Raw genomic sequence first — 72,089 nt, forward strand, 5'->3', positions numbered from 1 at the left:
TCACCAACCAAACAACTTTTTTGTTTTAAATTTCTTTCATCAAAATGCATTTTTCAAAGCCGTGGAATGAATTTTAGAAACAGAACGCTCCCCAAACAGGGACTTAAAATTTAACTTGTAAAATTGACAAGATGTTGATTTCAAAATAATAATATTAATAATAATTTTTCTGCGTCACTAATGTATAAGAATAGACCTTGTGTTTATCTCAATAGCTGCCATATTTATAAAAATCGATTGACATTTATATAATATTTTTCCTTTCTGCATGGTGAGGGATGGAATCAAAGTTTTCATTTTATTTACACGAGAGTTTCTCCACGCAAGACTCTGTTTCAATCCATCATGTGTTCGGTAAAAATCAAATATACATACATAGATTTCCCACGCATATAAATTTGTATAACCCTTGATGTGGGTTATATTATATACACATATATCACACAATAATAAATACATAAGCACACGCGCGTTTATGAGCACACACATATATGTACATAAAACACACATATACGAATATGGTAGTTGTCTCTCTTGTTAAGGAATAGTGTCTTGCAGAAGTCGGAGAACGGCTGCTTTAGTGGGCAGAGCTGGAATAGCTCCTCTTTCTGTCACCGTGATAGCACCACAGGCATTCGCAAACACAAGTGTGTCGATCAAACTTTTTTCATCCTGCATTGTGATGTCACGTGTTATATAATTGTGTCTAAACTATTTTCATCCTGCAGTGAGACATCACATGCTATATAATCACATTCAAAGTTCATATTAGTTTAATTTTTCACATTACAATTCACATACCAAAAAAAAAATCTATACAGCGATCGAGCAATCTCTTGGTGGAGTTCAAGAGCCTATCCCCAACTTTAAGAGCCATTTTATGGGTGTTATGTAAAGCTGGGTGACAGGAAGATTAAAACACTAGACTGAGCAGGCATTTGGACTTTGTTACTCCTTTAAGTGCCTCTCATGAAACAAATTAACTTATTATTATTATTATTATTAGGGTAAATTGAAAAAAAGAAAAAAGATATATAAAAAATGTGCAAAAAAAACATCCCTGCTATTTGAAAATAGATGTAAATTGCCCCCTAATATATATTGACTATCAATTTTGACAAATTTTTTTTAATAAAAACCCCAAAATACCCTTAATAATCTCTCTCTCCTCACTCTCATCCTAAAATCAGTGTTTTTTTTTTTAATTTTATTTTGTCTTAAGGGTATTTTAGGTATTTCAGTCTTTAAATTGACAAAATGTCCTTATTTGCTCAATTTGAAAAATATAGGGGTCTTTTTTAACACCAGGAGAGTATCTAGGGGTGATAGTGGAAAAGCTGATAGAATAGTCACCCTTACCACCACTCTACAGAACCGAGATGCACATGAGATTTTCATTTCATACGGCTCCTTGTTCAATTCTTTCGATTTTGCACGTTCTTTATATAACAAAGGTTTTTTTTGCGCTTTACCCTTATTATTATTATTTTGGTAGCTAAGCAATAAGATTATAAACTCACACACATGACACGGTCCCGTGTGGAGCTTGAACCACTCACCTCCCATTGGGGAGGAGAGGTCATACCACCTGGACCAATGGCCTGGTGGGAAAGGAAAACAGGAAAAAGCAAGAAACACTCGATAAGCAATGGGTGGAAAAATTGAACCTTGAACAAACTAGGGTGTGAAGCCAAGCTGTTCAGCACTCCACCAACAAAAGCATCACCTGCACCCGTTGTGTCAACAGCCTCAACTTTAAGACCAGAAACCTTGCCCTTAAATTCCTGCAGAAAATATTTGGTTGCCATCAAATACAAATCAAGAGATTGCATGCATAATGCAAAAGAGAGAAGGAAACAAAAAAAAAACACACCTACTAATAAGAATGTCCTATATGAGCCAGATCTGCATTGATATATATATATATATATATATATATATATATATATATATATATTATGTGATTCATTGAAGAACATAAACCAAAGTTGAATTATTCCATTGAGTAACAAAATTGAAGAAGACCAATAACATATTAATTTTATTAGGAAGAATAAAATCCAATGTTATTAACCTTGGTGAAGTATCTGCAGCCCTGTGCCCCTTCAGTAACAATCAAAAGCTTAAGATTTGGGTGGTAAAGCTTATTAAACACCGTATCGTCATCATTAGGATCATCCCCTCCCATCAAGAATGCAGTTTCTTCCTCATTTATCTGCAAAAGCCACCAAAGAGCCCGCTATAAAAATTAAATAAAATTTATCTTAAAATTATAGGGAAAGAAACTAAAAAGATACTCTGGAGCACCATATCTCTCTATAGGGTTCAGAATGTACCTTGATAATGTCAGCTTCATTCCATATGCTCATGATGCCTTTTTGAGCAGCCTCTTTCGAGGGCCACAGGGGCAGTCTCAGATTCGGGTCATAAGAGAGAATGCAGCCCGATTTTTTGGCAATTTTCATTGCAGCAAGGTGAGTTGACCTGCATGGTTCCTCGATCAAACTGATCGAGCCATAATGAAATATTGTTGCCTGCATAAAAATTAATCGGCGAAACTCCGTGGAATGCAGATCAAACTCAAGATAATTCAATCTGAAAAAGTTCTCTAAAAGAAAAAGATGGCATAGAAAAGAGGCAACTTGAAATTTTTATAATAAAAATGTAAGCCATTTTCCGTTCTAGTCGCTTTCTAATACGTTTATGTTTTACCTTCTGAATTAGGTTTCTGTCAAGTTCTGCTCTGGAAAGACGCATATCAGCACTTGGATTGCGATAAAATGTGAATTCACGCTCGCCATCAGCTCTCAGTGAAACAAAGGCCAGTGCAGTCCTTGCCTCAGGATCAAAGCGGACGCCAGAATTGTCAACGTTATTTTGCCTCAGAATATCAGATAGCATGCGACCAAATTCATCGTCACCTACCTGATATGCAGACAAAATAAGACCAGAAGTTAAAAAATATATTCAGTTTTCTTCATCCTATCAATGGCCCCAGAGAACACATTTGAAACAATGTCCTAGCTTCTAAATGGTTTTATTGACTATAAATTTTTTATTAATGTCTGAAACTTTAACTATACAAGATTAAGTTCCGAACACGGAAATTTTGATTTAAGAAGGCAAGAACTGTTCTGCAGAAGCAGTTGTGCAGCTCTAGAGGCTGCATCAATACATAATTAAATGTGCAAGTCTAAGAAACAAAAAAAAAAAGAAAAAAAAAAGATAGGACTCTTCGATGCAATTGCATAAAACTTTACAATAAGAAGGATATTCTTTAGTAAGAGATGAGAACAAACTAGTAGTTAGGGAGATTTCAACTGAACCTTGCCAATGAAAGCCGAGGAACCTCCTAATCTTGCTATGCCGACAGCAACATTAGCAGGAGCTCCACCAGGAGCTTTCTTAAAAGCATCTGCCTGTGCAAGCGAAACTCCAGATACAGTTGGCACAAAATCAATCAACATTTCCCCAAAGCAAACCACCAGCGGCTTCTTCTTCACAGAAGGAGATGTCGGTGAACCTACACAGGATCAATGGTTCGGTATCAATGACAGATGCAGGCACAATACACTTTCACAAAACAATTGGGAAACTGACAATTTTCCTATGGTATTCTAAGGTCATATGTGATCCATAGGAACATAAAACCAGAAAAAAATCATACTAGGCTGCACTTCAATGAAACAAAGAAAAGAACATCTGTACAAGGCACCACATAATCATCAATGTATGTACTATTAGTGCAAGAATGAACTGCAATGCAACTTTAACAGAACATCCACCAATTCTCCAATTTAGTCCGTTTTAACAAATATGTAGAAACATATACGTGCAAGTGAATGTGTGTGTGTCTAGATATATCAAAATTACATGGATAAGAATTATCTATCAAACCAAATTGTTAATAGACACAAAAAGGTAAGAACCTTACCATAAGATTCATCAATGACTCGTTTCAGAACTTTGGCATACATATGAACCAAAACAGATTCACATTGTTCTAAATCGGTAATACTACTAAATAATAAAGCAGTACTACTCTTAACAAGTAGATAAACAACTAATTCAATGAACACTCGAACAATCTCAGCGAAACATAAAAACATTAAAGTACAGTACAAAACTTTGAATGACCAAAAATAAACTGTGATCCCATATTCTAATCTAGTGGTATTTCATCACCTTCCAAAATACAATCTCCAGAGTTCTCTGAAGGCAAAGCGTATTTCTTGTCAAATAAAAAAATAATAATAATAATACAATTGCAAGAATCAAATAATCAATTCTGACACCCAATTAAGTACATAAACTCACAATTAAACAATCTCAAATAAGCATTATTATAAATCCGAATGGCAATTAATATATATAAATTTTGGCCGTATAAATCACATAAGGACACATTTTGACTCAAAAATCAAAATGGGTATTGTCAGAAATTCAAAGAAAAAGTAAATAAAATCAATTAAAATGAAAAAGATTAATAGACAAAAAACAAAACCCATAATAAAACACATTAAAAAAAAAAAAAAAAAAAGGTGGGGTCTGACCAGGTGGTGATGAGCTATTGGGTAGCTTGAAGCATCGATCAAGATTAAGAGAGGAACAGCTAGTACTAGTTTTGGTCCCTGTCTTGTTTGATCGATCCATAGGTACAAACAGCAGGAAGAGAAGGTGGGAGGTTCACATACAATATCCATATCATATATACACACACACTAACACACACATATGAAGTACTGCACTTTTACTCCCTTGCGTGGATAGTAAGAGATTCTCAAACTTAAAATAAGCCCAATTTATCTATAAATTAGAGGATCTCTTGCTCTCGACGCCAGGGAGAGGGAACAAGACAGCGGGAGTCGTCCGCAAAGCATTTATGTTCTCTTCTGTTTTCTCCAGATCCTACCTAGTATAATCGAAAATATGGAGGTGCTTTTTTTTTTAAAGCTTTTTTATTGCTTTCTTTTCGAAGTTGTGTACTTTATTCTTCTTAGAGTATATATACGCTTGACGTATTAGATAGACGTCACAGATACAGTATATGTAATGGGCCAAATAACCTGCGGCCCAATGGATAACGGTTGTCTTAGGCCCAACTTAAAATTGAATGTCATTCTCACAATGCCCAAAATATACTTAAATTTAAGGGTAAATATCGTAAATTACAGTTACAGGTTTAAACAAATTACAAGCGGGTATTGATGTTTATTACTTTCACCTCTCTTAAATTTTGGTGTGTGCGCTCAACAAGTCCTTTAATATTAAATTGGGGTTAAAAATGTTAGAAAAAAATTCATAGAATGACCAAATTTCCCTTTCTCTGTTTGAAAAGACATTAATAACTTTATAAAATTTTGGCAGCAACAAACACGTTTAGTTTATCAAAAGTTGCTAAAGAATCCCATGACCTACGGATGTTGGAATTCTGGTATTAAAATGGTCACGTACAACATACATAAAACATGATCTGACAGATGTCTTGATAGTCCAGTTGGTTAGTGCCTCCAATGGACTTTTGGAATGCCAGACTTCGACTTTTTACATTTACTACTAATCTAACTTTTTAAAAAGTTCTTGCCTTGGAAGCAAAACATGATCCGATTGATTTGATGAAAATATTTTTACGCATTCAAGAAACACCATTAATTTCTCATTTATAAAATCAATTGTAAATAGTAAAATGGGCATGCATAAGGTTTATTTTTTATCTTACCGTTAAAGATATAAGATCCAAAACATGAGATTTGATATTTTCAAATGGTGAAGGCATGAGGTTAAATTTGGAAGATTTGCAGCAATGAATCAATTTGGAAATTTAATCTTTTGAAAAAAATTGAAGATTCAATCAAATGTAATTAATATTAATATCAATTTTGCAAAATCTAAAAGATTATATATGAATTAGAAATATTAAAAATTTATTAATATGAAAAATTAAATGTAACTTTTTTATACGAAAACTATATATATACTACTATATAAAATATAATGAAATAAAATGTAATACAAATAAATCACCTATTAAAAAGAGCATAAAATAATGTGTGAAAAAAGATAAAGGCGCTCTAGTAATTATTCTTGGGTATCATTATAATTTTATGAATCTTAGAAGGCTAGTAATGTCTTTTAAACTAGGGAAAGGGCAAATGCATCGTAATTTAAAAAAAAATAATATTACGGATTGGCTTTGAGCACATACATCAAACCTCATGTTATGTTTGATTGGAAGAAAAAAATGAAACACCATGAAAGAGAAGGCAGAGGGAAGAGAGGGAGGAAGGAAGTCGTCAACCCTTCAGTTAAACGAAGCACTATAAAATAAAGTAAGGGGAATTTAAAAGAATCATTGAATTAGTATCGAATTTGACGTAATTGGTCATTCTTATTGCATGTTAAACAATTATTTTTGAGAACTGTTTAAGTAGATGAAATGGACAAAAACACGTCAAATTCGATACTTATTCGGGTTAATTCATTGGTCTCTCTATCATTATTCTATATAAAATATTATGTAATTAACGATATTTAATTAGACTTAAGGATGTGCTAGTGTAATTTGTCCTTTTTGTTTGTTAAATTACAAGAATATCTCATGTCAATTTATCTGATTGTGATTAGGTTTTTGTTCTAATATATATCATATATATATATTTTTTTTGTAATAAAATATAATTAAAATTTAAAAGTTATAAAATATTGACATTAATATTTTTTTATGATGTTGACGAAGGGAGAATTTTTTTTTTTTTTTTTTTGTTATTTACATACAAGTCTCAGATAAATGTGATTTAACTAATAAAGAAAATGTAACCTCAAGTTGTTGGTGTAATTTATTTTTATTTTTATTTTTATTTTTGGTGGTTTTATTTTTATTTTTAATATTATTATTTTTTAATAGCACTTTTGGAGGTTTTATTGCTCTGCAAAGGTGCTATGTACATCATTGTGGACTAAGACACTGTGTAACACAGACTGCTGAGAAGAGAGCACAGATAGAATTGAAAGAAAGCAAGGGAAGGGAAGTCTGTGAGGAGAGAAATGGCAGCAGCAGGAGAAGCGCAAAGAAGACCGGCAAGACCTATTCCTCCTTCGGCCAGAGGCCCTCCTCCTCAACCGCAGAGGCCCGCTTCTCGCTTCCAACCCGTTGATCGCGAGAAGGTTATCGTCTATTTCTCTACCATCTCTCTCTATATATATCATATATCACATACGTGTATACGTGTGTTTCTATATATCTCTCTATATATGTGTATGTATGGGTTCTCTAGGGTTTCAAACCACGACCTTTATTTCCTTTTGCTATTCTAGGGTTTCTCTGTTCGCGCGGGGAAGTTTGTTTCAATTTTTAGCTAATAGGGTTTCTAATGAGTTGGATATTTCTTTTGTATGCGATTATTTATATTCCTTGGCCACACTGTTTTTGAGCCCTTTTCTATGGACTTGTACTGGGTATCCCACAACCCAGTTTGTTGTTGTTATTAGTTTTGATAGATGTTTCTTTGGAGAGAGTTAAGTATATGTATTTGTAATCGAAAACTCTGAAGAAGTTGGTAGAAAAGTAATGAAAAACAATCATCATTCAGTTGTTCTTGCAGGAATAAGTTTTATTTGAGATTAGGAAAATCATGCCTAATGAAAAACATGATTACCCCTTTTTAGCAAAAATGGGTAATCTTTGTGTTTGAAACTAGAGAAATAGAGATCTAAGTACGAATCGTACTTCAATTAAGAGAGAGGACCAAATTAAATTATCATCTAGGTCTGAACAAACCCAGAATCCCTTAACAAGGGAAAGGAGAAACCCACCAAACAAAGAGAATTAAGCTGGATTTTATTTTATTTATTTATAGTTAGGTAAAGTATTCAAACACACATTTCACAAATTCCCCACTCTGGGACTCGTACCCTTCACCTCCCATTTGAGTGAGGAGAGGTTATACAAAGGGAAAGGTCAACCCTACCAAACAAAGAAAATTAAGCTACCATTGTTAGCAATGGAAAATAAAAGCAGAACTGTTCCTTACAAGCTGAGGTAGAAAGGTAAGAGCAAGAAGTCTCACTCCGTTTAACACTCCCGTAAGTCACCCCCCTCACATCTATAAGAGTGATGTCTTCCTCTATTCCTTTAATAAATAGTGCAGCCAAGAGGCTATAGTTCCTTACTAGATAATAGTTCAAAGCGAGGATCAAGAAGTCTCACTCCATTCCTTACTCTCATAAGTCACTCTCCTTACATGAACCCCTCAACTCCCCTTTGAGGAGGAGAAGAGTACAAGGGAAAGGACAAACCCACCAAGAGAATTAAGCGAGATTATTGAAATGCATACTAAGATTTCATCTAGTATCTTAATTACCAGACAAGGTCATGTTTTTTGTGACTGCAATTCTTTAATTGTTGTGTATCTGATATTACAAATATGACAGCAAACGGTTCTCGTTTCCTTCTTAGTGATGTAATGCATTTCTATTTTTTGTTATCTGCTTTATTAGGATTAACAAAGAACATTCTCTCATTGAGTTATTGTGTCTATATATTAACAATCTTTATCTATAACATGCAGACTTGTCCTTTGCTACTACGAGTTTTCACAAAGGTATGTGTCACTTATGACAATCAGATGTTCTTGTCGTTTAAAACCTACTTGTAGTCTTGTACAGTTGTACTATTTCTCTTTCTTTGGTCTTGTGCTGAGAATTGTTGCAGAATTTGGGGGTAAGAGAGACAGGTGAGGGATTTGGTTTTTGGTGTCGGTAGTTGGTCAGAAATTGGGGTAGAAAATGGTTTCCGTAGGCCAAATATGGTCATAGGGTATGGTGGTCAATAAGAATGATATAATAGTATTATTATATGTCATGTGTTTTGCATATGACTACATTCTGTTATCTTCCGTATGGTAGGTTGATAGAAGGGGGTAATTGCAAAATTCTGAGTAAAGTTGGGAGTTATTTGTCAAAAAGAAAGTACTCGAAGGTGGTTAATTGCAAAGACGATTTTTTTTTTTTGGATGGTTCAGGGCTTTTTTTTTTTTTTTTTTTTTTTTTTTTTTTTTTGTTGTGCATTTTGCCCTTGAAGAAATAAATTATACAAAATGTGAGTATAAATTTAGAGTTATTCTACATGTAAATTAATTAATAAATTTGTATCACTTGAATTTTCTACAGATTGGAGGTCATCATTCCGATGAAGATTTTGCGGTTAGGGGCAAAGAACCTAAAGATGAGGTCCAAATTTATACATGGAAGGATGCCACTCTTCGTGAGTTAACTGATCTGGTATGTTGAATGATTTGCCATACTCTTATTTTGTCATTGCTCTTCTTTTATCACTACACCTTCATGTACATACTACCACTGAAATTTATTGAAATTGTTATACACAGTTGAAGTGTTGGAAAGTGAGGTGCAAGTAAATAAATTTAGGTACTATTCTTAAAGAAAGGACAAATAAATATGTTAAAGTATACTAATAAATAAAACTATATTTCATGTGTTCTTTAGGTTCTTGCATTTTTTCAGTAAATACCATTCCTAGAGAAGTAAATATATTTGTTATACTCTTATATCTGGCGGATAGAGAGCCTGTTGGTGACCCTTAGTTTGTATGTGTTTGTGTAGTTGTCACAGTTTTAGGTTTCTCTCTTCGTCCTGCATCGGAAGGATACAAATAGATCTAAGTTGGGCTGACTTATAAAACTCACATGGGAGGCCAAAACAGTTTGAGTGATGGGCTGGTTCTGGGCTTAAAAAAAGGCTGAACCTGCCCAATTTTTATATATTTGAATTGAATATAAATATACTTGTTTAATTTTAAACAATTGTTTTTAATTAACAGCCAATAAAATCTTAATTAACAATTGAACCGGCTGGTTCTCTAGAACCGACCAATCTTAATTAACATTGATCTGGCTGGTTCTCTAAGAGAACCGACCAATTTAAGGCTGTATCGACTGTTTCGGATAGAGTATCGGTATTGGGTGGCTCAAAATCCGTTGCAAACTGGCTGGTTCGCTGAACCATGATTACCACCCTCACTGTTATGTAACAATATATGATACAATATTGAAGAGGGAGAAAGAGCTAAATCTCTCATGCAGCTCATCAAACTGGCCTTTTATATCAGAAACACTTGTGGTAGCAGAATTGGGTGGCCTGATGTTGACCCTGAAATAAACCTTATACATTTTTGTTTTAGGTTGTATGTGATTTGGTGGTATGGGATGAATTTGTATAGTTTGGAATTATAACTTATATTTAGTAGAACCTGGTAAAGATAAATCCATTTTGTATTATAACATGCGCTTTTCGGTTTCTCGTTGATAATACTTCTTACTGCTTCTTTCGCAGGTTAAAGAGGTAGCTCCAGAAGCAAGGAGAAGAGACGCAACGCTGTCCTTTGCTTTCGTATATCCTGCTAGTCATGGACGTTTTATACTTAGAGAGGTCTCTCTCTCTCTCTCTTTCTCTCTCCCTCTATGTATGTATATATACACATATATGTATCTATCTATCTTTGCATGCATAGTTTGATCATGCAACCATGTGCCATGTGTGTTTGTCCATGTCAGTGCCACCGTCTTCATAACTGGTGGTTATGCATATTATATCTATGAAATTGGTTCTTCTACTTGTTCAAGTCACTAAAATTTGCTGTTTTACTCATTTGTGAATTTAATTTCCCTGAATCTGTTACGTCTAACTTTGTGCTCTCAGAGATGCAAAAGGAATTATTCTGATTCTAAATCTCTGACACTACAAATTATTTTGAACGTTAGGATGGTATTGGTCTACTTCTTACAAGAGGAGAAAAGTTGAGTGATGTGAAATGTTCTAGAACTTTAAGTTTAAAATCTTCTTGAAAAAGAAATTTCCCACATCTGAAAAACTACTGGATTGCATGCACCTTTTGCCTAGTATATGTAACCCTCTTAAATGCAAACCTAAGAGGCATTGTCGCATTGCTAGTGTATGTCTCGGCCACGGGTGGTTTTGGAAGGGGAAGACTGGAATAGCCTAACCTTTGACATTGTTTTTGGTACAGGAAACTATATCTATGCATATCTTCAGTTGAGTTACTTTGAGCTAATATGGATGATGAAAAATATTGAACACCTTGAAAAGTTTCAAGATGCGACTAGGTTCCTGCCAATGGCATGTAAAAAGGAAGAAGGAAAAGATAAGTAAATTGATTCAATGAATTGATGTATATGCCTAAGCTATAAAACTTTGCTAAATATAAAAAATGATAGATTTGATGTTTTTTCATAACAGTTCCCAATCCTAATATGAGTACTAAACCAGAAATTATAAGGGTGTAGTGCACTTAAAAAACACCCCTCTACTATCCTTCCAATGCATATCAACCCCTTGTTGTGCACTAATCCCCCTCAAATTGAAAAAGTATGCAAATAAGTACCACTTGACACATTCAAGTAAGACATTGACCAAATTACCCTTACATAAACATTTCTCACATTATTTAAAAAAAGATTGTTTTGTGAAATGACCAAAAAGGACACCCGTCTAATATGATGTCGTTTGTGTCTATCTTATACATTATCTATTTGTTTGTTTGGCCGTACACCACTTATTTCAATCTTCACTTTCCCTCAATGGTGGGTAAGGACAATGGTGTTGAACTACTTGTTGGCAACGGCAACGGCACTCTGGCTGATATGTGTTGGTGATGAAGCTCTCATGGAGTCAACCCAAGAGTTCTTTTCTGCTCCATTGATGTCGAGGTTCTGGAGGAGCTTTTTCTGAGGAATGGTGATGTAACCGCCTGACACCGCCTTCATGAACAGCGACGAGTTTGACATATTGCCATACTCGATTGTGTTATCACCACCACATTCTGCTTCGTCGTATTACCTCTTTTTCCAATCAAAATCAGCACTATAAAACCACCCTAAATCACATTATTAACTCACAAAACGCAAAATTAAAACAAACCCATTTGAGGAAACTAACATTAGTTTCTGAGAATTTTAGTGACTTTTCTTGGTAAGAAGAGGATATATATGGAAGTGACTTAGAAACAGAGAGCTCTGTTTTTGAAAATTGGTGAGAAAAAGAGAGGAGATTGAATTTGACGGGTTGATAGAACACAAAACAAGCAAACATTGAAAGCTCCAATAGGAAACTCTTGTTTTAATATATAAAGATAGAAACTTTGAAAAAAATGAGAGTTTTGAATTAAAAATGACTAATTCAAGGTTACTTTGAAGTCATGAGAGTGTTTTAATGTATTAAGATAGAAAATAAATGGGTTGCAAAGATTTTTGGGAGGAAAGGCTGCTGAGAGAGAGAGAGAAAGCCCATATTGTTGCTTTATAGTTGCAACCAGACACCAACGGACAAAACAATGCTAGTCTTGATGGGACATTCCTTAATTGCACAAGACAATCCTTATTGGCTTGTTGAATCCACAGTATATGAATAATCATTTGAGCTTTGAAAGTGCTGATGAAGGTTGATTGCTGGAGAGAGAGAGAGAGGTGCAAGATACTACTGTAGAGGGGAGACAGGAAACCAGCTAGGGGTATATTCGGAATGTCAAAAAGGAAAAAGGGAATAATACATCTACTTTATGTCACATGTCACAGAAAAGTGATTTGAGGAGTGTTTTCACACAATTTTTTATTTTATTTTTTTAAAAAATAAGGTGTGACAGCACATTTTAAAAAGTAGGGGGGTGAAAGCGCTATGCGGAGTATACTACAGGGGTTTTAAAGCACCTAACCCAAATTCTAATCTACAATTCACAATGATTTTGTCACCATCATGAATGTAACAAATAAATCTCAGTGTTTGCATTTGGTTGATCTATCCTGAAAACATTGAAACACCATTTCCGATTCTTCCCAATGATCCTATTTTTCCATTTTTTATTTTTTATTTTTGTGAGATGTTGTAATGAATGACACCTAGTTGGCTCATAATATTTTCCCAATCAATTTCTAAGATGAGGTATCCTCTTTGTCCAATAATTACTGAGCTTTTAAACATCTCTCTCTATAATTGAGGTCAAAGTTGGGTTGGTCCTGTCAGGCTGTGTATGTAATTAGGTTCTATAACTTGGATTGTGGAGTAGCATGTATAGAAGAAGATGAGACTAGGACGCTAAGCCAACTTCCAAACATGTTTCAAACTGTAATATATTATGCACACAGATTTGCATGGTGGAATATATGGATTCAAGCAATTGGATTGCAACTTTTGAATATGTTTCTAGTTGACATGAGGGTTATAAATGCTGATGGTATACCAACTTGAATAAAAAAATAACCAATTTGGTTTCTGTTGGTTGAAGTTTCAGGTTGAATTTCGATTCCATCATTATACATTTATTATATTTATGCATGGAATCATGTTCCCTTTGCAAATGCAATGAGAGATGCCTATATTACTGTTTTGATGGTTGATTTCTCTATTGTCATGAAGGTTGGAAAAACATTTTCTTATCCAAATGGGAGACGACCAGACAATGGCAGCAAGGCGTTGGGTGAACTTAACTTCCAGGTACACCATTCTCTTTCTTCTTTGCATCACACATCTTACGCCTTGAGTTTGTTACTAACTTGCATTCGACATAAATGCAGATTGGAGATTACTTGGATGTGGCAATTTTTTAGGAAGCTGTCCACCGTGTTGAGTATCCTGTCTCCATGGTGCATGGTTGGATCACGGACAGATACGTGAAGGTCTTCTATTGCATGTTTTCTGATTGTCGGTTGGACTGATGCCCCTTTTTATGGATAGACAAGTACGGATTTCTTTAGGTTCTTATCATGAAACGGAAAGTTGGCAAATTATGTTTAATCCGGTGTGACAAATCGGAAGACATTCTAACATTACCCTGCTTCTCTTGTGGTTTGTGTAATTATCTCAGTAGGAGGAAACTTTGAGCTTTTTGACTCTGTTCTCTTGTGTACCAAGAGGCCTCCATATTAGTACAAGAAGTCCTTTTTTTTCTTTTCCCTCTTCTGAAATATAGGGATCGTGCATATTATGGTTTCTAAGCTTGATGTAGGTCATTGAGCCAAATGGTGCAATTTGTCCAGAAATTTGTAGAAAATCATGTTTCTTACCACATATTTCGTTCCGTTCATTTTCAATTCGAAATAAAATGGACGCTACACAATTGAAAAAAATTTAAAAAATAAAAAAATTTAAATCCACTTTTCTAAACTAAAAAGATACTAATTGTTCCAATCCCATGTTTTCTAACACAGTTATTTCTATAGGAGAATGCACACACTATTGCTAAATGCAAGTACTCTGGTCTCCATAGTCTAATACCATACCCAATAAAGAAGCAATTGTCATTCGTTTTCAAAAGAAAACCCTAACTTGTACATAAAGGCTTAACACGAGTGATAATTCTTCGAGATCCCTACACGTGTAAGGTGGTGAATTAAATGGTGTTGTAAAATACTGTATTCAACACCAATATCACAATATTGGGACTTTATTATTTTACTATTCCACTTCAATATTAAATGAAATGACATCTTTAACTAATTTTATAAATAAATTATTATTATTTCTCAAATTTCATAAATATCCTTTTAGTCAAACTCTATTTATGGTATTAAATTTTAATCATTAACTTGATTTTTCTATATAAAAATAAAACTGGCCCTCCAAAGTTTTTGGAAACTATATTTATGGTACTACTGTATATAGAAAAATTAAAGATGCCTTCCCCCAAAATTTTAAAATTTCTATTTATACATTAACTTATGGTTATTATTTATTAAAGGTGATTTGCAAATAAATTTACTTGTAACCCCTTAAAAGTCCAATCAACTTTTTATTTTTAAAAATTCAATTTAGTAAAATATTGTTAATTATTATTGTAATTCTTGATATATACATATATACGCAACCATATAAGAAAAATAGATTATAAGTGTTACAATAATAATTACTAATAGATAGGTTATTGTATAAATGAATTATTATTCAATGATCTAGTTTATAAATTGCTTAAATTTCCGAACAGTGTTTACCACTATTCGATCCCCTCCCTCAATTTTTAGGAGCTACAAAAAAAATTGTAATTGACATCTTCAATGAACAACACAATTGAAAAGATATGAAATTGAAAGATTATTAGACTTTTATCAACTACATAAAATGAATCTAATATTTTTAATCCAATAATATTTTCTTTACCTCTCCAGGCCGAGAGAATTTTAGTCTCTTGCTTTATTTGCCCGCAAAATATATATATATATATATATATTTCCAATAATTAATACAGTAATAATAAAAAAAAAAAGAAAAGAAAAGTAAGACAGCCCAAACTCAAATAACCAATTGCTTGCTCTTCCGAATTATTCTCTCTCTCTAACATTGCTTACTCACCCTCTAATACTCTTTTTTTTTTTTTTTTCTCTCTCTCTCTCTCTCTCTCTCTCAACATTGTTGCCCACTATACCTGCATCTCCATTCTCTCTCTCCTCTCTCCTCTCAATCTCTCTCACATGTCAGTCTTTGTGATGCTCGCAAATGGAATTCAACTAGCAAGACTCACAAATCACGCTTTCTTGAGATCTTTCTTGAAATACCCTCTTGGTAAATTCTCATACTCTTTCTCATTCTACAATCATACATGTATTTCTGTGCTTAAATCTGCTCTTCAACTCTCTCTGTCTCTCTCCCGCGCGTTCTCATTTCTCTCTCAATATTATTCAGGTTTTTGATACGCAATGGCGAACAGGAGAGGATCATCAGGTGCGGCGGTTCAGAGGAACAGATGCTGTGGATGTCAATATCCGTGGCCGATTTTTGCCTGCGTTTGCTTGTTCATGGTGACGATGGTCGTCTTAGGAGGACTCAAATCTAAAACTTCAATTGGTTAGTGTGTGTGTGTTTATATATTCATGTTCATGGGTTTGAGAACATCGGTGTGGATCTTACTCTGTTCATTTATGTCATTAGAATTTGGTATTCGGTTAATTTAGCTGGTTTAGTTTAGAAGAAGACTATTATATGTTTTATTAATATTGGGTTGGTTATGCCTTTCACTGGTTTTAACTTGTATAATTTCTTTGAATGCTACCACTGAGGGAATGTTTAATTGTTTGCGGTTTTATTCATGTTGTTTGCATTTAGGGTTTCAATAGCATATATTCGAATTTCTTGGAATCAAGATTTGTCTCTGGGAATCAAGCATGGAGTATGGAGATGGGTGATAGAAACTTCTTGAGAGAGCTATTTGGTTAATTTAGCTGATTTAGTTTAGAAGAAACGTGTTAAATGTTTTACTGGTACTGAGTTGTTTATGCCTTTCACTGATTTAAACTTATAAATTGTTCTCTGAATGCTACCACCAAGGGAATGTTTAATTTTTTGTGTTTTTATTCATGTTGTTTGTATTTAGGGCTTTAATAGCATCGAGTCGAATTTCTTGAAATCAAGATTAGTCTCTGAGAATTAAGCATGGAGATGGTTAATAGAAAATTCTTGAGAGAGCTTAGTTATCGTTTAATACAGATTTACCAGGGATGAAAAAAAGAATGTGGCTATAGGCAGTGGGAGAAGTCTTGATAACCTATAATTTGTCAGAAAATATGGTCCTAGACAGGGTAAAAAGGATTAGTGTAGCCCCAAGTAATAGAGATCGAAAAATTATAGTGTTATTAAGTGTGTTGAAAACGAAGCTATTTATACCTGACTACCTGAGGATGGGAGATCGATTTGCAAATTTTGGTGAGAGTTTTTGCAGTCAACATGTTACAATTGCATTGGGATATCAAGGGGATTGGGAATAACATTTCTCTGAAATTAATTGTTTGAAATTTAAAAGAAGAGGCTATGTCATTTTTTATGCGGGTTTACATATGGTAAATGAAATATATGATGGAAACATTTCTGATGCGAATGGTGATGGAGAAAAGCTTTAAATAGCTGGTTTAGGAGATCTGTTTTTTGAACTATGTCTATGTCACTAAATGGAAAAATTATAAATCTAAAATTATGTTGGGGAAGTGCAGTGGTGCAAAGTGCTATAAGTGACAATCCATCTAGTTCTAAGTTTTTTAAAATGAGTGAAAAGGGATAAAGAAATAGTGAAATGTTAAAGAAAAGATAATAATTATTGAGTTGAAGCATTTTGTATGATTACTTGCATAATAATTGGGTACAAGCAAGAGTGAGAAGATACTTTTCCAATATTGGTTCGAGTAAAAGGGATCCCTTAAATACTCCATATTTTATGTGTAAGTAAGGATTTTTTTGGGACCTTATCATGGTGTCTTGGTGGAAGATTATGATGTTTAGAAGCTTGTTCTGCCTAATATTACACGTGGATGAAGTATTCCTTAAGATTTTTTGGGACCTCATTTTATTGTTGCTCTAACAATTAATTTTTAATTTTGCCGGTGAAAGCTATAATATTTTTTGGTGAACATGGTAACATAAGTTCCCATGAGAATCCTTTTCAAAATTAATCTCGAGTCTAGAAGGAAAACAGGGTGGAGGTGTTGGTCGTGGAGGAAATATGAAAATTTAGCTAGTTGATATCGACATAAGAAATGGGATGGAATCATTTATTTACAAGGTTTAAAATGAGTACTATGCATGAGGCTTATTCTTTGCAGGAGATGATGTATAAATCATTAGTTTCATCGGGCTGCATTTTTATTTGAATGTAATTCTATCAGCTGCAAGACTTCTCATCCTTATATTGTCGAGTTTCTGGAGATGTGAAGAATGAGATTCCACACGTACCCTCACTTTTAAAGGGAAGACCAAATTCTTTTCGATATAGTTATTCTATGATTAATTTGGTGAATTACAAATTATCCCTTTGGTCCTTGGGGCATTTCGGGGGCTTGTTTCATTTATTATAAGTTTTTCAGTGAGCTTGAGTGTTATCCCTTTGATGGTTTAAAAAATTCAGTGTTCATAAAAAATTTCGTGATTTACTTGTTTTTTCATGAGATATTTTCTACGAAACGAATGTATAACCTTGTGCCATAATCTTCTCTGATGTCAACTTTTGCTCATCAGTTAATTCTTTAGAAAGGAGAAACCACTTCAGTATCTAATTTTTTATTTCTTAATGATCTCCCTTTCACTTTGCTTGGTATGTCTCTTCGTTACTATATATCGGGTACTCTCTCGTTTGCAGTTCTAGTACCTAGATATTATGATATACGTTTCTATCAATTGTCTGTCTCTTAGTTTTCTTCAGTTCCTCTCTTTGTTATTATATATCAGGTAGCGTTAAATTATTATTTTTTCTTCTGCTGCAGATGGAAATGATATAACTGATTCTAGTAAACAGGTAGACTTCTTTGCTGCTTATATACATTGGATTATAATTCCAGGCTGCTGTTATTATTTACTGAGAAAGAACTTTGAGCTGTGCAGGATGTAGAATGGAGAGAAAGGCTGGCATTGCAACATGTTAAGTCCCTCTTCTCAAAAGAGGCAAGTTTGTCTTGATAAAGATCTAGTTGTTTGAGTTTATCTAGTTATTGTGCTCCACCGTCCTCATATTTTTTCTAATTTCTGATAGTTTCTTACTTTTTGCTTTCTATCTAATACCTATCACACTAATTAAGCATATACTTTAGGTGATTGATGTCATCACGGCCAACACAGTTGATATGGGACCTCTGAGTCTTGATTTTCTCAGAAAAAACAATTTGTCTGCTTCATGGAAAATTGTTGGACAAGAAACTACTGTTGAGAATGATGCCACTTCTTCTGAGGTTAGGATGGTTATCAGGCTCTAATTTTGAATTTTCTCTTAATTATTTTTAGTACCTTTTGTTGATGCAAAAATTATGTCAGCTCAAAGTCATTGATTCTTGTTTTTGCTTGTGTAACTGTGCTTATAGGTGAACGAAACAATTGTAAATATCAAACAAGAAACTCCAAAAGTCAAAGAGAAAGATTCTTCAGGCGGTAATATCTTTCTTATGACATCAAACAAATATAAAACCACACACACATACACACACAAATATGAAAATGTTTTTATGTGTGTGTGGTTTTTTTTTTTTTTTTTTTTTTAACTGCTTTGCTTGCATATTTATATAAATTAAGTAGATGAATCTTTTATCCCTTGCAGATGATCGTTCTCAGTTTGTTGATACAGCTGATAGACTAGCACGAAGGGTAAATTCATAACGGATACATTATGTGCTTTATTTGTACATAATTCCTTTGCATTACTTTCAAATTATTATGTTCTGGAGCAATAATGAATTGCCAAATGGGAGAAAAGGAGATAAACATCTTCAAACTTATGTTTATTATCTGCATTGCATCCCCTTCTCTTTCAATTTCATTACCTTCAAAGGTTCTATTTTGATCTGTTTAAGCTTTTCTGCAGCAATTGAGAGAGAGAAGACGTGAAAAGCGCGCAGCTGACTTGGTGAAACAAGATGATGAAGTAAATGTAAAGCTTGAAAATGCAGCTATTCAGCGTTCCAAATCAGTTGACTCAGCAGTTCTGGGCAAATACAGTATATGGAGGAAAGAAAATGAGAATGAGAACTCTGATTCAACAGTACGCTTGATGAGAGATCAAATGATTATGGCAAGAGTGTATATAAGCATTGCAAATATGAAGAACAAGCATGACTTGGCTCAAGAACTACAGAGTCGCCTCAAAGAAAGTCAACGTGCTTTAGGGGAGGCAACTGCGGATACTGACCTACATAACAGGTACTGGGGAGTATAATGTCCTTGTGCATGAGTTATCGTTTGCATTTCTTCCTGTTCTATGTATTGATAGTTCTGGAACTTTCTATTTTGTTTCATCTAAAATGTGTTTACAGTGCACATGAGAAAATGAAAGCTATGGGCCAAGTGCTTTCAAAAGCTAGAGAGCAACTGTATGACTGCAAACTGGTCACTGGAAAGCTGAGAGCAATGCTTCAATCTGCAGATGAGCAAGTTAGGAGCCTGAAAAAGCAGAGCGCATTCCTGAGCCAGCTAGCAGCCAAGACAATTCCAAATGGAATCCACTGCTTATCCATGCGCTTAACGATAGAATATAACCTTCTTCCACCAGAGAAAAGAAAGTTCCCTAGAAGTGAAAATCTGGAAAATCCACATCTTTACCATTATGCCCTCTTCTCAGACAATGTCTTGGCTGCATCAGTCGTTGTCAACTCAACCATCGTTAATGCCAAGGTAGAAGACTCTACGTATATCATTCTGATATCTAAATTGCTAGGACTCTGCACTATATCATTCCAATGTCTGAAGCACTTCATTTTCTACATTTTAAATCTCTGTATTGACTTCCCTTAAAACATTTGTTAGTATTAACTTTTTTTGTATGAGGAAATTTTCCTCTTAGAACCTGAACTTCTTGGGCTTGTGACCCTCATCATTTTATGGTTTTTATGGCCTGAAAACTAAAAACCATCAACCATAAAAAAATTCGCATCATATATCATCATTGTCAAATATTCCTTGTCTTTTTATGATTGGGATTGGCCATATGAATTCTTTTTTTCCCCACTCTTTTCTATAACAAGTTTTCTCGCCAATATTATTTTTCTGTATAAAATCATTTCTAATGATTCATCCCACAGTGGTCATTCTTTCTGTCTTCCTACCTTTCATGCAAATTAGTCTTTCTTTTCTTCTCGGTGCATCTATAGGTCTTCTTTTTATATGTTCATACTAAGTCTATTTTCTCTTATTCTTTTACTAATTGGCTTACTCCTAATTTTATTTCACATGTTGATTGGTGACCCTATCTCGTCTGGTCACCCCTATAACCCATCTTAACATCCTCATTTATGCTACGTGAATTCATTATTCCATTTTTTTTTTTTTTTTTTAAAGCTCAACATTCTGCACAATATGAAATGGTTGCTTAGTAACAGTTTTCTAAAGTTTTCCTTTTAATTTATTCGTTATTCTTTCTATCGCATTAATCACCACTAGCTTATCTCCATTTTGTCCAACATGCTCCAATTTTACTAATTATATCACCATCTACCTTACTGATCCTAAGTATAAATAATGGTCACTTTAGATAATTATTTGGTTTTGAATGGTGATCACTATATTATCAATATCTGACTCTTTACTAAATTTATATCAAATATATGCATCTGAAAAGATATAGATGACAGATATTTTCTCCATTGACTCGCACCAAAGAAAATGCAAGAGATTTTACAAGAAGGCAGTTTAGAACTGTTATTTATCTTGTTCTTGTTCATATCAATATTCTTGAAAGTGGGTTCCACTTGTGATGGAACTTTTACCATCAAACATGTTCCATGTTTGTAGCGTCTAGCCACTTTTTTTTATTATTATTTAAATGTCTCTATTGTCTAGCCACGGTGGTTGAGTAGTCATAGCTCCAACTTGATGTTTACAGTACAAATTTTGCTTCTCTCCTTTCCTAGACTAAATATTCAACTTGATTGAATTTCAGGAGCCCGAGAAGCATGTATTCCATCTGGTTACTGATAAATTGAACTTTGGAGCCATGAACATGTGGTTTCTGTTGAACCCTCCTGGAAAAGCAACCATCCATGTTGAGAATGTCGATGAATTTAAGTGGCTTAATTCATCCTATTGCCCGGTTCTGCGGCAGCTAGAATCTGCTGCCATGAAGGAGTATTATTTCAAGGCAGATCATCCCACCACACTCTCTGCTGGCTCTTCTAATCTGAAGTACAGGAATCCGAAATATCTTTCGATGCTTAACCACCTCAGGTTTTATCTCCCACAGGTTTATCCTAAGTTGGATAAGATCCTTTTTCTTGACGATGACATTGTTGTCCAGAAAGACTTGACTGGATTGTGGTCAGTGAATCTCCATGGAAAGGTGAATGGTGCAGTGGAAACCTGTGGTGAAAGCTTTCACCGTTTTGACAAGTATCTGAACTTTTCAAATCCTCATATTGCAAGAAACTTTGATCCCAATGCATGTGGATGGGCATATGGAATGAACATTTTTGATCTTGAAGTGTGGAAAAAGAAGGATATTACAGGCATTTATCACAAGTGGCAGAATATGGTTAGTTGTTCAAATCCTCGCATCTCCTTTTATGTTCTCTGTTTTCTTGTTCCAAGTAGAAGTTAATGTGCATTAACACCTCAATAATTTATCTCCAGTAGCAGGTTAGTACTGAGGCGTTTTTTTAAACTAAAAATCAGTCACACCAGGGGTTTTTGGTATTACTACAACAGCACCCGGATTGCTGTAATTTTTTCAGAGAGAATAGGTTTTTTTTTTTTTTTTTTTTTTTTTTTTTTTTTTTAATTAAATCTTTAAATTTTTATTGAAAACAATTATAGGACCTCTGTCAACAGCCTTTTGTCTTGTGTGGTTGGTATGTGCCAATGAACTTTTTGCCACTGTGACCTCTGCAATTTAAAATGATACGACTAACAACAGATTGTATTCAATTTCCAAACATTCTGATTTTTTCCTTCTCTTGTTTTTGTGGTGGGGGATCAGAATGAAGATAGGGTACTGTGGAAGCTAGGGACTTTGCCTCCGGGACTGATTACATTTTATAAGCTGACACATCCACTCGAGAAGTCTTGGCATGTGCTTGGTCTGGGTTATAATCCAAGCGTTGATCGGTCAGAAATGGAGAAGGCAGCTGTTATACACTATAATGGGAACATGAAACCATGGCTAGAGTTGGCAATGACTAAGTACCGTTCGTACTGGATCAAGTATATTAAGTTTGATCACCCTTACATTCGAAGATGCAAACTGAGTGAGTGATAGAACAAATGAACAATAAGGTACTATCAAATGCTCTCCCTCTCATCCAATTGAACGGTTTGCTCGCTTTGATTAGTTTAGGACAAGGGATGGAAGTTTGCATGTTCCGTGCTGTATTTTCTTTTCGTATTTCCTACATTTTTTATTCTTCTGTATAATTCAATTTAGTTGTTTTTATCATTCCTTCTTCATACGCTGTTGACCTGCTACAGCTCCCTTTTTTCCTCAATTGATGTCGAGTTATGTTTCTCATTATTAGAGGATCTGAATGTGAATTGTGACAAATTCTTTGGATGATATATACCTTACACTTTACACAGTGTTTCAATATTCTTTGGATTTCCCTTGTTTTAATTAATAGTGTCAGTTGTTGGTACCAGAACCCTAAAAAATGGATAACATGAGTGACTACTTGAGAAGGGTAGATTGTTTAGAGATTGTTCTTGTCTTTGTTTGGCACTGAATAGGGAAAATGAATGAGAATGAAATATAATGCATGGTTGAGTTCTCTTTCCTTCTCTCTTCCTACCTTATGATTTCAAATGATTGGAGTCGGTTTTTAAGTTCTGAAATTCTACAGAATACAAAGAATGACATGTTTTGGAAGAATGACTCGGGATCATATATGTTCAATGAAATAGCCAACTGAAAAAATACAACAACATGTGAGAGACAAGCCTCGATCCAAAGAGAAGAATCAATCCATTCATTCATCCAGTGCAACAGGAGAAAGTAAAGGTTTACCAGAGAAGAAAGCTTCGAAATTCCCGACGATAAGTTCATATAAATCCAGAAAAGATTCATCCGTAAAAACAGCTCGGTGGGGAGTTAACACAACATTATCCATTGCAAAGAGCTCTTTCGGAACATGAGGCTCATTCTCAAACACATCCAAGCCAGCACCAGCAATCTTCCCTTCCACCAAAAACCGGACTAGTTCTTTCTCATCGATAACAGCCCCTCGTCCGATGTTAACAATGACTCCCTCCTCCCCCAATGCCAGTAAGACATCCTTGTTGATCATGTGATGTGTTTGATCAGTTAAAGCACAGCAAATGACAAGGATATCACAATTAGCTGCGAGTTCACACACATCAGGATAATAAGTGTAGGAAACAGATGGTTTCTTCCTCCTCGAATTGTATGAAATTATGCACCCAAAGGCCTCAACCCTCTTTGCAACTTCTGACCCAATATTTCCTAGTCCAACAATCCCAACTCGCTTGCCTCCCAACTGAAATAATGAGTCAACATAAATCCAAATTGAAAAAAAAAAAAAAAAAAAAAAAAAAAAAAGGGTATATATATATATCAGTCCCTCGCTAACCACTATAATAACTTGGTAACAATTATCTACTAATAATAGTACTTAATTTACTGCCAAAAAGTTAAATGAAATTGTATTTGGGAGTCCAAAATAGTAATTTAAACACACACACAATATGGAGAGAGAGAGAACCTTGGAACCAAGAGGGTAGTCTCCTTGGATCGGCCAAAGGCCACCGCGAACATACCGATTAGCGGCCGTGATTTTTCTGAGAACATCAATCAACAGTCCGAGCGCGACGTCGGCCACATCGGCCGAGTAGATGGTTCCGGTGTTGGCGATGGAGATTCCCCTGCGGCGGCACTCCGGCAAGTCGATCTGGTTGAGGCCGGCGCTGGTGGTGACGATGACCTTGAGAGACGGGAGGAGGCGGAGGACGTCGGATTGGACCGGAGTGCCGACGGAGCAGAGCATAGCTTGCACTGAACTGGCATGGGTTGCGAGGAATTGTTCAGTAGGCATCGGAGATTCCCATGCTTTCAGCAAATGGAACTTTTCCGAGAATTGTTTTCCGTAGTCACTGAAACCAATTGTTGGGCGAAGAACCAACACAACCTTCGGAAGCTCTTGTTCTTGTTGTTGTGTGTACGCCATGGTCGATCGATTTGGGTGCCGAGTAGTCACACAATTGTTGGAATTGAAAAACTTCAACTTCACATTTTGTTGAATTGAATTACATTCTTCCCTCTCTCTCTTTCTGTTTGTCTATTTCATACCAATTACTTTCGGTCAGATTCCTACACTATCTTTTTCCCCAAGCCAGGGTGCTAAAAACAACATCCTTTTTTTTTAAATTTTTTTTTAAGCGAATGACATCTATTTATTTTTCAATTTGAAAATGTAATTGATAAAAAAAATATTTTGAAAAATATAAAGTAGGCGAAGAAGATATTGGTTTCCAAACAATTTAACACCTTTGGCAATGGTAATGCTGAACAGATTTCTATCACATTAAGCACGATTGATAATGCAATTTAAGTATACTAAAAAAAAAAAAAATAATAAATAAATAAATAAATGCTTTAAGGGATATAGATATCACTTATCTAAGTTAAAATTTTAAAAAGCTATCAATTTATTTTATTTTATTTTATTTTTTTTTAATTACTACATAAAAACTTCAAATACTTAAAATTGAGCTCTTATAACTCTTATTACTTAATTTTTAGTTTTATGAGGCCATTATTTTCACGGAATTAAGAGAGAAAAAATTTGGGTTTGTTTAGAAAACATGAAGAGAAATATAATGATTTGGAGGGCTATAAAAGAGTCAACAACCTGAATTTCTTATCCTTTCAAATGTGGATCAAGAGCGAAGGTTCAAATGCGGATCAAGAGCGAAGGGTAGGAGAACTAGCCTTTGCCTAATACAGCTTTCTAAAAATAGTTGTCAAAATTTCAAAAAATACTTTTTTTTTTATTGCTTCCCAAAAATAATAAGAAAAATAATAATATTTTCATTGAAACAATAATCAAAACTCAACATATATATATATATATATATATATATATATATTGACAAATTACTCCCACAACATTCATTCTTGGGGAGATTGGAATCCTCTAAGGTCTCTTAAAAAAAAGTGAGAATTATTTGCCAAAAAAAAAAAAAAAAAAATGTTTACATTTCTTATCACAACCTTGTTTTCTTAACAGAAGCATGTACTGGTTCCCCAAGCCAGAAAATGCTACTGCGTATTAGGGATGTTACGAGAACCTCTCAAGTCTCTTAAAATAGCATTATAAGAGTATTTAGTGACCCCATAATGTCAGTATTTGTATATAACTTAAACACAGTAAAGTTTTTTTAACCATTATTAATCTAAGAGCTGTCAAACAATATGCTGTTTTTGTTTACAAGTCTCAATGGTTTCTGAGGCAATAAAAAAGAGAGTTTATGTGACTTTGGCCGGGAAAATTCTAGAATACCCTGGGGTACCTTACCCCCTGGTGTGGGGCCCATCTAAATGGATGATCAAACGGCTGGATATTCCTAGGGTATTGTAGAACTTCTCTAATGTTCATTTACATGGTTCTCTTTATGCCAGAAGACATAACTGCCACCATGTAAAGAATGACATGTTTTGGACGAGTTGACTCAGGATCATATATGTTCAATGAAATAGCCAACTGAAAAAATACAACAACAGCAGCATGTGAGAGACAAATTAACCTCGATCCAAAGGTTTAGAATCAATCCATTCATTCATCCAGTACAACAGGAGAAAGTAAAGGTTTACCATAGAAGAAATTAAGCTTCGAAATTCCCTACGATAAGTTCAAATAAGTACACATATTTCCTACTACAGAACGTAAAGAATGACATGCTTTGGAAGAATTGACTCAGGATCATATATGTTCAATGAAATAGCCAACTGAAAAAATACAACAACAACAACACGTGAGAGACAAATTAACCCCGATCCAAAGAGAAGAATCAATCCATTCATTCATCCAGTACAATAGGAGAAGGTAAAGGTTTACCAGAGAAGAAAGCTTCAAAATTCCCGACGATAAGTTCATATAAATTCAGAAAAACTTCATCCGTAAAGACAGATCGATGGGGTGTTAACACAACATTATCCATTGCAAGGAGCTCTTTAGGAACATTGGGCTCATTCTCAAACACATCCAAGCCAGCACCACCAATCTTCCCTTCAACCAAACACCGAACGAGTTCTTTCTCATCGATGACAGCCCCTCGTCCGATGTTAACAATGACTCCCTCCTCCCCCAATGCCAGTAAGACTTCCTTGTTGATCATGTGACGTGTTTGGTCAGTTAACGCACAGCAAATGACAAGGATATCACAATTAGTTGCGAGTTCACACACATCAGGAAAAAAAGGGAAGGACACAGATGGTTTCTTCTTCCTTGAATTGTATGAGATTATGCAGCCAAAGGCCTCAAGCCTCTTTGCAACTTCTATGCCAATGTTTCCCAGTCCAACAATCCCAACTCGCTTGCCTCCCAACTGAAATCATGAATCACCATCACTCAAATCAAATTTGGGAAAAAAATAAATAAAATTACCAGTCCCTCATTAACCACTATGGTAACAATTATCTACAAATAATACTTGATTTACAGCCAAAATTTATAATGAAATAGTATTTAGAAGTATTACCAAAGGCTTTAGCATAGTGTTGCTTCCTCAACTTAAATTCTAAGGTAGAAAGTTGAAGTTTCAAAGTTCTCATAGGGACAAGTGAGTGTTTGAGTGTATTTTTTGTCAAGAAAAAAACAGAGTAAATTTCACTTTGTTCCCGAGATTGGTCGATATCTCACATACTCTCCTTGGTTTCACAATCCCACTTACCTCCCATAACGTTGTGATTTATGTAACAGATTCTCTCTTACCGTGAGGGCACCCAGTGGAGACAAACAAAATTTGTGGATTTTAGAAGCACAAATTTAGTTTTACCTCCTAATGACTGAAAACATTTCACGGGTAAAATGATAAAATAACACAATATGGTTATCAAGTCAAAATAGTAATTTGTCCATACACAAATAATATCAAAATTTAATGTGTTGCGTTTAATATCCAAAAATTTGATACTACCTAGTATTTATTCCCTATATTCCAAAACTCATCTCTCTTTCTATTTCTGGTTGTCCTAAAGTTTGTCTTGAAAAAATCAAGTAAAACAATTATTATATATATACTGCAAATAGATGACAACAGTTTTAGTAAGTAAATACCACTGGAACATCTCTCGAACAAATTTAAAACACACTAAATCTAGAGACAAAGAGCTAAATGTCCACAGTTTTAAAGAAGTCCTAATTAGAGATCAAAAACAACTTCTTTCAAGAATCATAATTCATCGATATATATGTGTGTGACTGTGTGTACTATATAGTACATATAGTGTATAGAGAGAGGGGACCTTAGAACCAAGAGGGTAGTCTCCTTGGATCGGCCAAAGCCCACCACGAACATACCGATCACTGGCCGTGATTTTTCTGAGAACATCAATCAACAGTCCGACCGCTACATCGGCCACATCGGCCGAGTAGATGGTTCCAGTGTTGACGATGGAGATTCCCCTGCGGCGGCACTCCGGCAAGTCGATGTGGTTGAGGCCGGCGCTGGTGGTGACGATGACCTTGAGAGACGGGAGGAGGCTGAGGACGTCGGCGGGGACGGGAGTGAGGCCGGAGGTGAGCATGGCTTGCACTGAACTGGCATGGGTTGCGAGGAATTGGTCAGTGGGCATCGGAGATTCCCATGCTTTCAACAATTGGAACTTTTCCGATAATTCTTTTCCATAGACATTGAAAACCCTTGGTTGTGGACTAAGAACCACCACCTTTTGAAGCTCTTTGGGCACTTGTTCTGTGTCCGCCATGGTCGATTTGGGTGCTGAGAAGTGAGTATCAGTAAGTAGTGGATTTGGGTGTATTTCATACCAATTATTTTCTGCAAGGAGGTCAGATTCTGACACTACTTATTCCCAAGAGTGGGTCCCTACAACTTCATCATCAAAAAAAAAAAAAAAAAAAAAAATCTTAATATGTAAGAACAAATTTTTTGAGTTAACAAAGATGAACCTTTTTCCTTTTTTCTCTTTTTTTTTTTTACTTAGCAATAAGAAAAACAGTCACATGACATCAACAAATACATTCATAAATGATCGTACAAAGGCAACAAAGTCCAACAAAAAAAAAAAAAGGCAAACAAATCATGAAGCGATAAAATAAAAATAAATAAAAAGCTTTAGATTTATTGAGAAACAAGCCACTGCTCAATAACAGAAACCACTAAAGAAGAAGAGCAATAACGGGAATAACTCACAAGTCAGATTATCATCAAGGCAATAGTTCCAAGGCTACATCCATAAGGCGCATCCGACAAGGAAAAAAACACTTAAATCCCACACAAAACAAAATCAAGGCGGGAACAACAAAAATCGACATAGATAAGAGAATCTAGCCGGAAAGAAAACAACATATTCATCCAGTCGAGCCGAAAACAGCCAAAACAGAAATAGATCTAGCAAAACAAAAACAAAAGCGACGTAAAAATCATCCACAGAGCGAACTTATTATTACACGTTGAATTTATTTAGCCTGTAAGAGGCAAGAAATGTCACCTCCTTACACCCATGGAAGGGAGTGGGGAAAAAAACAAATGGGGGAGATGGAAGGGGAAGGCGGGTAGAGCGAGACGGAAGAAAAAGTAGAGAGAGAGAGAGAACACACTGATGTAACAAAGATTAACCTTCGCTAAGGTCGTTTCCAGTTAAAAAAAGAGAGTCAGGACACATTTAATATCTACGTGTGATTTGCAAAATAGATTAATAAACATCACATCAGCAAGACGCTCTGTTTTCATGGAATTGAAAAAAAAAAAAAAAAGGGGTTTGTTTTGAAAAAATGGAGTTATTTGCCCTAAAATATATATATATATATATATATTTGGAATTCTGCAAGTCTCTTCGAGAAAAGTGGGAGTTATTTGCCAAAAAAATAAATTAATAAAAGCAAAAAAATGAACATTTCTTATTACCAACTTTCTTTTCCCAGCAGAAGTATTTTCTGGTTTTAACTTTTTAACACTAGGAAATGCTATTAGGGATATTTTAGAACCCTCTCAAGTCTCTTGAAAAAGCATTGTGAGAATCTCTAGTCTCTTAAAAAAGCATTGTGAGAATATTTAGGCTTGCGTTGTTTGTAATTATGAAAACAGTTTTGTTCTGTTTTTTGTTCTTAGAAAACTGAAAACAACATAAAAATTAGGGTAAAGTGCAAAAAACCCTCCTGAACTATTATGATTTTGCAAAAAATCCCCCTGAACTTTAAGAAACCCCCCCGAACTATTATTTTGTTGCATTTTTCCCCATTCCGGCAATTGGGTTGATCGGAAAAATCAAAAGACAGATATACCCTTACTAAAACGACGTAGTTTTTGAAATATTGAACTTAACTAATTTAAAGACGCATTTACCCTCACTAAAACGACATAGTTTTGGTAGTTTCTTAGCTAAATAATTGAGGTGGCAAATTGTAATCTCCGAAACCAATAGGAAATCGACACATGTATCACAGAGTCCCACAAGCCCTCGTCGTCATCATCATCAAGGCCATCAGATGTTTCAGCGACAACGTCCTTTCACCACGGCACCAACTGCATCTTCCGAGCCGGTTCCATCGCCGCGATCAACACCAATGACCCGGATCACCAAACTGGAACTCACCCACTCGCTCTGGACTCACCACAGCACCAACTGCCTCTTCCAAGCCGGTTCCGCCGCCGCTATCAACACCAATGATCCGAGTCTCCAAACTAGAACTTGACCACTCGCTCCGGCTCACCACGATGCGTTTCAGGAGGGGGACGATAAAGGTAATACCAGAATTTCACTCACGAAGGACCTGATCAGAGTGAGCACATCAAGATTCTGTCGCCACGAGTTTTGCCGTTGAGTCAACTCATTCACTTTATGTACTCGAAGATGGTTGTTGTGTTGAGTCGGGGCGAGTTGAAGCTGCTAGTGTCGGATTTTACGACGGCGTTTAAGCAATTTGCTGCACACGGGCAGAAAGGATGTGATTGAGCAGGAGGAGCGACAATTAGGTGACGAGTTGACTAAGCCGGCTCGGATTAGTGTGCACCGATTCAGGAACACGTCGTGCAGAGATGATTCGTGCACCGCTTCGATTTCTTGAGTTTCAAAACAAAGACAGAGAGAGGGAGAGGAGACCACAACAAACCGAGACTGATAGAGATGATTTGTGCCCACGAACGGATATTGAGCGTGATTGAGGTGTTTTTAGGTGTTTACATGGATTTTTTTTAAATCAGTGCGTTATGAAGAAGATGATGAACAGTTATATATATATATATATATATATATATATATGTCTCTATGTGTTTTGATATAATGGTGTGTTTGCAGTTTGGGTGTTTAAGAGGATTTTTTATTTATTTTTTAATTAGTGCTGTGAAGAAGATGGTGAACAGTGAAAAATATTTAATTGTGACTCTACCGGATTGCCAACTAGAGCAAGAGAGATAAATAGACGATGACGACTCCGTCGGATTACCAACGCGTCGGCGAGCTTGATTTTGTCATTGAACTTTGCTAAATCCCAATTTCTTGTTTTGGTAATATATTGGGTTTTTTAAAATTTAATTCCTAGGTGTCATATGATTAAAATTCTCATCTTGATTTTCTGTAGAATTTCTCAGAAACCAATTGGAGCATTACCCTACGCTCCACAGTTCTCCTTCCTAGGTTTGGCCATAGAGAATTTTGTGATGGATTTGCTTGGTGATTGTGAAAAAATATTCATGGGGTTTTGCGATTGGGTACGTTTTCGATTGGATTTTGCAAATCAATTCTTGTGATTGGGTTTGGTAAGGGGTTGAGAATTTTGCGATTTGGTTTGCTTGTGATTGGGGTTGAGAATTATGCCGCCTGTATCACCAATTCCCGAAATTGGAACTGCCACAGTGGAGCCACGGAGGCCGGTGGTGCTCGTGGATTCGCAGAAGAGAGGATTCCTACTTGTCCACAGCTTGATTGCCTGCGCCGAGGTAGTCCAAGAAGACAATCTCAAGCTCGCCGACGCGCTGGTGAAGCACACAGGGTTGTTAGCGATGTCGCAAGCCGCTGCGATGAGAAAGCTCGCGAGCTACTTAGCTCAAGCCTAGCTCAAAGAATTTACAAAATTTACCCTCATCGTAGCATCAGTGCCTTCGCCCGAATCGCATCATCATTCTGGATCCTTAGTTTCTCATCACCAAGCATAATGATACATGGTTTACGTATGAACAAAAAGGGTGTTATAGTCTTTTAACTATCATAAGGGCTTTTTGTCATTTAATGAAAAGAAATCCATCATGTGACATGTAGGGGTTTAAAATTTAATCTCCGATCGCCGGATTGGGTAAATTTTAACCAATAAGATAGTTTCAGGGGATTTTCTGTTAATTTAGAAATTCAAGGGGGTTTTGTGCTCATTTGGGTATAATTGAGGGGGGTTTATTGCACTTTATTCTAAAAATTATGCTTGTTTAATTTTCTGAAAACTGTTTTTTGAAAATTTAATTATAAAAATGTCTATTTTCAGATAACAATAATCTTCTAAAAATTGATCTTTCTTTTTTGAATTTCTAAGAACTGTTTTCAGAATTACAAACTAAACATTTATTTTCTTTCTTTTCTTTTTTGAGTTAAGAGGCAATTTTAAGTACCAAGTTTTTTTCATTTTTTAAGTAGTAAGCTAGTGACCCCACAATGCCACATATATGGCATGTTTGGAATGTTTTATGATATTGTTTTTCTAATATTGGTTTCAAATTTGTCCCATATCATGTTTGAAACGGTTTATGTTGGTTTGGAATAATTTGTAACATACAAATTGGTGATATTGCGTGTTTTGGTACTGTAGCAAAGGAACTAAAGCAAATTTTCGAATTTCCCAAAACAAATTTTCATTACTAAACATGATTTCGATTTCTACCCAAACCACTCCCTTGCAACAAAAAAAAACATATTGCATGCCAAAATGCCCATAACTTCAACTCAGAAGAGTGTTTTTAAGCAGAGAGCTGTCAAACAATAGGCTGTTTTGTGCTCTGTTTTGTTTACAAACCTCAGTTGTTTCTACTGCAATAAAAGAGAGAATTTATGTGACATTGCCCTGCAACAATAAAAATGTTTATTTACATATATGGTTCTCTCCATGCCATAAGAAGACATAACTTCCACCAGATGGTTATGATGCACATATTTCATACTACAAAGTGCAAAGAGTAACATGTTTTGGAAGAATGACTCATGATCATAGATGTTCAATGAGATAGCCAACTGAAACAAGAAAGGGTCTTGGTTAAAATACTACTACTACAACAACAACATGTGAGAGACAAACCTCGATCCAAAGAGAAGAATCAAAACATTCATTCATCCACAACAGGAAAAAGTAAAGGTTCATTAGAGAAGAAAGCTTCCAAATTCCCCAATACGAGTTTGTATAAATCCAGATAACCTTCTTCCGTATAGACAGCTCGATGGGGTGTTAACACAACATTATCCATTGCAAAGAGCTCTTTGGGAACATCGGGTTCATTCTCAAACACATCCAAGCCAGCACCAGCAATCTTCCCTTCAACCAAACACCGGACGAGTTCTTTCTCATCAATGACAGCCCCTCGTCCGATGTTAACAATGATTCCCTCCTCTCCTAATGCCAATAACACTTCCTTGTTAATCATGTGATGTGTTTGGTCGGTTATTGCACAGCAAATGACAAGGATATCGCAATTAGCTGCCAGTTCACAGACACAAGGATAAAAAGGGAAGGCAACAGATGGTTTCTTCTTCCTTGAATTGTATGAGATTATGCAGCCAAAGGCCTCCAGCCTTTTTGCAACTTCTAAGCCAATGTTTCCGAGTCCAACAATCCCAACTCGCTTGCCTCCCAACTGAAATCATGAATCACCATCGCTCAAATCAAATTACTATTATATATATATATATATATATATATATATATATCAGCTCCTCATTAACCGCTAATGTAACTTGGTAACATTAACAATTACGTACCAATAATACTTAATTTACTCCAAAATGTTAAATGAAATGGTAAACTTTTCTATTTTTATTTTTTGTCCACGATGGGGATGTTGGGTATTTTAGAGCACTCTATAATACATCACTAGACACATGCAGTCTTCCTATTTCACATTTACCGAGTAATTACCGAAAAGAATTAAAAGTATTTAGAAGTCCAAAATAGTAATTTAAACTCAATATCATAACTTCTGGCAGATTCTTTTGAACTCAAGGGATGAGAAGATATTAAGTACACACCATCCATACCATTGTCATTGGTATGCCCATCTAATAAAACGTACCTTATTGTATTGATCAGCTTCATGTTTGCATTTTTTATACATAAGCAGAACAAATTTCATAAACTAATATGTTGTTTGACATAACATGCTATGTATGGTGCATCCAATGCCACTAAGGTATGGCTTAATGTCCCAAAATTTGATAGTGTTACTCCTTATTCCAAAACTCTCATCTCTCTTACTATTTCTTGTTGTCCTAAAATTTTCTTGAAAAAGTAGATGTCAAACCATTAATATACATACCATAAATATTTAGTAACAATTTAAGTATGGAGGAAGTATATATAATTGTAACTTAATGATAGTGTGGAGCCCGATAAATATTATACACTAAAGTCAAACTCCACCGATCCAACTTATATATATCAAATTTTTTGCGAGTGTATATAGTGAAATCCCTACAACCATAGCCATAATTTTTCAGTGAACCAAATAAAAATTTGTGTATTCTTATTGCGTGTATTTGTTCAATTTTTTATTTATTTTTGTTTAATTTCGCAACTAGAACAAATTTCTAACACAAATTAAACTAATTTAGCAAGAGCTCAATCTCCACAATTTTTAGAAAGCCATATAAACAACCCTGAAAAAAAATTAATAATAATCATTTCGGTCCGTCCAACTCTGAAATGCTGACAAAAAATAACTCCACCATTGAACAATTCGACTTAGAATGGTAGAGCTAAGTATTATTTTTCATAAAAATAATAATAAAAAAAAAAGCACTTTCAAAAATCGTAATTCATACGAACATACCTTGGAACCAAGAGGATAGTCTCCTTTGATCGGCCAAAGTCCACCACGAACATACCGATCACCGGCCGTGATTTTTCTCAGAACATCAATCAACAGTCCAACTGCTATGTCGGCCACATCGGCCGAGTATAGAGTTCCTGTGTTGGCGATGGTGATCCCCCGGCGGTGGCACTCCGGCAAGTCGATGTGGTTGAGGCCGGCGCTGGTGGTGACGATGACCCCGAGAGACGGGAGGAGGCTGAGGACATCGGCGTGGATCGGAGTTCGGCCGGAGCAGAGTATGGCTTGCACTGAGCTGGCATGGGTTGCGATGAATTGGTGAGTGGGCATTGGAGATTCCCATGCGTTCAACAATTGGAACTTTTCTGATAATTGTTTTCCATAAGCTTTTAATACATTTGGTGGGCCAAGAACCAACACCTCCTTGGGCACTCGATCTTCTTGTGATTGCTGTGTGTACGCCATGATCGATTTGGGTGCTGAGAAGTGAGAATGTTCAATTGTTGGAATTGAAAATATCAACTTCGCTTATTTGAATGGAATTAGATATTTGCTTTTTTGGAAGCAGCAGCCCCTTGACTAACCAAGCTACAAATCCAGCGTGCTACAATAGGCCCCACACAACAATTACATTAGTTAGGCTAAAGTGCAAAAAAAATCGCCCTCAACTATGACTATGAGGATTTTGCAAACAACCTCCTCTCCTACGTCTCCCTTCAATTATTAACAAAAAAAAAAAAAAATTATCAATTTTGAATGCATGTGCACGTGTAACCTGTGCAGAACAATGGGACCCATGTGGGTTTCAATGCATGTGCACATGCAACCTGTTCGGTTTGGTATTTTGAATTGTCTAAGTACTATTTTTCTTATTTATATACTTCGTAATATGATGCTTTTACAGTTAAGTTAGTTGATCTTATTTAGATATGTTGTTTAATTATTAGGTTAGTGCAGTAACTAAGTTTTTAACAAAAAATAATGTTGAGTGGTATCTTCTTTTAATTTTAATTTTAGACAATGGGATTAAAACCCTTGTAATTCAATTTACAATTGCCAAAAGTTATCCTCTCATTTATGGGAATGAATGTAAAGCCCTTGTAATTCAATTTACAGTTGTATGAATATAGTTAAGTGTAGAAAGTATCTCTAAAATATATTTACAATGCGTATCACACTTTTTACGTACAAAAAATATACCTAAAGTTTTAATTTGGTACAAATAAATCCTCTGAAAATTTTAAATCTTAAATTGACTAAATTACCCTTACTAAACCATTTTATAAAATATATAGAAATAAGTAATTTTATAAAATGATCGAAAATGATACTATTAGAGAACATCCCTCATAGGCTAAAAACACCTATAAAGTTTCAATTTGATACAAATAGGCCCCTCTGATAAATTTAAATTCTAAGTTAACTAAATTACCCTTATTGAACCATTTTATAAAAATAAATAAATTTATAAAATGACTAAAAATGATACTATTGGAGGACACCAGCAATGGACAAATAAAGATAAAAATAAAAAATAAAAATAAAGATACAAATATAAAATAAAGAACAAAAATAAAGTAAAAACTAAAGAAAACAAATCTAATCCAAACGCTAAAAACCAGTGCGCACTGATAACTCTGAAAACCAGTGCACACTGATAACTTTGAAAACTAGTGTAAACTAATATTGGGATTTTTTTTTTTTTTAAACAGTGATTGTACGAAAAAATAAAATAAAATAATTTTTTTTTAGTAAAGCACAGTAAATTGAAATCTAACAAATTTAAATCTTTATTCTACAAATTTAGTAATGTGCACATAATACCCTTATATTATGAGATTAGTAACATATTTTTTTCTAGTTGGCACTCACACACTTATGAGATTAGTAACATATTTTTTTCTAATTGGTACTCACACACATTTATCTCTTCTTAAACTTGAATTTCTGACATTCCTTTAGAAAATAAGAGACTGATACCGTTAGGTTATTGACCCGTTGATGAGATTAATAATATATATATATTTTTAGATATTTTTCAAAAGTAAAAAGATAAAATAAATATTACATCTATATATTATCAAACACTAATTTATATTAAAAAGACATTTCCACACAAGGTAGAAAAATTAAGAATATTTTTTGCACGCTTTATTTAAAGGGAAAATTACATATAAATGGAATCAAAGTTCCATATTTACTTAGAGGCTGAGTCAAAGTTCCATATTTCTCTAAAATGGATTGCTGAGGTGGCACATGGTTTTTTACTGTTTAGAAATTGTGGTGCCTAAAATACCCTTCCGCGAAGGTACTACTTTTTCTTCGAAGGTACTACTTTTTTGAACTGAAGGTACTACTTTTTGGTGTCCAGGTACCATGTTTTTTAAACACCCGCGAAGGTACTACTTTTTCTCCAAAGGTACTACTTTTTTAAACTGAAGGTACTACTTTTTTGAAATGAAGGTACTACTTTTTTGTTAGGGAAGGGCATTTTAGGCACCACACTTTTCTAAACAGTAAAAAACCATGTGCCACCTCAGCAATCCATTTTAGAGAAATATAAAACTTTGACTCAGTCTCTAAGTAAATATGGAACTTTAACTCCATTTATATGTAATTTTTCCTTATTTAAACGTAGTAAAAGTGATCCGGCTGTTTGCTGCACTTGCCTTAGCTTTATATAACTTTATTCATGTGGTGTTGGACGGGGGGGGTCTGTTCTAAGACATGACAGGACTAGTTTAATGCTATGAATGGTTGTGATTTGACTTTTGGCCGGTATCAGGATGAGAAGGACAAAATAGTCTTCTCATTTGGAAATAACGTGAGAAATTCAAGTGGACATTTGTGTATGTGTAAAAATTTACTTAATTATAAAAGATAAAACACTATTAGAGGATCGGGTTTATGAATTGAATTATTTATTAATAATAAATCAGATATGAATTTACTCATATGTAATCCACCATATTATCTTATTAAATCTGAAATTATGATTCAATCGGAATCTAATCCATTTATAGACTTAGTTGACAGAAGGAGAAAGTAATAAAAAAATTAGCTGCCCTAGACTTTGTTATAATTGAATTAGTGTCCATGCCCTAAAAGAGGAGTGTAGAATATGGGAGCAAGCGCATAAACACATTATTATTATTATTATTATTATTATTATTATTATTTTCATTTGAAAAGTACAAAGGTCAAGCCAAAGTGACCGTATAAAAACATAAATCAAGTCATACAAACCATGAAGTAAAACAATAAAATGAAGAACAGGTTTCAGATTTGTTGAGAAAAAGCCATCGCTTTAGAACGGAAACCATTAAGAGAGAATAGTAGTAATTGGAGTGACCAAATGTCAGGCCATCATCAAGATAATAGTTCCAAAACTACATCCACAAGGCGCCTCCACACATCCAACCCGGCACAAGATCAAATCAAGCCAAGGAAAACAAAAATAGACCTAGATCAGAGATCTAGCCGAAGGGAAAACAACAGATTCACCATGTCGAGCCGGAAACAAACTAAACAAAAGCAGATCTAGCCACCTAAAAATAAAAAACGACGTGAAAAAACTACCCACAGGTCGAACTTATTGAGACACGCCCAGGTTATTAACCTGTGGGAGGCAAGCAAAAGTCACCTCCCCACTCCCATGGAAGGGAGTAGGGAGCAAATCGGAAGGGTAGGAGTGGCTGTGAGAGAGAGAAAGGGAAGAGAGAGAACAGAGGAAAAGTTAGAAGCGCGCAGAAAACACATTTAAAATATGTTTACCATGCATATCACATCTTTTATATGCAAAAAACTCTTCTAAAGTTTTAATTTGGCTCAAATAGGTCCCTCTAACAAATTTAAACCTTAAGTTGATTAAATTACCTTTACTGAATCATTTTATAAAATATATAAAAATAAATAATTTCGTAAAATAATAATAATAAATGACACTATAGAAGGATACCCATTTCGTGCAAAAAATACCTCTAAAGTTTCAATCTGGTACAAATATGTCCCTCTAATAAATTTAAACCATAATTTGACAAATTATCCTTACTGAACCATTTTATAAAATATATAAAAATAAATAATTTTATAAAATGACCAAAAATGACACTATTTGAGGACGCCGACAATGGACAAGTAAAGATAAAAATATAAAATATAAATATAAATATAAATACACGTTGTACAAACAAATTTTGTTGTCTGCAAATAAGAACAAAATATGGAGCAAATAATAATATTTTATTAATTTGTAAAATTGGAGTACAATCCTCTGTAATAATATTCTTTACAAAGAATAAGGTCTTCTGATTCGATCTCCTTTTTTGTTGGTTGGATCCAAGGGCTGCACGAGCTTAATCTTGAATCACCGTAGAAGTTGATGAAGAACGGCACGATTTGATGTGCTTGTTGTTGATCACCTTGGAATTTGATTAAGAACGACACGATTTGATGTGCTTGTTGTTGATCAACGTGGATTTGATGAAGAATGGCACGATTTGATGTGCTTGGTGTTTTTCGCTTTTGAGCAGAGCTTCTGTATTTCTCTTTGAAATTCTGGATTTCTGAATTGTGAATACCCTCTGGATTTATGGACTCTAAATTTTTAGACCTTCTGGATTTCCGAGTCTCTGAATTTCTGGACTCTAAATTTGTGTACCCCTTCCTTTTTCCTCCAGGCCTCTATTTATAGGTTTCTTAGATCTATAGGATGATGACACGTGTCATCGCTTGATAAGGATAAAATCATAACTGGGCCGGACCGAATATATTATGATAATTTTCCTTAAAGACAATTATTCCAAATATATTTTATTAGGAATAATTATCTTTTTCTGTTTAAGGGCATGGAAATAATGGTTGTTTCCATGGGATGAGTGATAGGAGGCTTAACTGCAGGTTTTGGAGATTGAGTTAGAGAGAGCTCAATCTTGTCAAGTTGGTTACCAATGGTGCGTAAGTATTGGTTGGTGTAATTATTTTGTTTAATTATTTTCCTGGTATTGGAATCAGCTGAAGTACTGGTTTTTAAAGGAGAAGCAGTGATTTCAGTTCCCTTGTGATCAATAAGCACGTTTTCTAAAGGAGGATGGGAAGAAGAAACTGTAGTTGTATCAAAAGTTTTCCAATTAACTTTGGTAAGGACATTGACTTGGTTATAACAGTTTTCTAGATAATCAAAAATTTTGATTTCCAGTTGATGCTCTGTCATAAATCTTTGCCAATGGCGGAAGACTCGTTGTTGCTCTTTTTTAGTATGATTTTTGCGAAAGGATTTTCGCTTTTCTTTGTTACTGGGGGACGAGTATTCATCATATAATTTTGAAAGATTATACTTAAAAGGTTTACTAATGGTAGTTAACTGAGGGTTGATTGTGTTGAATTCTCCAATGAGATCAGAAGGAGTATGAGAGGTAGGTTCAGATTTATGTTTAGGAGGTATATAACATGGGTGAACAACTTGTTCTTCGATTTGAATTCCTTTTAACTTGGTGTCTTGTGGGTGTGGACGGAATCTAGAATTTTTTCTTTCTAGAGAAGGAATTTCACTTTCTCTATCCAGTAGATGTGCATCAGATCTATTGGAAGAGGTAGAGGGACGAGACCGAGTTAGAAGGTGTTGTTCATCAAAGCTTATTCTGACTGTTCCGTCAATAAATTCCTGAATTCTATCAAGGTTAGTAGCATCATTTTGTATTTTTACTGGATGGTTTTCGTTTTCAAGGAACCATTCATTGGGCAAAGAAATATCTTTCTAAGCAATGGATTTCTTGAGTTGGATATTAGCATCTGGAGTGTTTCCTTCAATGAGTAGGGTGTGACCTTTAATGTCTTTTTTAATGGCTTTGACATTAAGGTTGGTTTTTCTGGTTTGGTAATAGATCCTGTAGATCAGACCTAAGGCTTGTGATCCAGGGAGCATCTTGTAACCAGAAGTTTTTACATTAAGGGTTAAAGCTTTTAGTAGATGGGGGTCAGTGAGACTGAGAGTAAGATCAGGGTAACAATTGAAATGAACTAGACCATTACAGAGACTTGTTTCAACTATTCCCAGAAGACTATCATTGTAATCTAGGAATCTAGCATCACGAAGAGCTAAGAGGACTGAGGCATTAAAACAAACATTAGTGAATGGGTTGACAGCAACTTGGACTAGACCTATGTGTATAAAGTTGTATCCTCGATCTTTGTGACTTTTGATTGCTTGAGCTATGAATAACTGACATTTTTCATGTTCCTTAGACAATGAATAAATTTGTTCTACGGTTTTGACTGCATAATCATTAAGGAAGGTTGACTTAAAGAAACTGGTTTTGTAGATTTCTTTGGTTAGAATCCTAGGGATGATCCAATCACTAAAATCTAGACTAACATCTTCAACTCGGTAATCTTCTTCATTAACTATGTTTGGAACTGGAGGAAGACTAGTACTGGCTCTGGATCTAAAGCTCACAGAGGAGGAAGATCTAAATAACCTATTTATGTTTGCTTGATTCTTACTATGCCTAATAAGTTGACTGGTTAAAACAGACTATCCTCATGGTTCTCTCTAAGGGGGTCTATTATCCTATCCACGCGCTCATCTGCTCATGCTGCACCGCTCAGGCCTCTCTCAGGTCTTACTGTTTGGATCTAGGACTTACTGTTTGGATCTGGACTCACAGGAAAGGGAAATAGAACAACAAAGTGAGAAACAGTGAATAGAATGTTAGAACTGAATCAACAAATCAATATAAGGAAGAGAAAAGAAACAGAATAGATTACTCAAATAACCACCAAATGGCTCTGATACCAAAGGGGGAAGCGCACATTAACTTAAAAACAATTAAAGTATTAAAATAGATAAGGCGGTGTATAACCGACCAAGCATATAATAATAAATTTAAAACAAATAAAATATAAATTTAAAACAAATAAAATAACTGAACATTAGACTTGAATTAATAACAGAAATTACAACTGAAAATAACTTACAAATTAATGTAACTGATATATGTCTGAAGTATACAGCATACTGATGTTGTATTACACTCAGAAAATATAACTAGAACTGAACTGAAAGTTACAATATGAAACTGAGAAAATGTAATGAAGCCTAAATTCTCTCGGATGAAGCCTTGCATTGAGACTAAGCCCTGCTTTTATAGCCGAGCTTTGCCACTGTTCGGGGATGGTTCAACGCGAATCTTGGCTTTTGGAAAGTGACTTTTGCTTTTGACTGTAGATGAATAGTAACTTTTACTGTGAATGAACAATATGTTGTCGGGGTACTGTAAAAACAGTGATTCTGCCGACATTTACTGTTGAAATAGTGACTTTGACTGGTTACGTGGCTTTCTTGACTTTAACTGTAGCAAATAGTAACTTTGACCAAATAATGACTTTGACTTTCCTTGATGAATCCTTAGAAAGGGTCGTCATAAGGATTTTGGCTGTCTTAAAAGACAGAGTCATCATATAAATTTACTTGGTAACTGGGAGTAGCAGCAAAGGAAGTTTTTTCTTCTACTTCCTCATCTCTAGACAGCACCTGAATGCGATCTGTTAATGAAGTTGCCATCTTATTGAGTTCTTCAAGTTCGGACTTGGATGTAGTTTTTCGTGCCTTTGTGGAAACAACAGAACTAGTAGGGGAGGGTTGTTTATGTTGAATAACTGGTTTTGCAAGAGGAGTGACTTGTGTTTGTGAAGTAACTTGGACTGCGGATTGCTTGGGGTAATCACCTTCAACATACCCAATAATCCTGTCAAATTTGAAAATGTCCCACCATTTGACATAGTGGCGACGGATGACTATATTGTTCTGGATATCATATTGCCATTTGAATATCCATGGAACTTTGTATTTGCTGCAAAACAACAGAAGAGCTGGAAATTGAGAACCATGTTTGCTAACTTTGTGGACAGTGGAAAAGTATTTGACTTCTTCAGTAAGGGAGAGAGGGAGGATCTCAGGAATAGCACCATGAAGAGGCCACCATCTCAGGAACCAGGTAGGGATTTGACTTTTGAGTTGACAATCAAAATTAAAAAACCATAAATGAGTAAATGACTCATTTTGATATAGGAGCACAGATGACCAGGCTGTCATGTAGTCATAATAGGTAAATTGGATAGTATGATCGGGTAATGGCTGCGGTAGAGAAGGATGACAGCCCCATTCTTCCATGAAAATTATCCGACAGATGTACAGGGAATAGTAAATGACTTTGGTAGAATGATGTTTATCATAAGTAGTTTTGACTGTGATGGAATTGGTGTTGTACAAGATATCCCTGTAAAGGGGTAGAGTTTTAAGAGGGTGGCTTGGAGCAAAGTGTAGGTTACTTGGAAAATAGGAACGAGCTAATTCAATTGGGTTTTTAATGTGACTTAGGTGTGGCTCAATGTAGAATAGGGAATTAGAGGTTTTTTCTACATAGGGACTTGGAGGTTTCTTTGTAGTTGTGGCTTGAACTTGGGATTGGGTTTAATATTTTACTTGAACTTGAAATGGGTCTGGTGGAGGATTGACCAGGGCTGACTTAAAGGTTGATAGAGAGGCAAGATATGATACCCCCGGATTTTTGAATATGGGTTGGCCAGGCCCACGCCCGAACACCCGAGGATATCAAAACAAATTGATAATAAACGAACACAGAGTACAAAAGAATAAAGAAGAATAAACAAAATGCTGACAAGAAACTAAAATGATAATCTAATAATAAACCTCAGAATATATTTCCATTAATTAATAAACTCTTCTGATACAACTGATCTTCCAAAATACAACTCGGGAATCCATACTGTGTAGACCCCTAAAAAATCCAAACTAAACAAATGACAGCAATAACTGTCTAAATCAGGAAACTGAATCATAAAGGAACTCCTATGTAGCATCGGAAGAATGAAATAGACTGATCCCCGCTCAATACGAACAACCTCTACTCCTAACGAACACCTGAAAAATAATGGTGAGTCAGGCCCACAAACAAGTTCTACTCTACTACAGTCCAAGCAGAGATCCGATACACATATACATCCTAATCAATCCAACAGTAATTAGTAATCCGTATATATATATATACACACTAAAGGAACCTCACTAGACTATAGGGTTGTCTCAACCTGAATAGTAGGCAACATGCAAAGCGCACATATAGTGGGCATGAGTACCTAGACCTACCAGGGTACACAACTACATTATATCTAGCTACACATCCCTGGCGATATACGCACCCTAACCACTGATCCTGAGACTCAAGCTCATATCATGGCACTATACTTATATATATATAATCTAGTAACCATCCTATTCAGTATAAATTAATCCTCCATAAGTTATTCAACTTGTTCAGTTGACCTGACTTGAATATAAGTAGGACTTAACATTTTAGTTAATCCATTCCCTTATATAATAAATTAATCCTCCATAAGTCATTCAACTTGTTCAGCTGACCTGACTTGAATATAAGTAGAACTTAACATTTTAGTTAATCCATTCCCTTATATAAAATAGGTAGGACTTAACTGATAAGTTAATCCGTCCCTAGAATGCCACCGTCCTATACCGGTGCATTAAACCACACAATCTATCAATTAATGTAACGATTAAGGAAATACATTAAACAATCCAGAAATAACTATGATAATATGATATCAAGTTATCACAAAATAGAAATGACTTATTATTTATTTAAGCTTCCTATATCATATGTCCTATATAAACTGATTCTTATACATATGATGATATTTTATTATACCGTCAAATAAGCATTCTCCATATCCAATTCATCCTACACATTTAATCTCAATTGCTAAAACATATTAAAAAATTAAATTCATTCGTTTGTTTAAAACATTCAAATAGCAGACATTATTATGATTAAGTCTATTTAAATTTATTTAAACCCAAACCTAGTTCCTATTTAATGTTCAGGAATCCTAGGCATGTTTCTACGTTCCATCATTCCACAGATATGAAAAATACATAATTTAAACATATAAAAATTCACACCGGAAATCAAATCAAAATCATGCATTTATCAATTCATAACACAAGAACAGATTTGAACAAAATTCATAAAACCTATATTCTAATCCAATTAAACATGCATAATTATTTAATTTTATGTGTTTAATAAATTCTGGAATTTCCTAGGCATGTACAGAAACACGAATCAAAGGGAAAGAGATAGAAGAAGAACTTGCCTTAAACTTTCGGATCGAAAGTTAAACTTCTGCTTCCTTGATCTTCTCTCTAAAGGGTTTTTTTTTCCTCCTTCCCTCTCTAACTCTCTCTCTCTCTAGAATATATTACGTGAATATTTCTAGCCCCCTTTTACAACCTATAACTATATATTTATAGGCTAAATAAAATAATCCTAACCCTTTTCCCAATCCAAGTCAACTTAAAAAATATATATATTAAAATATTAAAAAAGGTAAGTAAAATATGTTACGTATATAATTTATATATATCTTTATTAAATAAATAAATTATACACATCCCGTTATTTATTAATGGATTATCCAGTAATACTTAAGTTACCATAATATTATAAAATAACTTAAAACATAACACGTATCAAATCTATGTATATTTTTATTATTTAAATATAAAACATATAAATCAGATTAAATATTAAGTTACCATAAAAGTAATTAATAAATTATTTTTCTTTTTATATATATTTAAAAGGTAAGTAAAATATGTTACGTATATAATTTATGTATATGTTTATTAAATAAATAAATTATACAAATTCCATTATTTATTAATGGATTATCCAATAATACTTAAATTACCATAATATTATAAAGTAACTTAAAACATAACACGTATCAAATCTATGTATATTTTTATTATTTAAATATAAAACATATATATCACATTAAATATTACTACCCAAGTTACCATAAAAGTAATTAATAAATTACTTTCCTTTTTATATATGTATATAATATATATCTATATATATACATACACAACTATCCATAGGTAATAATCCATACACATCTAACCTTCTATCCAAGTAGTCCATGGAACCCAATTGATTGGCCCATTACTACTAACCATAACCATAAAAGAAAAATAAAATAAAATAATAAAAGAAAAGAAAACTTTTAATTTACAATTAATCAAAACACCATTTAAGCACATAATCTAATTAAACAATTAACACATAGACAAATACAAATAATACATAGACACATAATCAAATAATCAAGTAATACCTAATTCAATTAAACACATAAGCAATTAGTCAAATAATTAATTAAATAATTAAAAATACAATTAAAACAAATAAATAAATACCGAGACTATCCTTTTAAAATTAGGAGTATTACACAAGAGGTTGAAATCTGTTGGTGACTACGAGTGCAGAAAATTGTGTTTGTGATTGGGATCTGGGGACTGGGGCTTTGTCGGAGCAAATATCAAAAGACTTAACTAGTTGGGGCTTCGGGGGAGGCTGCTGGTCCGCCATCAGATTTCTGCAAGAATTCCCTTGTAAGAAATCTGGAATAGAGTTGTTACTTCCTTTGATATACTCTATATCAAAATCAAATATACTTAAAATAGCTTGCGATCGGGCAAAAATCTGTTTAGAAGCAATATTTTCAACATCTTTTTCTAAAATATATTTGGCACTTTGACAATCAACTCTGACTAAAAACTTTTGGTTTAAAATATCATCTTGAAATTTACTTATACATAAAATAATAGATAAAATTTCCTTCTTAATAGTACTATAATTACTTTGTGCTTTTGTCCAAACACCAGAATGGAATCGAACTAATTGTTAAGGTGCATTTGGACTTACTCGTTGCTTGAGGATGCCACTATATCCAATGTCAGAGGCATTAGTTTCATTTATTTTGAAAGAATCAGTGGTTGGAATGCTAAGACAAGGCAATAACTTGACATAACGCTTAATAGATTTAACTATATCAGTATGGACAGAGGTCCATGGAGGAGGGTTACTTTGAAGTCAATCAAATAGGGGCTTGCATTGCTTGCGAAGATCTTTGTAAAAATCAGCAATGTAATTTAGAGACCCTAAGAATCGCTGGAGTTGTGACTTTTCTAAAATCTGGTCTGGGAATTTATCTGCAAATTGGAAAGACCTATTAATAGGACGAATCTGTCCTTGATAGATATGATAACCTAGAAACCTGATATTGGTTTGAAATAACTTGATTTTTGTAGCAGAAACAACGAGACCATTCTTTTAAATTGTTGCTAGAAACGATTTCAAATGTTTCCAGTGTTCATCAATTGACTTGGAATAAATAAGCACATCATCAATATAAACAATGGAAAAATGACTATAAGGATTGAAAATATCATTCATGATATTTTGGAATTCACTAGGAGCTTTTTTTAATTCAAAGGGCATTACTTTCCATTCATAATGACCAAATGGAGTAGTGAAGGCAGTTTTGTACCTATCTTTCTTTCAAAGGCGAATCTGCCAAAATCCTGACTTCATATCAAATTTGGAGAAAATAACTGCTTGACTAAGGTGACTAATAAGATCTTTTTTTTATTGGGAATAGAATACCTAATTCATTCTAAGACCTTATTTAAAGGCTTTTAATTGATTACTAGACGAGGAACACCTCTTTCTATTTCAGAGTTTTTCTGAACATAGAAAGCTGGACATGACCAAGGAGACTTGCTCTCTTTAATGATCTTTTTACGTAAAAGATCAGAGATTTCCTGTTTGCAAAATTTCACGACTTCAGGGCTCATTTAGATAGACCTTGCATTAGTAGGAATGTGCCTTCTCTTAAAGCCTTTAATGTAAGGTAACTTCACAAAATGTCTTTTTCTGTGCCAAAAAGCAGTTGGAAGATCAGAACAAACTGTATTTTTAATTTGTTGTTCAAAATCTTGAATTTTTGTTTGGAGCACTGGATCAGCTAACTGATCATCAATGCATTTGTAATTAACTTCTTCTTTTAAAAATATTAACTGGTGAGTTTTACTTTGAAGCAAATTTATTGATTCGGACACAGAGGAATCAATTACAGATTTTAATTCTTTCCTGGAAGGAGGACTAAGGAACTGAACTTCATGTCCAAAAGGTCGAGTAACTAATCCTTCATTATCAGTAGTAAAGGGATAGAGGAGGTAGATGAATGGAACTCCTAAAATTAGCTTATCAGTCATATTTTTTACCAAGACAAAGGATGTCTTAAAACATACATTGTTTTGGCAAATATGAGCTTTTGATAGCTTATATTTTATGTCCATTTTACTTCCATTAGCCAAGCTTAGCCTTTCAGAGGTTTTCTTATAGTCTTTAGTTGGTATGAGACCTTCCTGAATGCAGTTAAGATCAGCTCCTGTATCAATCAAAGCAACGACTTCAAGTTTGAAATCTTTGTTGATGATAAGGGTAACTTTAGCATACCATTTTTGAAATGAAATGTGACTTAAAGTTTGGAGTTTTTAAGAGGCTTCTGAGCATCTTGAGTGTTTAGAGGCTTCTGAGTGATCAGAGACTTCTTCATCAGATGATTCTTTTCCTGTGAGGGAAAAGGCAAGATTCTCCTTTAACTCCTGAATATTATTCTTCATAACTTGGTGTTCAGACTTGAGATTTTTAATCTCAGTTTTAATTATGTTAATTTCTACTTGAAGGTCTTGAATAGTGACTTCTTTAGGCTTATTATTAAACCTTTCTAAAGTTTTATATAGACTAAAATTGGGTTTACTGACTGTTGGGGGTTCAGGTTTTGAGTTGCCTAATAATACTTTAAGTTTTTTAAGATATAGGGTTTTTAACTCAGGGTCATCTACCTTACTAATTAAATCAATAAGTAGATGCTCTTGTTCATCATTTTTTGTGAGAACATTAAGTGACTTATTCGGATTGCAACAACTATCTTTACATCTTAAGGTAATGTTGGGAGAACTAAGGGAATTATCCGGTGATGGAGAGGAAGAATTAACGTCTGGTTCACTACTACTATCATCAGTATCTTTTAACTGGAGAATTTGGTAAATGGATTTTTTGGCTTCATTAGAGATTTGTAACTGACTTATCTTTTGCTTTGCATAGCAATTTTTTGCAAAGTGACCTAGTCAACCACATTTGTATAACATTTGACTTTACTAACATCCGTGGTAGCGGGGGTAAACTTTTTCTTAAAAGTCTTTTTACTAAATTTCTTTTTAGGTTTAGACCTTTAAGAATAATACTCCTTTTTAGGGAATACTGGTTTTCTATTTTTGTAATGTCTACGATAACCGTTGTAACCTTTCCTATGAGGTTTGGGGTTTTGTCTTGAGGGAGCTATAGGGGGAAGACCATATTGCTCACAAAAAGTACCCATTTCATATTTAGCTCTTTTCCTATCATCTTGTAACTGGTTACTAATTTTCATGTCAATACACATCCTTAATCCTTCCTTTTGGATTAAGCTGATGATATTGTCGTAAGTGAGGTTATCATAATCAATACTACCTGTGACTTTACTTAGAGTATCTCTAATCTTATGGGTAAAGAGATTGGGTAAACCATTAATAAATTTTTCTTTCCAGAATGGTTTGTTTCTATCATCTCTGAGCATGACTCTGGACAAGAATACATCTTTATACCACCTAAAATCACTCATGGTTAGACAAGTGAGATTGGTAAGTTGGTCATGTATTCTGGAAGTGATGTTCCTTGGAGTACCTATGAAATGGTCAACTATGGTATATACTAATGTGTTAACTCCATCAGGGATACCACGTCCTATAGCTTCATCAAAGATAGGAAGACCATTATCATCTCTTTGAACAACATTTTTAATGTTTTTGTGAGATTCTTCAGTGAGATGTTTTTCCCACCAGGACTTTAACATTCCTGAGAATCCTGAAGTGAGCAAATCAACAATTTCTGGTTGACTTAGGTTATAGGTAGTGACATAATTATTGGCGACCACAGATATATGACTTAATTTATTCAAAATTTCTTGTTCAGATAATCCATCTATATTCCATTCATAGAGTTTATCTGAAGAAACAGAGAACTGATTTTGAATATTCTTTTCCTCAAATTGGAGGTCTGGAGGAGTGGGTCTAGGATACCAATTTTTGGTAAGACTGGTAGGGTTGACTATTTTGTTGGTAAGACGATTGAGTTCAAAATTGGAGAATGCAGTTTCAATTTTTTGAATGTCAGAAAGGTAATTGGTATTATTAGAAGAAGAACTATCAGAACTGTCAGGATAATTCATGACAATGATAATTCATGACAGGGTAATAGCTTGTCAGGATAACTGGTATTATTAAAGACAATTATTCCAAATATATTTTATTAGGAATAATTATCTTTTTATTTAATCATTTGGGCTGGGCTAATTAAATAATTTAAGTGGACCAAGCTTGGGCTAAACATTGACCCATACTTAATGGGTTAATTTGTCTAAACCAAAGCCCACTAAAATTTTAGTGTTTACAAATTGCCCCCACTTCGAGTCCCATGTTTGACAGGACTTGTCTTCTTTTTCAAGTAGTACTTGAAGTATCCAACTTGGTCTTTGAATTGTAAAAGGTTTTTCTTATCCAACTTTTGATGGTAAGATTTCCTCTTTCCCTTTTCAATCCAACTTTGGATTATAATTTTACTTTCCAATTTAAATTTGAATTATACAAATCCTAATACAAAGATGAGGTATTTTGTTGCCTATATATACCACCAATGTTATAGGGTTTGCCATCAATTTCAAAACCTCTGAAGACTTGTTAGATTGTGGCCTCTGCTCGAACAAATAATCTGCAATACCCTTCGATTCTAGAGTCACGGTGATCAAGTCCGAGCACAGATCCGAGGGATACCAGACAATCAATATATAAAGAAGCAGGAATATAAACTGAAATAAGAATAAATTAATAATACGCTGAAAGAATTCTAAAATAAAAATCCTCAAACTTTAAATAATAAATTAATATCATTTAAACCCTTCAAATCAGTACAACTCGGGAATCCATGTAATGGACCCCTAATAATTCCAATTGAACAATAAATACAAAACCAAAATCCAAAACTAAAATAAGAAAGGAAATCCTAGGTAGTTAGAAGAGTGAGTGTCTGTATCTGTATCAACACGATCAAGTTCTAAGCCTGGTACTGACGAATACCTGAAAAATAAGAGTGGGTTAGGCCCACATGCAAGCTCCATCCTACTACAATCCATATATAAACCCGATACGCATATACATTCTAGATAGCTCGGCAATATCTAAAATAGTCCATATAGATATAGATACACACTATAGGATACTCACTAACCAATAGTTATCACACCTGAGTAGAAGGTAACACGCAAAACGCACGTAGCGTAGTCATGCACACCTAGACCTACTAGGGAACGTCATTAGGTCCAATTATCCATCCAGGCGATATACACACCCTAACCGTGATCAGGAGACTCAAGCTTGTATCACGATACCATATATATATATATATATATATATATATATATATATATATAATATCCTTCCTAATATTGAAAAATAAAACAACCATCCGTTATGTAATTCAACTGTTTTAGTTAATTCATTCCGTATGTATGAAGAGGTAGGACTTAGTTTTTTGATCTAATCCATCTCTGATATGCCACCGTCCCACACCGGTGCATATAATGCATATGATCCAATAATGATGCATACTCAAATGAACATCAAGTAAATCCAGAAACCAACATAATAGAAATCAAATATTAATAAGATCCTATCATGCATCCAGTATATGATTATAATCATAAAAACTCCTTTTAAACTGTTAGAGTACTGATAAACAATTTAAATTATCCATATCCATCCAATTGACAAAACAGAAATTAAAACAGTTCATCAATTAACATCCATAACACAGTATAATGATTATCAGAATTATAAACTGAGTGCATTATACTAGAAATCCCAACCCATACTCTTATACTAGTTCATTTAAATCACTCCAACGAAGACTAGCATTTAAAACCTTCTCAATCCCTGACGGCATGTAAATTAATCTTTAAAATCTCATGACGTCCCTTTAATTCCCAATTATAAATCCTATGCCTGATATAATGTCACTCAGAAGCCTAAACTGCACATTATATAAAACCTCATTAGTGTTTTATACTAATCCATTTAAATTGATTAAATCACAACCAGCGAGGGAAACTTCCTCGACTCCTGACAGCATGTAACTTAGTAACTAAAGCACATGATGTCTATAACCATACCCTAAACCAACCTTCTCTGGCCTTCATTAGATTGTACATATCATTTATATAACATCCAAAAAAATAATTTAACACTAGCCCGTTTAAGTTGCTAAAACAAACTAGCAATTTAAACCTTCCTCCTTCCTTGACAGTAAGCCTATTACATGTTTATGTTTCATGATGCCCCTTAGGATTAGCACCCTAGCATAAACCAACTGTTTGAAGGTTTTAACAGGTTAATTTTTAAACATTTAAAACCCCATTTACTTTCCAGTAATTACCTTTAAGCCCCTGTAATCAGAAAAATATCCGGAAACACAAAAAAAAAAAAAACACTTACTGGGCAATTACAAAAGGTAGAGCCAGCTCCAATTCAATGGTGCTGCCTCCATTGAAGGGTGGAGCCGCCTCCACTCACCCAGTCTCCATTTTTTCTTCTCCGCTTCCTCTATTTGCCTTCTTCGCTTTCGGCGAAGTTTCAGTCCTCTGTCCCACTTTTGTTAAAGATTTTTAAGGTTCAAATTAAGTCCTAACAATCTTAGAAACTTCTCCAATTCCAGTAGGAATTATTTGACAAAAGCTTAAACCATGATCGAAACAGTTTATGCTTCCTCTGTTTGTCTTCTTCGCTCCCGGCGAAGTTCAGTCATCTGTTCCAAATTTTCTTAAAGTTCTTAAGGTTCAATATAAGTCCCAACAGTCCTAGAAACTCCTCAAATTCTATTGTGAATTTATTGACAGAAGTTTAATGTGATACCCCTCGATTCTAGAGCCACGGGTGATCAAGTTCGAGCACAGATTCGAGGGATACCAAACAATTAATATATAAACAAGCAGGAATAAAACTGAATTAAGAATAAAATAATAATGCGCTGAAAAAAATCTAAAATAAAAATCCTCAAACTTTAAATAATAAATTAATATTATTTAAATCCTTCAAATCCGTACAACTCGGGAATCCATCCAGTGGACCCCTAATAGTTCCAATTGATAAATAAATTTATAGGATAAAAACCAAAACTAAAATAAGAAAAGAAATCCTATGTAGTCGGAAGAGTGAGTGACTGTATCTGCATCACCACGATCAAGCCCTGAGCCTGGTACTCACAAACACCTGAAAAATAAAGGTGGGTTAAGCCCACATGCAAGTTCCATCCTACTACAATCCATACATAAACCCGATACGCAGATACATCCTAGATAGCTCGGCAATATCTAAAATAGTCCATATATATATATATATACACACACTAAAGGATGCTCACTAGCCTATAACATAATTCAGCCTGGGTAGAAGGTGACATAAAAATACGTTTTCCAGCTGCCAAGTACCTAGACCTACCAGGGAACATCAGCTATATCTAGCAATCTGTAATACCCTTAATTTCAAAAGGATAGTCTCGGTGTTTATTTATTTGTTTTAATTGTATTTTTAATTATTTAATTGATTATTTGACTAATTGCTTATGTGTTTAATTAAATTAGGTATTACTTGATTATTTGATTATGTGTTTATGTATAATTTGTATTCGTCTATGTGTTAATTATTTAATTAGATTATGTACTTAAATGGTATTTTGATTAATTGTAAATTAAATGTTTTATTTTTTTTATTATTTTATTTTATTTTTCTTTTATGGTTATGGTTAGTAGTAATAGGCCAACTAATTGGGTCCCATGAATTACTTGGATAGGAGGTTGGATGTGTATGAATTATTACCCATGGATAGTTGTGCGTGTATATATATAGATATATATTATATACATATATAAAAGGGAAAGTAATTTATTAAGTTACTTTATAATATTATGGTAACTTAAGTATTATTGAATAGTCAATTAATAAATAATAAAATGTGAGTAATTTATTTATTTAATAAAGATATACATAAATTATATATGTAACATATTTTACTTACCTTTTTAATATATATATAAGGGAAAACAATTTATTAATTACTTTTATGGTAACTTGGGTAGTAATATTTAATCTGATATATATGTTTTTTTATTTAAAAAATAAAAATATACATAGATTTGATACGTGTTATGTTTTGAGTTACTTTATAATATTATGGTAACTTAAGTATTAACGGATAATCCATTAATAAATAATGGAATGTGTATAATTTATTTATTTAATAAATATATACATAAATTATATACGTAACATATTTTACTTACCTTTTAAATATATATAGAAGGGAAAGTAATTTATTAATTACTTTTATGGTAACTTGGGTAGTAATATTCAATCTGATGTATATGTTTTGTATTTAAATAATAAAAATATACATAGATTTGATACGTGTTATGTTTTAAGTTACTTTATAATATTATGGTAACTTAAGTATTATTGGATAATCCATTAATAAATAATGGGATGTGTATTATTTATTTATTTAATAAAGATATACATAAATTATATACGTAACATATTTTACTTACCTTTTTAATATTTTAATATTTACTTTTTAAGTTGACTTGGATTGGGAAAAGGGTTAGGGTTATTTTATTTAGCCTATAAATATATAGCTATAGATTGTAAAAAGGGGTTAGAAATATTCACGTGATATATTCTAGAGAGAGAGAGAGAGTTAGAGATGGAAGGAGGAAAAGGAAGGAAAGAGGAGAAAAACCCTATAGAGAGAGGATCGAGAAAGAAGAAGTTTAACTTTCGATCCGAAAGTTTAAGGCAAGTTCTTCTTCCATCTCTTTCCCTTTGATTCGTGTTTCTGTACATGCCTAGGAAATTCCAAGATTTATTAAACACATAAATATATTTATTTATACATCGGCAAATCAACCATGCCTCCTTAAGTATATATTTATTTATACTTTTAATTAACAACCCATCCATACTTCCCACGTATGTATTTTATTCATACAAATAGGGCAATATATTTAAATCTTTGGCAACTCATCCATGCCTATAATTCAACCATGTACCAAACCTTAAAAGTTAATTTATCAACCAAACAATTCCTACATAGTAAAATTAACTTACAAACAAAACAATTCATACCTAGGCATTCCATGCATATCTTATGCAGATAATTAATTTAATAACCAGCCTATCCACATATATCAAGTAAGAATAATAATTTAATCCTCTTAAATGATATATACATATACTAATATATTATACAATATATATATATATATATATATATATATATATATATATACTTCATTCCATACTAATTACAAGTTAAATAAACCATATATATACACATATATAATTAAATATATATATATATACTTCCTTCCATACAAAACATACATTAATTAAAAGTATATATAAATATATACTTAAGGAAGCATGGTTGATTTGCCGATGTATAAATAAATATATTTATGGAAGTATGGTTGAATTGCTAAAGTATAAATAAATATACTTAAGGAGGCATGGTTGAGTTGCCAATATATAAATGAATATATGTATAATGGCATGGTTGATTTGCCAAAGCATAATTATATTGCTGTATGTTAGATGATTAAAATATCATCTATGGTTATTGTATGTATAGGTTGGATTAGGATTATATATTCTTAACTTAGAATAGTCTAGTACTTACAGGTTAATGCATTATTTTATACATATTAATAAAATAAATACTAGTGGAGACATGGATGATTTGTCAAAGCTTAGATTTTGGATATGTGATTTAAATAATTAAAATCATTATCGTGTTTTAGGATTAAATATAATATCCTTTTTATTATAATTTATTGTTTAAATTATTAAACAACTTGCTAGGATGTGATTAAAGTTAAAGAAGTTAATTTCTTTTTAAAATAAATGGGAATTGGTCTAAGAATGATTATTATTTTAATCATTGTTTAATAGGTACGAAAATTTAATAAACCTATTAATGGATGTGATTAGTATAATATATATAATTATATCCCAAATATATATATATATATATATATATAAAATTTCCAACAAAATATATAGAAAAGTAAACCAAGTAAATTCCTAAAAATACCACAAAAATTTCATAAAAATACAGAAAAATTATAAAACTTCTATAAATCCTTAATAACCATCTTGGGTCATAAATTAAGTATATCAGTTCATTTTAAAAAAAAAATACAACCTATAGATTCAACCATAAAAATCTAAAATCCCAAAAATAAAATATAATAATTCATGTTTTAAATATTCCGTTCTAACCATCATTTAATCAATAAATTTAACCTAAAATTTTGATACTCAAGGTGAAATCCTTATGAGTTCTAAGAGGAAAGATAGAAAAAACTCGCCTGAAGGTTTCGAAACGAAACCGACGCTTCAAGCCTTAATTGTCTCTTCCAATTCCGGCATCCTCTTTTTCAGATTCGGCTTCCTCCTTGTCAGTCCTCTCTTCTTCTCTTCCTCTAACTCTCTCTTATTTTTCTAACGTGACAAACTTTTATGGATAAAACTTTAAGTGTATATTTATACACATTAATACCAAATCATATACCAATAATGACTACTAAATAAAAGGAAACTAATAATCCTTAACTAATATATATTTAGGCACGCATATTTTATATAATATATATATGTGCATATTTCCTTCCATAATTAATTATTAATTAATTAAATCATATATATATATCCATAAACATATATCTATATATATATTCTTCCATAACACTAATTAATTAATTATATTTATAATTATACAAAAATGATTATTTAAATAATCACAAAACCATGGGCTTTATTAATTAACCCAATAAAGCTTCATTTAAGCCCAAGACCATATCCTTTGGTCCAATTCCCTTAAGCCCAAATCCAATTAATATAAAATAATTAACTTAATTAAATTAAATCTAATAATTACAAATAATTAACAAACAATTCACACAAGCATAAATACACACAATTCAAACAAACAATTCACTCACGTCATCAAAACAAAACACCATATCAATTCAACAACTAAAATCACAAAATATATAAAAATAAAATAAAATCAATTAAACCCTAATTAAATCAAACAAATCATTTAAAAATAGAATAAAAGTAATTAATAAATCCCTTAAAATATCGGGGTATTACACACAACCTAACCAACATTCCTGAGACTTAAGTATGTCTTAGATATCATTGATATAAAATCCTAAAAATCCCTTTTATATCAATTCATTTAATTTGCTAAAATAAATAGCAACTCAATCCTCCTTCCTCTCGTACAGCATGCGCATTATATGATTAGGTTTCATGACGCCCCTTAGGATTAGCACCCTAGCATAAACCAACTATTTTAGGGTTTTATCAAGTTAATTTTAAATATTTAAAACCCCACAACAATTTTTAAAAATTCCATTTAAGCCCCTTAACTCAGAAACTTACCCGAAAACACCCCATAGGGGTTTTATTCAAGGGGGCCGGCTCCCCCACCATGGGAGCCGGCTCTAACACTTCCAGAGCCGGCTCTCCCCCATGGAGAGCCGGCTCTCTCTTCATGGGAGTCGGCTCCCACACTTAGGGAGCCGGCTCTCCCCCTGAGAGCCCCCTCTGCTTCGTCTCTGCTTCGCCTGGTGATCTCTATGCTTCCGGCGAAGTTCAACATCCCTGTCCAAAATATTTTTTAACATACCTAGGGTTCAATTTAAGTTCTTATTGTCCTAGAAACTCCTCTCCTTCCAGTATGAATTAATCAACAAAAATCTAAACCAAAACCAAAAACAATTTATGTTCCCTCTGTTCGTCTTCCTTGATTCCGGTAAAGTTCTAACCTCTGTTCCAAAGTTTCCTTAAAGTTATCAAGGTTCAAGATAAGTCCCAACAGTCCTAGAACACCTCAATTTTAATTTTTAATTGATTTACAGAAGTTTAAAATAAACACAGACCAGTTTAAGCAAGAAACCGTTTTCAGTTTAAATAAGTATAACACAAGTTATAGTCCGGTGAAACATGCATCAACCATCCGTTTTAAGAGTTGAATTAAACCCTGGAGTCTATAAAGAATGCACAGAACACAAGTTTATAGGAAAGGAATAGACTGAAACTTGCCTTTAAGGTTTCGGCTTGAAACCTTTCACATCGTCTCTAAATTCTAGCGAATCCTAAGATCGTTCCTTCCTCCTCTGTTCACTGTTCTTCTTCCTCTGTTGCTTCTTGACTCAACCCACGAGCAACACCTTTAACCAAACTCTCTCGACCCTCTCTGTTTATTTCTCCAGCCTCTCTCTGTTTTTCTCCTCTCAAGACACAAGTACGTGAATAGGGTTTTTTCCCAACCCTAGCAACGTATAAGAATATATATAGGCTTCCCAATCTTAAGTCTGATTGTAACCATACATCTATAAGCTTTAATTAAACCCAATGTAAATCGGCTACTCCAACCTCATTAATCAAAATTCTAAACCTAAACTATACGGCACACATAATAATTTAAAACAATCAAGTCCACCTAAGTACACAAAACTTAATACAAATAATCCATACAAGCTGTAAAATAAAACATGTCATTTAAATCACCAATTAATCAAATAATTAAACCAAATAACAATCTAACAATTTATTTAAAATAAATTCACTAAATACCAATTAAACAATTAATTTTAAAATAAATAAACAAATACAACTTAAATAAATAATACTCACTTAATCAATTAAGAAATCAAGCACACAATGCAGATAATTAAATAAAAATACAATAAAATCCTCAATCAAAATTCCCAAATTAGCCTTTTGAAAACTAGGGGTATTACAAAGGTGCTCGAGGAGGTTTTAGTAGTTTCCGTAAATAGTGATATGACGGTCGGGCGACTAAGCTGGAAAGTATATAATTTTTCTCGGTGTGCTCAGACAGTTAGAAGGTACATCATGACATCAATTGTCGGTTTTGGTGAACAGATACGGATAAGGATGCATATATAATTGCCCTAAGTGTAAAACCTGCTACAAAGGTGGAAAGTTGATCATCAGATATCATAGGAATCTTTAGCCACTTCCTATAACAAATATGGAAGTTGAATTAAATAGGAGCGACGGTCGATGGGAAGGATCGACATTGATTTGAAATTTCAAATTTTCATATGGAATCCAAGTGGTGGATTGAGAAAGATCGCTTGAGGATATACATTTGAGTGATGCTTATTTTAGAACTTCCTAATAGTTCTATAGTTCAATGTGGATGTCTATATTAGTAGATGCAAAGTGCCATTTCGAAGGAGCTTTATGAAGATTTTGGAGCAGCAGCTCTACTTCATATCTATAGACGGAGGAATTAATCGAGAGATTAAATTAGACCATAAAGGATATGTTTTAGGCATATATCCTAGATTTTCATGGACAGTTAGAAGTGTTTACTTCACTTGTCAGAATTTTCTCTATGATATTGTTGGCACAAGGAGGTTAGTGTGACAACTTTGGAGGTATTATATCTTTCACAATGCATACCTTTCATTTGTTGGTTGGAAATAGAAGTAAGGGTTGTACAATCAGACCTCGACTTCATTTAAAAATATGTCGAAAAGAGATACTTCCCTTTGTATTTAACTACGCGCGGTTGGGAGGCGACAGTGGGATGTTGTAAATAGTTAAACTCGTATATTAGAGTTTTTCTATCAGGGAGTAGTTTGCTCGTTCTGTTTTCCATGTAAGAAGAAAGACGATTTTTGGAGAAATGTCAATTTTACTTATTACATTGACTTTTAGAGGATTGTGTTTCGCAATTGAGGCAATCGCCTCTGAATTAGCGTTACCAAATTATTAGCGCTTGGTGCATAGGAGTTTGTGCGTATATTCTATGGCACTTGGAGGTATGTAGATCATTCCCTTGTCGACATGAGAGGATTACGTTGTTGTTTGATACAACCTATGCATTATATGATTATTGTGTTTCTTAAAATATAGGAACCCTGTATACCACTTGCTATATTGGACTTAAGTGGAGCCCTCATAGTGAGGTTGGGTCTACTTGGGAATAAGAGGATGTTTTTCGCTTACAGTTTCCAAGCATGATGGAAGAAAGTAAGGGCGAATTCCGAGGACGGAATTTTTTTTGTTAGGGGGGAAGAGTGTAATACCCCTAATTTCAAAAGGATAGTTTCAGTGTTTATTTATTTGTTTTAATTGTATTTTTAATTATTTAATTGATTATTTGACTAATTGCTTATGTGTTTAATTGAATTAGGTATTACTTGATTATTTGATTATGTGCCTATGTATTATTTGTATTTGTCTATGTGTTAATTATTTAATTAGATTATGTACTTAAATGGTATTTTGATTAATTGTAAATTAAATATTTTATTTTTTTTATTATTTTATTTTATTTTTCTTTTATGGTTATGGTTAGTAGTAATAAGCCAACCAATTGGGTCCCATGAATTACTTGGATAAGAGGTTGAATGTGTATGGATGATTACCCATGGATAGTTGTGCGTGTATATATATAGATATATTGTATATATATATATATAAAAGGGAAAATAATTTATTTATTACTTTTATGGTAACTTAGGTAGTAATATTTAATCTGATGTATATGTTTTATATTTAAATAATAAAAATACACATAGATTTGATACGTGTTATGTTTTAAGTTACTTTATAATATTATGGTAACTTAAGTATTATTGGATAGTCCATTAATAAATAATGGAACGCGTGTAATTTATTTATTTAATAAAGATATACATAAATTATATACGTAACATATTTTACTTACCTTTTTAATATATATATAAGGGAAAACAATTTATTAATTACTTTTATGGTAACTTGGGTAGTAATATTTAATCTGATGTATATGTTTTTTTATTTAAATAATAAAAATATATATAGATTTGATACGTGTTATGTTTTGAGTTGCTTTATAATATTATGGTAACTTAAGTATTAACGGATAATCCATTAATAAATAATGGGATATGTATAATTTATTTATTTAATAAAGATATACATAAATTATATACGTAACATATTTTACTTACCTTTTTAATATATATAGAAGGGAATAAATTACTTTTATGGTAACTTGGGTAGTAATATTCAATATGATGTATATGTTTTATATTTAAATAATAAAAATATACATAGATTTGATACGTATTATGTTTTAAGTTACTTTATAATATTATGGTAACTTAAGTATTATTGGATAATCCATTAATAAATAATGGGATGTGATTTATTTATTTATTTAATAAAGATATACATAAATTATATACGTAACATATTTTACTTACCTTTTTAATATTTTAATATTTATTTTTTAAGTTGACTTGGATTGGAAAAAGGGTTAGGGTTATTTTATTTAGCCTATAAATATATAGCTATAGGTTGTAAAAGGGGGTTAGAAATATTCACGTGATATATTCTAGAGAGAGAGAGAGTTAGAGAGGGAAGGAGGAAAAGAAAGGAAAGAGGAGAAAAACCCTATAGAGAGAAGATCGAGAAAGAAGAAGTTTTACTTTCGATCCAAAAGTTTAAGGCAAGTTCTTCTTCTATCTCTTTCTCTTTGATTCGTGTTTCTGTACATGCCTAGGAAATTCCAAGATTTATTAAACACATAAAATTAAATAGTTATGAATGTTTAATTGGTTTATATCTGTTCTTGTGTTATGAATTGATAAATGCATGATTTTGATTTGATTTCCGAAATAAATTTTTATATGTTTAAATTATGTATTTTTCATATCTGTGGAATGATGGAACGTAGAAATATGCCTAGGATTCCTGAACATTAAATAGGAACTAGGTTTGGGTTTAAATAAATTTAAATAGACTCAATCATAATGATGTTTGCTATTTGAATGTTTTAAACAAACGAATGGATTTAATCTTTTAAAATGCTTTAGCAATTGAGATTAAATGTGCAGGACGAATTAGATATGGAGAATGCTTATTTGATGGTATAATAAAATATCATCATGTATAAGATTCAGTTTGTGTAGGACATATGATATAGGAAGCTTAAATAAATAATAAGTCATTCCTATTTTGTGATAACTTGATATCATATTATCATAATTATTTCTGAATTGTTTGATGTATTTCCTTAATCGTTACATCAATTGTTGGATTGTATGGCTTAATGCACTGGTACGGGACGGTGGCATTCTAGGGACGGATTAACTTATTAGTTAAGTCATACCTATTTTATATAAGAGAATGGATTAACTAAAATGTTAAGTCCTACTTATATTCAAGTCAGGTTAGCTGAACAAGTTGAATGACTTATGGAGGATTAATTTATTATATAAAGGAATGGATTAACTAAAATGTTAAGTCCTGCTTATATTTAAGTCAGGTCAGCTGAACAAGTTGAATGACTTATGGAGGATTAATTTATACTGGATAGAATGGTTACTAAATTATATATATATAGGTATGGTGCCATGATATGAGCTTGAGTCTCAGGATCAATGGTTAGGGCGCGTATATCGCCAGGGATTTGTAGCTAGATATAGTGTAGTTGTGTACCCTGGTAGGTCTAGGTACTCATGCCCACTATATGTGCGTTTTGCATGTTGCCTACTATTCAGGTTGAGACAACCTTATAGTCTAGTGAGGTTCCTTTAGTGTGTATATATATATATACGGATTACTAGTTACTGTTTGGATTGACTAGGATGTATACGTGTATCGGATCTCTGCTTGGACTGTAGTAGAGTAGAACTTGTTTGTGGGCCTGACCTACAATTATTTTTCAGGTGTTCATCAGGAGTAGAGGTTGTTCGTACTGAGCGGGGATTAGTCTACTTCATTTTTCCGATACTACATAGGAGTTCCTTTATGATTTAGTTTCCTGATTTAGGCAGTTATTACTGTCATTTGTTTAGTTTGAATTTTCTAGGGGTCCACACAGTATGGATTCCCGAGTTGTATTTTGGAGGATCAGTTGTATCAGAAAAGTTTATTAATTAATGGAAATATATTCTGAGGTTTATTATTAGATTATCATTTTAGTTTCTTGTCAGCGTTTTATTTATTCTTCTTTATTCTTTTGTACTCTGTGTTCGTTTATTGTCGATTTGTTTTTGATATCCTCGGGTATTCGGGCGTGGGCCTGGCCAACCCGCATTTCAAAATCCGGGGGGTATCACACTATCCAACCTTTGCGATATATGGACCCTAACCGTGATCAGGAGACTCAAGCTCGTATCACGGTACCATAAGTATATATATAAATTCATTCCTAGTGCAGAAAAATATAACAAATAACCATTGTGTCGTTCAACTGTTTTAGTTGACAGGACATGCATCCATGTAGGATTTAACTATTTTAGTTAATCCATTCCTTATGTATGAATGGGTTGGAATTTGCGTTTTGACCTAATCCGTCTCTCCATATGTCATCGTCCCATACCGGTACATACATGCATATGATCCACAGATAATGCATATTCAAATGAATATCAAATATATCCAGAAACTAGCATAATAGAAAACAGATATTATTAAGATCCCATCATGCATCCAGTATATGATTATAATCATTAATCCTCCAAATAAATTGTTAAGGTAATGAACAATTTAAACCATCCATTTCCATATAATTGACAAAATATAAATTACGATAGTTCAGCAATTATCATCCCTAACATAATATAATGAATATCAGAATTATAAACTGTACATTATACTAGAATTGCCAACCAATACATTCATACTAATTCATTTACACTATTAAAACGAAGACTAGCATTTAAATCCTCCTCAATCCTTGTTGGTATGCAAATTAATATTTAATTCTCATGGCAACTATTTAATCCCCAACTGTAAGTCCGGAGTATGATAAAATGATAGTCAAATATATAAACTGAGCACACACACTCAGATTCTATAACCACACTCCTATTAGTCCGTTTATTTTGCTAAAACAGCCGCTAACATCAACCCTTTCATATTCCGTGATGACATGCAAATTATTATTTAAAATTTCATGAAGTCTATTAACACACTTTAAACCAACTTCCTGAGCCTTCATTTAGTTATATATATATAATCATATAACGTCTCACAAACAATTTAGTAACAGTTCGTTTAAGTTGCTAAACAAATCAGCAACTTGATCCTTCCTCCCTCTTTAACAGTATGCCTAATCATATGTTTATTTTTCATGATCAACCTTTTAAGATTAGCATACTAGTTTATACTAACTATTTTCATGCTTAAATAGTTTAATTTAAAACCTCTAAAACCTCCCAAAATTTTTCTGAAATCACATCCAAGCCCCTGAAACCCAGAAATCCACATGAAAATACCCATAAGTGTTAGCAACCAAGGGAGCTGGATCTGGAAACCCTTGGAGCCGGCTCCTTAGCTTCTAGAGCCGGCTCTACTTCTTTTAGAGCCGCCTCTACTTGTTGTGGAGCCTCCTCTACCTGTTGTGGAGCCTCCTCTACTCACCTAGCCTCCAATTTTCCCTCTCTGCTTCCTCTGTTCCTCGTCTTCGTTTCCGGCGATAATTCCAACTTTCTGTTCCAAGTTTCTTAAGGATTTTAAAGGTTCAATCTAAGCCCTAATACTCCTAGAAACTCCTTTGATTTCACTAATAATTGTTTGACAAAAATCTAAACAGAAACAGAGCAGTTTTTGCAAAAACACCAGTCACAGTTAACTGAACATACGAATAGTTTAAAATCTGATCCCATGCATCAAAATTCCATTTCAAAGTTTAATTAACTTCCTAACCATCCTAGCAACTCCTCACATTCCATTATGAATTAATTTACAGAAGTTTAATACATAATCAAATAGTTTATGCAAGAACCGACTTCAGTATTTAAATGTAATGGTAATACAGTCCGATAAAACATGCATTAAAGGTCAGTTTTAAAAGTTAAATTACTTCCTAGAGTCTATATAGAATGCACAGAACACAAGTTTACAGGAAGGAAATAGAATGAAACTTGCCTTTAGGTTTCGGTTTGAAACCTTTCAACAGCCGTCATCCGTCTGTAATTTCCGGCAATCCCCCAAGACCTTCCCTTCCTCCTCTGGTCACTGCTCCCTTCCTCTATTGCTTCTTGGTTCCATCCAGAAGTAACCCCTCTGTTTAACTCTTAAGACACTTTGTGAATCTCTTTCTGTGTATTCCTCTCCAGACCACTCTCTGGTTTTTCCTCTCAAGACCCTATCACGTGAATAGGGTTTTTCCACAACCCTAGTAGACGTCTAAGAATATATATATATATATATATATATATATATATATATATATATATGCATCCCACATCCTAAGTCGGCTTAAACTTATATTTACAAGGTTTTAATTAAAACCTAATATAAGTCGGCGTCTTAATCATACAAAACAACAAAACCCTACGACACAAAACAAAATATAAAAGCTACCAAATATAATCTACCAAAGACACGTCAATTAAAACATCATTAATCAAATATTTAATTTAACCAACAATTAAAATTAAAACAATTTCAATTAAACAATTAAATTAAAATAAATACAAACTTAATCACTTAAGCAAATAATAAAACCAATTCACCACTAATCAATTAAGGAATCAAAACACATAAGTCACATAATTAAATAAAAATGCAATAAAAATTAAAATTTAATTCCCATTTTATCCTTTTGAAAACTAGGGGTATTACATTTAAATAAAAAACAACACAGTTTATGCAAGAAACCGATTTCAGTTATTTAAACGTAAACAAGTTACAGCCCGATATAACATGCATCAACCATTAGTTTTAAAAGTTGAATTAATCCTTAGAGACTATATAGAATGCACAGAACACAAGTTTAGAGGAAGGAGATATAATGAAACTTGCCATTAGGTTTCGGTTTGAAACCTTTCAACGCCGTCTCTAAAGTTTCTGATGAACTGACGACTACCGGCAATCCTCCTACTGCTCCAGTTCTATCTCACAGTAAACCATTCCTTCCTCCTTGAAACGACCTTCAGTCCGTAGCTGAAAGCCTTTCTCAGTTTCCCTTCGTGGTTTTCCCCTCAACCTCTCTATTTCTCTCTTCTTCTAGTTACGGGGAAAAGGGTTTTTAAAACCCTTGCAGACATACTGTTCTATATATATAGACTCATGCAAAACCCTAATCCTAATCCCAGCCTACTCATACGTCGGCTACCCTAATTACATAAATTAAAACCCTAAACTTAAATATACGCAAACACTGTATTAACAAATGACCAAACAGTTACATCCATTACAATTAAATAAATAATTAAATAATGACATTTAAAACAAATAAACAAAGGAAAACAAATAAATAAATAGAATTAACTAAATCATTCAAAGCACATAAACAATTAAATTAAAACAATTTCTAATTAACAATTAATTTAAATGCACACAATAATCAATTAAGCAAATACATATAAAACGAATTCACCATTAATCAATTACGGAAACAAAACACATAAATCACATAATTAAATAAAAATACAATAAAAATCAAAATTAATTCTCATTTTATCCTCTTGAAAACTAGGGGTATTACATAATCAGTATGATTTTTTTTTTTTTTTTCACACATTATTTTTTGCTCTTTTTTTTTTCACGCATTTGTTTTCTCTCTTTTTTTTTTTTTTTTTTCTTTCCTTTATTTTTCACGCTTTTTTTTTTTCCATTTTTTTTTCTCTCACGCTTTTTTTTCCTTCCATTTTTTTTCTTCACAAATTTTTTCCTTCCTTTTTTTTCCCACGCATTTTTTTTTCCCCTCTTTTTTTTTTACTTTCTTTTTTTTTCTCACGCATTTTTTTCCTTTTTTTTTTTTTTTTTTTTTTTTGTGGCTTTGCAGGTATTTTGATCAAATCCTTGCATGAACAAAAATCCTTGGCATGTTTCCATTGCTTCCTTCCAAATTCAGAAAAAAATGAAGTGTGAGATTTCAATTGAAACCCATGTTGGTCTGGTGTTGAATACTTTGTTTCCGACTTTGATTATAACTTCACATGCGTATTGAATTACCATCCATGGGAGGGAGAGTTGCACATTCAGAGTAGTAGATTCCCAAGGTGGTTTAAGAAAAGAATTTCGGCTTCGAGAAGTCAGACCAAGAGTGGTAACCTTGACGACGGACTACGCCTCGCACCAGATCCCACTAGATTTCCATGGCATTGCTCACTTGAAACTTCATTTATCGTAGATTGCCATAGCCGTAGAGGGAGACACTATAGTCTGCAACAAGAAGATCACCAACAAGGTTGAAATATTCAAGGGATCAACTCTTCGAAGAATGAACGAAATATACACTCTGGCCACCAGCACCATGATGAGAAGTTGTTGCAAATGGTGTGAAGAGGTGATAGACGCAGCTTGCATTCCTATGCCTCTATGTATTTTTTTATTTCAGTAATACCTCGATGAAAGACCAAATTTCTCTTACAGCAATAGTGAGTAGAATTTTTTTTTTTTTTTTTTTTCTGCAATACCACAACGGCAAGCGGATTTTTGTTTTTCAGCGACACCTTAGCAGTGAACCGGATTCTTTAGTGACGCCTTGGTAGAAAGTCGAATTTACTTATTTTTTCCAGCGATACCTTGATGACGAACCAGATTCTTCGGCGACACCTTGGCGGCAAATCAAATTTATTTATTTCCAGCCACACCTTGATGACGAACCGACCGACTTCTGCAACGACATTCTGGTGGCAAGCAAATATATTTTTTTTTCAATGATATCATGACGAATCGAATTATTAAGCAACGCCTTGGCAGCAAGTCATTTTTTATAGCAACACCTTGACGTCGAACCAAAAATCTTTCCCTTTGCAACGACATTCTGGTGACGAAGCAAAATTATTCTTTGAAACTAAACTTTGCCGACGGATCACAATTTCCTTTGCAACTACGATTCTGGCGATGATCCAAAATTATTGTTTGTAGCTACACTTTGGTAGCGGGCCTATTTTCTTTCTTACAGCTATAATTTGGTGACAGGCCAAAATTTCATTTACAGCTACAATTCGGTGGTGTGCCAAGTTGACAAATTACGACGAGCGCTTTTGATATCTTATGACGAGTAGCAGTAACATCTTGATAGCAAACCAAGTTGATTGAAGCAGTGAACACCTTTGATATCATGCAATGAACACCCTTAAACATATTTGCAACTCAAAGGAGTTCTTTTTTTTTTTTTTTTTTTTTTTTTTTTTCTTCTTCTTCTTCTTTGGTAGACTGAATATGGAACAGACCTCCAAGATGCCTATGTACCTGAACAGGTGTGATACCCCCAGATCTCCGGATGCGGGCTGGCCAAGCCCACGCCCGATTACCCGAGGATATTAAACCAATTAGCAATAAATGAACACAGAATACAGTTAAGATAAAACAAGAATAAATAAAACTGCTGAAACGAAAGTAGAATGATAATCCAAAACTGAAAACCTCAGAATAAAATTTTATAAATAAAGAATTAATCTGATACATCCAACTTCTCTAATTCAAATACATCTCGGGAATCCATCTCTAATGGACCCCTAATAATAATCCAACTAAAATGAAAGTTACTTAAAGAACATCCAGAGTAAACCATAGAGAAAAGTCCTATGTCATTGGAAGAGTGAGTAGTAGTCTCTACTCAGCACGATCAAGTTTAAGTCTGGAACTGACGAGTACCTGAAAAATAGAGGTGGGTCAGGCCCACAAACAAGTTCTAACCTATTACAATCTAAGCAGAGACTCGATACGCATATACATTCTAACCAACTCAACAATAACTATATAAGTCGTGTATATATATATATCCACACTATGGACTCTCGCTGGCTATGATACGGGTCTCAACTTGAGTAGAAGGCAACATGCAAAACACACTTGAGTGGGCATGACTACCTAAGCCTAACAGGGTACACCACAACCAGCATAGCAAGTTACGCGTCCTACAGCATATACGCACCCCAACCAACGAGTCTGAGGCTCAAGCTCATCTTGTGGTACCATAAAAATATATTTAAAATCTATTCATATCCATCCATAGAAAATCCAATAAGTCGTTCAGCTTATTCAACCGCCCAGACTTATATAAGAGATCCAATAAGTTGTTCAGCTTATTTAACTGCACAGACTTAAATATAAGGAGAATTATGTTTTTATAATTCGTACCCTTATTCCAAAATAGGTAAGATTGAGTATTTTGAATCAGTCTGTCCCTAGTATGCCACCGTCCCATACCGGTGCATACAATCCACAAAATCCATATAATTGATAGAACAGGTAAAGCTATTCACCAATTAAAATCCATAAGGTAGGAATTAGCGTTTTGAGATAAACCATACCTAGTATGTTACCGTCCCATATCGGTACATACAATCCTCCATATCCATGTAAATTATAACATATAAATAATAAGCAAGTAATTTACAGTCCAAAACCAAATATCCATATCATTGCAGAAAAGTGATTAAAGTTTCAGCAATTTAAATCCAAGATCTAAACCATGTAATTGCAAGAAATGGTTTAATAGTTCACAACCAGTATCCAGAGCATGGATAGATCAGTTTTAATAAATCAACAACTGTAATACCCCTAATTTTAAAAGGATAGTCTCGGCATTTATTTATTATTTTTATTGTATTTTTGCGTGATTATTTGGTTTAATTATTTTTATTTATTAATTTTATGTGACATGTATTTAGTTGGCATTTCTTGTTTAAGTATTTTAATTGTTTAATTATGAATTTTATTTTCGTTAATTGTTTCTTATTTTCTTTAAATGGGTTGTGTATTTAGTTATATGTGTATTTTCTGTAATTGGATTAGTTGGTCATTCTAATGTGTAAATTGGTTTATTTAAATATTTTAATTAGATTAAATTATAGTTTAAATTAGTATCAGTTACCGTATTACAATAAATTACTAACTGGTCTAATTGTAAACAGTAGGGTTCCCTAAGAGGTTACGCGTATGTAGCCGAGTATCTTATAACCTAGATTGCTATATGGGCCGACTGACTAGAGTTTTACATTAGGGCTCTGGTTGAATTAAACAAAGCTTAGGGTTTAGGATTTTTACACCTATTTATACATAGTTGTATCTGTATTAAGGGTTGGAAAACCCCTACTCACGTAACATAGAGACAGAGAGTTACAGAGTGAGATTTTGAGAGAGCAGAGCAAGTTTGTGAGGTTTCCAACCGAGGCTTCAAGATTTGGCTTAGGAAAAGGGAAGAACAGAAGTAATAGGAGGCTAGGCAGTGTTGCAGTGGTTGCCGGAAGTTAGGACGACGGCGACAAGTTTTGAGTCTAAAACTACAGGCAAGTTCTTCTCTTTCTCTTTCTCTTTCTCTTTCTCTTTGGCTCGTGTTCTGTGCACCTAGATAATCTCAAGGGTTTAATCAATCAATAACTGGAAGATATATGTTTGATATATGTTATGTGAATGATCTGTTTATGTTGAAAATCAATTTGTTACAGTTCTTGCATGTCTCGTTTCAGTTTTCTGTTCTTTAAGCAAGTTGTAACTTTCGTCTTTGGAATTGTTTTTAACCTCTGTAAATGAACCATGGGGATGTTATTGGGATTGATATAAGATTTTTAGGTTCAATGGTAAAGAGGAACAGAGGGTTTGGAAGAGGATTGAAATTTTCTTAAATTAGTTGTCAGTGTTGTTCTTCAAGCATACTAAATTAATGGCTTTATTTAATCTCTGTAATTGGTTTCAAATTATTGTAATAAAATCTTGGGGATGCTACTAGGCTTAAATAAGACTCTTAAATTAGTTTTAAAACCCAACAGAAAGATTTCAACTGCCCGGAGTTGGAACAGAGGTCAGAACGAAGCTGAAACGGAGGGGAAGCTCGCAGGGGGAGAGAGAGCCGGCTCTGGAATGCCAAGAGCCGGCTCCCACCTGTTTAGAGCCGGCTCCAAGGTGGTGGTAGAGCCGGCTCTATGCTGATTTAGAGCCTGCTCTTTCATTTTTTATGCGTACAGTGTGTTTTTGGCTACTGTTTGGGCACTTATGGTTCTTGAACAATTTTAAGAATTTAATGGGCTTTTTAATAAATAATTTATGATGTAATAAAGGTCTGGAATTGCATCAAATACCCTCTTTGTAATAGTGGAATCAACAGTGCATTATTTATCAACTTTGCGTACGATTAACGGCTGGAAGGAAATTTATTGTCTAATTTTGATTTAACAATTTAAGGGGCTATAATATGAATCTAAATTAAATTTTAGATGTATGATGAAGTCTTTTAGTTAATAATTTGGACTTGTGGCTTAGTGTGTGGCCCGGTGCTAAAAGGTAAAACAGAAAATAAGTATACAACTTAGTACGCTGTTACCGGATGGAAGGAACTAAATCGCTTAAATTAATTTAGCGATTTATTGGACTATAATATTATTGTAGAACTGATTTTAAAAAAAAAACATGATAGGGTCATTGTTATATCAAATTTAAACTATGCATGTTTTGGATGTTAATTGTTAGAATATTAAATTATTCAATGCAGTTACATGGATTAATACTGGATTTTAATTGCTAGATTGTTAAACTTCTTTCTGCAATTATTTGGTTATTAGTTTTGGATTGTAAATTACTAAAATGTTATATATGATGAAATTTACAAGGATATGGAGAATTGTATGCACCGATATGGGACGGTGACATATTAGGGACGGTTTAGCTCAAAACGCCTAAACCTAACCTAACGGATTAAAGGAATGGGTTTATAAATATTGAATCCTAATTTTGTTTAAGTCATGTCAACTGCAACTACGTTGAGTGGCTTCCTGGATTAATGGATTATAGTTAAGTTATAGCAACTGAATAAGTTGAGTGACTAACTAGTTGGTTTATTGTATGTCAGTTTAATAAATAGTTGAACTACATACCCTGGATGTGGACAGTCTCACCTTCATCTGATTACGTACGACTTCTCTCCATGTTTCTAGCATTATCTATTTTCAGTTTTCAGTTTCAGATGAACTTTTGGTTAGGGGTCCATCAGTGGATTCCCAAGTTGTAACCTTGAAGTTTTGGAAGATTGGAGTTTCAATTTTCAGTTATACATGGAGGGTTTTATTATTATTATTTCTTTTAGCTTTATTCTATCTTTATTGTTTCTTTTTGTCATCTGTGTTCATTTTAAAATACTTTAATTGTTTGATATTTCCTCGGGTTTGGGCCTGGGCCTGATCAACCCGTGTCTCGAATCCGAGGGGTATTACAGTTGGTATCAGAGCACTCCAGGTTCAAGTGTCTCTAGGACGTTTCGTATTATTTTTTATATAGAGCTCATGTTTAGGATTCGTTGAATTCTTTT

The 72,089-nt window shown here is 33.6% G+C and overlaps 6 protein-coding genes across 6 annotated transcripts; 2 read left to right on the forward strand and 4 right to left on the reverse strand.

Annotated features, from left to right (window-relative positions):
• Positions 1 to 279: 279 nt before the first annotated feature.
• LOC132299067 (probable fructokinase-7) lies at positions 280 to 4,870 on the reverse strand. Its single transcript, XM_059795515.1, has 7 exons — positions 4,554 to 4,870; positions 3,327 to 3,523; positions 2,713 to 2,925; positions 2,337 to 2,534; positions 2,075 to 2,215; positions 1,668 to 1,784; positions 280 to 672 (listed from the first exon to the last, which is right to left on the reverse strand). Exons 1-7 carry the CDS (start codon positions 4,651 to 4,653, stop codon positions 538 to 540), a joined length of 1,101 nt encoding a protein of 366 aa, XP_059651498.1. The 5' UTR covers positions 4,654 to 4,870; the 3' UTR covers positions 280 to 537.
• Positions 4,871 to 6,932: 2,062 nt separating this feature from the next.
• LOC132299068 (histone deacetylase complex subunit SAP18) lies at positions 6,933 to 13,982 on the forward strand. The gene is made up of 6 exons (XM_059795516.1): positions 6,933 to 7,164; positions 8,568 to 8,600; positions 9,169 to 9,279; positions 10,351 to 10,446; positions 13,447 to 13,524; positions 13,605 to 13,982. The coding sequence occupies exons 1-6, from the start codon at positions 7,045 to 7,047 to the stop codon at positions 13,635 to 13,637; spliced, it is 471 nt and encodes a 156-aa protein (XP_059651499.1). The 5' UTR covers positions 6,933 to 7,044; the 3' UTR covers positions 13,638 to 13,982.
• Positions 13,983 to 15,390: 1,408 nt separating this feature from the next.
• Positions 15,391 to 23,065, forward strand: LOC132299069 (polygalacturonate 4-alpha-galacturonosyltransferase-like). The gene is made up of 11 exons (XM_059795518.1): positions 15,391 to 15,585; positions 15,706 to 15,867; positions 18,270 to 18,301; positions 18,388 to 18,447; positions 18,594 to 18,731; positions 18,861 to 18,927; positions 19,094 to 19,140; positions 19,358 to 19,692; positions 19,806 to 20,163; positions 21,428 to 22,015; positions 22,460 to 23,065. The coding sequence occupies exons 2-11, from the start codon at positions 15,720 to 15,722 to the stop codon at positions 22,733 to 22,735; spliced, it is 2,049 nt and encodes a 682-aa protein (XP_059651501.1). The 5' UTR covers positions 15,391 to 15,585; positions 15,706 to 15,719; the 3' UTR covers positions 22,736 to 23,065.
• Positions 23,066 to 23,291: 226 nt separating this feature from the next.
• Positions 23,292 to 24,879, reverse strand: LOC132299071 (glyoxylate/hydroxypyruvate reductase HPR3-like). The gene is made up of 2 exons (XM_059795520.1): positions 24,195 to 24,879; positions 23,292 to 23,969 (listed from the first exon to the last, which is right to left on the reverse strand). Exons 1-2 carry the CDS (start codon positions 24,654 to 24,656, stop codon positions 23,442 to 23,444), a joined length of 990 nt encoding a protein of 329 aa, XP_059651503.1. The 5' UTR covers positions 24,657 to 24,879; the 3' UTR covers positions 23,292 to 23,441.
• A 1,340-nt stretch (positions 24,880 to 26,219) lies between these two features.
• On the reverse strand, positions 26,220 to 28,498 carry LOC132299070 (glyoxylate/hydroxypyruvate reductase HPR3-like). Its single transcript, XM_059795519.1, has 2 exons — positions 27,956 to 28,498; positions 26,220 to 27,036 (listed from the first exon to the last, which is right to left on the reverse strand). The coding sequence occupies exons 1-2, from the start codon at positions 28,415 to 28,417 to the stop codon at positions 26,509 to 26,511; spliced, it is 990 nt and encodes a 329-aa protein (XP_059651502.1). The 5' UTR covers positions 28,418 to 28,498; the 3' UTR covers positions 26,220 to 26,508.
• Positions 28,499 to 32,718: 4,220 nt separating this feature from the next.
• Positions 32,719 to 35,330, reverse strand: LOC132299072 (glyoxylate/hydroxypyruvate reductase HPR3-like). Its single transcript, XM_059795521.1, has 2 exons — positions 34,693 to 35,330; positions 32,719 to 33,501 (listed from the first exon to the last, which is right to left on the reverse strand). The coding sequence occupies exons 1-2, from the start codon at positions 35,155 to 35,157 to the stop codon at positions 32,977 to 32,979; spliced, it is 990 nt and encodes a 329-aa protein (XP_059651504.1). The 5' UTR covers positions 35,158 to 35,330; the 3' UTR covers positions 32,719 to 32,976.
• Positions 35,331 to 72,089: the final 36,759 nt, after the last annotated feature.

This window comes from Cornus florida, unplaced genomic scaffold (genome assembly GCF_030987335.1).
Source record: "Cornus florida cultivar Cherokee Brave unplaced genomic scaffold, ASM3098733v1 CherokeeBrave_3.0.0_Hap2_Chr03, whole genome shotgun sequence".
In the NCBI taxonomy this organism is placed as follows: domain Eukaryota; kingdom Viridiplantae; phylum Streptophyta; class Magnoliopsida; order Cornales; family Cornaceae; genus Cornus; species Cornus florida.

Excerpts from the sequence above, each read along its gene's own strand:
- LOC132299067 (XM_059795515.1), bottom strand. The coding sequence starts at position 4,653 with ATGGATCGATCAAACAAGACAGGGACCAAAACTAGTACTAGCTGTTCC. Across the intron at positions 2,216-2,336 it reads ATGAAGCTGACATTATCAAG|ATAAATGAGGAAGAAACTGC; the intron begins GTACATTCTGAA and ends TGGCTTTTGCAG. Across the intron at positions 1,785-2,074 it reads GCTGCAGATACTTCACCAAG|GAATTTAAGGGCAAGGTTTC; the intron begins GTTAATAACATT and ends TATTTTCTGCAG.
- LOC132299068 (XM_059795516.1), top strand. The coding sequence starts at position 7,045 with ATGGCAGCAGCAGGAGAAGCGCAAAGAAGACCGGCAAGACCTATTCCT. Across the intron at positions 8,601-9,168 it reads TACTACGAGTTTTCACAAAG|ATTGGAGGTCATCATTCCGA; the intron begins GTATGTGTCACT and ends AATTTTCTACAG. Across the intron at positions 10,447-13,446 it reads GACGTTTTATACTTAGAGAG|GTTGGAAAAACATTTTCTTA; the intron begins GTCTCTCTCTCT and ends ATTGTCATGAAG.
- LOC132299069 (XM_059795518.1), top strand. The coding sequence starts at position 15,720 with ATGGCGAACAGGAGAGGATCATCAGGTGCGGCGGTTCAGAGGAACAGA. Across the intron at positions 18,302-18,387 it reads TAACTGATTCTAGTAAACAG|GATGTAGAATGGAGAGAAAG; the intron begins GTAGACTTCTTT and ends TGAGCTGTGCAG. Across the intron at positions 22,016-22,459 it reads ATCACAAGTGGCAGAATATG|AATGAAGATAGGGTACTGTG; the intron begins GTTAGTTGTTCA and ends GTGGGGGATCAG.
- LOC132299071 (XM_059795520.1), bottom strand. The coding sequence starts at position 24,656 with ATGGCGTACACACAACAACAAGAACAAGAGCTTCCGAAGGTTGTGTTG. Across the intron at positions 23,970-24,194 it reads ACTACCCTCTTGGTTCCAAG|TTGGGAGGCAAGCGAGTTGG; the intron begins GTTCTCTCTCTC and ends TCATTATTTCAG.
- LOC132299070 (XM_059795519.1), bottom strand. The coding sequence starts at position 28,417 with ATGGCGGACACAGAACAAGTGCCCAAAGAGCTTCAAAAGGTGGTGGTT. Across the intron at positions 27,037-27,955 it reads ACTACCCTCTTGGTTCTAAG|TTGGGAGGCAAGCGAGTTGG; the intron begins GTCCCCTCTCTC and ends TCATGATTTCAG.
- LOC132299072 (XM_059795521.1), bottom strand. The coding sequence starts at position 35,157 with ATGGCGTACACACAGCAATCACAAGAAGATCGAGTGCCCAAGGAGGTG. Across the intron at positions 33,502-34,692 it reads ACTATCCTCTTGGTTCCAAG|TTGGGAGGCAAGCGAGTTGG; the intron begins GTATGTTCGTAT and ends TCATGATTTCAG.